The sequence below is a fragment of the Hemiscyllium ocellatum genome, chromosome 32 (genome assembly GCF_020745735.1).
Source record: "Hemiscyllium ocellatum isolate sHemOce1 chromosome 32, sHemOce1.pat.X.cur, whole genome shotgun sequence".
NCBI lineage: Eukaryota > Metazoa > Chordata > Chondrichthyes > Orectolobiformes > Hemiscylliidae > Hemiscyllium > Hemiscyllium ocellatum.
In genome coordinates this window covers 23,542,247-23,614,335 of record NC_083432.1, presented here as the reverse complement: position 1 = coordinate 23,614,335, position 72,089 = coordinate 23,542,247, and the positions used below count along the sequence as shown (strand labels likewise).

At 40.4% G+C, this 72,089-nt stretch overlaps 1 protein-coding gene across 1 annotated transcript; it reads left to right on the top strand.

Annotated features, from left to right (window-relative positions):
• Positions 1 to 24,135: 24,135 nt before the first annotated feature.
• slc35b1 (solute carrier family 35 member B1) lies at positions 24,136 to 57,143 on the top strand. The gene is made up of 9 exons (XM_060848840.1): positions 24,136 to 24,524; positions 31,770 to 31,867; positions 32,432 to 32,562; positions 39,483 to 39,513; positions 40,562 to 40,722; positions 44,909 to 45,035; positions 50,465 to 50,571; positions 52,698 to 52,851; positions 54,255 to 57,143. Exons 1-9 carry the CDS (start codon positions 24,367 to 24,369, stop codon positions 54,311 to 54,313), a joined length of 1,026 nt encoding a protein of 341 aa, XP_060704823.1. The 5' UTR covers positions 24,136 to 24,366; the 3' UTR covers positions 54,314 to 57,143.
• The last annotated feature ends 14,946 nt before the right edge of the window (positions 57,144 to 72,089 follow it).

Here is a 72,089-nt window from a genome sequence, read left to right as displayed (position 1 = left end):
TGTTAGCCAAGTCACATGAGTACCTGCCACGTACATGGTAGATGGTGTCCCCATGTGTAACAGTGCTATCGATGTTCACACTCTGACATGTCTTGCAGTGGTTGCCATGATGGGGTTGTATGGTGTTGTGGTCGATGTTGTCCTGCAGGCTGGGTTGTTTGCTGTAAACAATCATCTGTTTAAGGTTTAGTGGTTGTTTGAAGGCAAGAAGTTGCCTTCTGTCACAAGACTTACAGATTTCCTACAGAGCCTCAGCACCCATGGACCAATCAGATCAGGAACATTCCTCATCACAATGGATGTTTTGGCACTCTACACCAACATCCTCCACAATGATAGCATCGCTGCAATAGCCTCTGTAGTCAGTACCAACAACTGTCAATCTCCGAGCACCATTCGTCAACTCGTCTGCTTCATCCTTGATCAGAATGTCTCCACCTGTTCTTTATCCAGACACACGGGACAACCAAGGGGCCCAAATATGGCCTCAACTGGGACCTTGGTTCACGTCACACTACAGGTCACCCTACTACACTGTACACTGATAAACACACTCATACACATGGGCGCACACACACACACACACACACACACACACACACACTCTCTCTCTCTCTCTCTCACACACACACACACACACACATACACACACTGCCTCTCTGTCTCTCTCTCTCTCTCACACACACACGCACACTCTCACACTCTTACACAAACACACACTCACACAGACTGACTCTCGTATACACATACTCTCTCACCGGCATATACTCCCTCACACTTGCGCACACTCTCAAGCACACACACTCTTGCACACATGTACTCCCTTACTCTCACACACCCTCCCACTCAAGCGTGTACGCACACACACACACACACTCTCCCTCTCTCTTTGTCTCTCTGTCTCTCTCTCTCTCTATCGCTCTCAAGAGCATGGACACTCACACACATGCCACACTGTCTTCCTCTCTCTCCCTCCCTTCTTGAACAGGGAAGACACATTTTTATTTTCTACTGGAACCATACCAGAATTCTGATATGTTGAGTTCTGGATGATGTTAACCAATGCTCCACTGTCTCTGCAGACACTTCCTTCAATTTCCTTGGATGCAGGCTATCAGGTCCTGGTGACTTGTCTGTCTTAGTCCGATTAGTTTATCAAACATTTGGTCCTTTATGAAAGAGACTGTTACAAGATCTTTCCTCATATTAGTACCTTGCCTATAAATTATCTTTAGAATATTTATGATATTTTTCACAGTGAATATGGGTGTAAAATATTTGCTTACATTTTTTGCTATTTCCCACTTCCTGTTATTAATTCCACAGTTCATCTTTTAAGAGTCCCAAATTTAATTTAGCTATTCTCTCTTTACATACTTATAGAAGCGCTTGCTGCTTGCTTTTATATTTCTAGCTAACATACTTTCAAGATCAATTATCTCCTTTTTAAGTTTGCAGATGTCAGCAAAATTGATGGATTGAGGAGGAGGATTGTCAAAAGATACAGCAGGATATAGAAAGATTTCAGGTTTGGGCACAGAAATAGCAAATTTTAATCCAGAAATGTCTTTATTGGTTAGTCTTTGAAATATGGCTAGTGCATTTTTCAGACTAAATGGTATGATTTTAAATTGATACAGTCCATTTGATGTTACAAAAGCTGAAATTTGGTCTTTGGTCTTTCAGATAAAATTACTTGCCGGTATCCTCTGAATAAGTCCAACTTAGAAATATAAATTGCTTGCCCGACCTTTCCAATGCAGAGACAAAGTGAGGACTGCGGATGCCGGAGAGTCAGAGTCGGACAGTGTGGCGTTGGAAAAGCACAGTAGTTCAGGCAGCATCCGAGGAGCAGGAGAGTTGATGTTTCAGTCATAAACCTTTGTCAGGAATGTGGTGTGGGAAGGGGATTGAGAGATAAATAGGTGGGTGGGGCTGGGACTGCAGGGCGCAGCTGGATAGGCAATAGATGGATACAGGTGATGAGTGTTTGTGATAGGTCGGTGTGGAGGGTGAAGTGGATAGGTGGAAAGGAAGATGGACAGGTAGGACAGATCAAGAGGGCAGTGCCGAGTTAGAGGATTGAGCTGGGATGAGGTAGGAGGAGGGGAGTTTTGGAAACTAATGAAGTTGACTTTTCAATACAACCTTCCAAATATGGAATTGAATATGAATTAGACTTTGTAACTGCACTGATTTTACAATAGTTAACACATAACCATTGGGTACTATTTGGTTTTGGCACCATTACTATGGGTGAGCTCCATCACTGCAACACTTTGATTATGCCATTTTGGAGCATGCGTTCAATCTCCTTTTGAACCTGTGCCAACTTTAGAGTGTTAAGTCTATAAGAATATTGTTTAATTGGAACTGCATTTCCCATATCTTTTTCATGTTTAATTAAGTTAGTACTTCCTAGCTTATTTCCACACATCTCCCCCATGCGATAGTAATAACTCTTTCAGATCCATTTTGATTTTTCTCTGGAAGGCAACCCAACAGTTAATTGCAATTTTTGACAACTTCCTCATTGTCCAATTTAATTTGAGGAATGTCCAATTCAGAATCCTCTGAATTTGGTTCTTCACTCTGAGTTGTAATCAGTAACACATGTTCCTCTTGCTTTCCTTTCCCTATCAAAATACCTTTTGATTATATACACATGACACACATTGTGAGATTTATTTCTGTCTGGAGTTCTTATCAAATAGTTCACCTCATTCAATCTCCATTCATCTTGTTAAGGTCCATTAAACTATACTTTTAAAGGTTCACCTATCACTAGAAGTAATACTAATACTTTATCTCTGTTAGCAAAATTGCCAGTTTCTGATTTCTTGTCTGCTTCCTGTTTCATCGTATGCTGTGATATTTTTAAATGCTGACTGGCCAACTCCTCTGCTCTATTTAATCATTCCAAATATGTGGTCTCTGAATCCTGACTCACCAATTTCTACGTAATTAATTTTAGTGGCCCTCTCACTTCATACCCAAAACTAATTCAGATGGACCAAATTTAGTTGATTCATTTGGTGCATCTCCAATGACAAAAAGTACAAATGGAATTATTTTATCCCAATCATTTGGATAGACTTGACAATTAGGCCTTAACATTGTCTTTAATGTCTGATGCCACCTTTCTAGCGCTCTCTGCAATTCTGGATGATATACAATGGATTTCAACTGTTTTGGTCTTGAGCTGTCCATAACTTCCTTGAGTAATTTTGATGTAAAGTGTGACCCTTCATCTGATTGTATCCCTGTGGGTAGTCCATATCTAGTGAAAAATTTGCATAACTTCTCTATAATCCTTTTAGCTGTGATATTGTGTCATAGAATGGCCTCTGGAAATCTAGTAGCCATTTATTTTGTTAATAAATACTGATTCCCACTTTTTTTTTAGGTCGGGGCCCTATGCAATCAATTAAGACTCTTGTAAAAGGTTCCTCAAATGCATGAATGGGTATTAAAGGTACAGGTTTTATTACTGCCCATGGTTTTCCAATTACCTGACATGTATGACACATCTGGCAAAATTCAAGAACATCCTTGTGTAGTCCAAGCCAGAAAGAATGTTTTTATATTTTAGCTTGAGTTTTTCTTACTCTTAAATGACCTCTTAAATGCCACACACAATACCTTTTTCTATAAACCACTGGTATTATGACTTGATGAACTTCTCTTATCTGTCTGAGTATGTGATGGTCACCATTTCCTTATTAAAACATCATTTTTATGAAAGTAGCATTCAGGGATACACTCAGATTCCTCTTCTATGTCTGCTTTTTGATACAATTGCTTCAGTTTTTCATCTTTCTGTTGTAACTCAGTTAATGTCTCTGAGCTAAAGATATCCACATTAACCTTCACCTTTTCCTGTCTTATCTCAACCATTTGATCAAACATGGTCTCTGATAATTCAACTTAAGACCATTAGACATAGGAGTGGAAGTAAGGCCATTCGGCCCATTGAGTCCACTCCACCATTCAATCATGGCTGATGAGCATTTCAACTCCACTTACCCGCATTCTCCCCATAGCCCTTAATTCCTCAAGACATCAAGAATCTATCAATCTCTGCCTTGAAGACATTTAGCGTCCCGGCCTCCACTGCACTCTGTGGCAATGAATTCCACAGGCCCACCACTCTCTGGCTGAAGAAATGTCTCCGCATTTCTGTTCTGAATTGACCCCCTCTAATTTTAAGGCTGCGTCCACAGGTCCTACTCTCCTCGCCTAACAGAAAAAAATTTCCTAGCGTCCAACCTTTCCAAACCATGTATTATCTTGTAAGTTTCTATTAAGTCTCCCCTTAATCTTCTAAACTCCAATGAATACAATCCCAAGATCCTCAGCCGTTCCTCGTATGCTAGACTAACCATTCCAGGGATCATCCGTGTGAATCTCCACTGGACACGTTTCAGTGCCAGTATGTCTGTCCTGAAGTGTGGGGTCCAAAACTGGACACAGTACTCCAAATGGGGCCTAACCAGAGCTTTATAAAGTCTCAGTAGCATAATGGTGCTTTTATATTCCAACCCTCTTGAGATAAGTGACAACATTGCATTCGCTTTCTTAATCACGGACTCAACCTGCAAGTTTACCTTTAGAGAATCCTCGACTAGCACTCCCAGATCCCTTTCTACTTTGGCTTTATGAATTTTCTCACCGTTTAGAAAGTAGTCTATGCTTTTATTCTTTTTTCCAAAGTGCAAGACCTCACAAGAAACTTAACTTTCTTATCTGTACTCTTTGATCTCTCCTCCTGTTTCAATTGGTGACTTTGTGAACTTTACACAGTCAGGAAAAATCCCAGGTTATGCTTCCTATAATACCTCAGTTACCTGATTTTCCTCTAGTTTTTCAACCACTGTAGGCAGCACTATTACCTGTGAACCAGCTTATCATTAGCAAGATCAAATTGTATATCTGGAGCCGAGAGTGTTTCCAGTACTCTTTTCACTGCTTCTCCACTTTTCACTGGACACTCTAATCTCACTCTACATAAGTGAACATTTCTTGTCTCACCGTGAATTCCATATACTAGCACTTTTCTAGTAATATTCCTTCTGAGTTACACATCTCATCTCTCAATATCAAAGATTGACATGATCCCATATCTCTTAACACTGTAACTTCTTACCTGTTACAGGAAAATGGTTTAAGAAGATCTGGCACTTCCTCCTCAACCAACCTCCAACCAGATTGTCCATTCTGGTGCAGCTTTTTAACCTCCACTGTGCTTTCCATTACCACTTCAACAAAATTCACTGGCTTATCCAGTTTTCATACATCCATCTTCCCAGTGCTTTTCTTAACCCAACAACACTACTTTATTGCAGTGAAAATGCCGGAGCTTTCTAACCTCTCTTTCCCCCTTATGGGTTTCCTTTTTGGAGAAAGTGAGGACTGCAGATGCTGGAGATCAGAGCTGAAAATGTGTTGCTGGAAAAGCGCAGCAGGTCAGGCAGCATCCAAGGAGCAGGAGCATCGACGTTTCGGGCATGAGCCTTCCTGAAGAAGGGTTCATGCCCGAAACGTCGATTCTCCTGCTCCGTGTATGCTGCCTGACCTGCTGCACTTTTCCAGCAACACATTTTCAGCATGGGTTTCCTTTTTACCCTGTAGTAAGCTATCCTTATGAACCTCATTGAGATTTACCTTTCCCTTACCACATAAGGATTTCTCGATTCTCCAGTTTCTATTCTTCATGGATTGCAATTGATGTTGGAAGCCAAACTTTGATTTATGGACCAACTCATAATCATCAGCCATTTTAGCTGTGAATCTTACCATTTAATCCTGCTCTTCCGCATCGTTCTCACTACTTCAAAAGTGAATTTTTGAATTCCTCCAAACTACTCATCTAAGATGTCATATATTTGCTCTATTTTGAATGCCCTTATCCACCTATCAAAATTACTTTGTTTGATCCTTTCAAACCCAATGTATGTTTGACCAGGGTCTCTCCTTAGATTCCTGAAACATTGTCTGTAGGTTTCTGGCACAAGCTTAAATGCACTTATGTGGCTTTCTTTACCTCCTCAGATGCCCCAATACCTCCTCTGATAGTGATGCAAATATCTCACTACCTCTACCTACCAGCTTCGTTTGGATCAACAAAACCCACATGGTCACTGGCCACTTCATTTGTTTAGCAAGCTTCTTAAATGAGGTGAAAGGGCTTTTATATCTTTCTCGTCAAATTTAGGCAATGCTTGGATATATTTAAACAGATCCCCACCAGATCTTTGGCTCTTCCTCACTCTCTTCCACACTGTGCTTATCTTATGCCTTCACTATTCCCTCAGTCTCAACGTCAGAAACTTGGAACTCTCTTCTACACCAGATGGACTGCAGCTGTTCAAGAAGGCAGCTCACCACCATCTTCTCAAGGGCAATTTGGTATGGGCAACCAACATTACATGAACCAATAAAAAGAATTTAGCTGTAAAGTGCCAGAATTAAACACATTTCATGCTTTATTCCTGTTATTGCATTATGTAAATCCCACTATAGTCCATGATATGGAATTCTAGATGGTAGTGTAGTGTTGGCCTTAAAAATATCCTCCAACCAGACCACTGAGGGTCAACTACTCATGGCAATTGAAGGAAAATGGAAAAGTACATTAAAAACAGACATAATGCAAAAACAGCCTATTTTACTGGGAGGTAACCACATAAAACTGGATTGCCTGTGGGAACTGTCCTACTGTGTAGTTACATGGGGCCATCTGGATATGTTTTTAAGCCTGTTTATAAGTTGGAAAAGTACTATAGTTGTTATGAAGTGGAGGTTCAGCACATGATGTTAGATTCAGAATCATGTTAATGTCAAGGTCTTTGCCCCACTCATTGTACTTTTCACCACTGGGTTAGGGTTCATGTGACCAGTGTCATGGAATCTGAAATAGAGATCTAAGTGCCACCACTACAGAAGTCCCTGATGGATAGAAGAAAGTGTAAGGCTCATTTGTCTTGTATACATGTACATAATGTAGTTTAAGTGAATAGATTCACTCGTTAGTTTGCAAATGTCTTGAAAATATATTAATAGAATAGAAAATTTCTACCACTTTTACATGAAAGTCACTACACCATACTGCCTACATCAATTACATAAGTCATACTCTATGAGAATTAAAATTAAGATTAAGGCAAAATTCATCACTGTTCAGTTAATAGCTCCTGGGCTCAGGGAAAGTCAATTAAGACATGATAGTATACCCTGAAGACGCAGCCGGGACAAGGCCTCCACGATGGGCTGCTGGATACTAGGACAGAAGTCTCCACTGAAGACCACCATGCTGGGCCAAGATCACCACTCCTGGACAAGTCCGCCTGCCAGGCTGCTGGAATATGTGTATGCCAAAGACGGAGATCTGCACACCAGGATGAGACTTCCATGCTGGGACAAGACCACAAAACCAGAACAAGATCACCACACCAGTTGACCACCCCAATAGGAGACCGCCACTCCAGACCGAGACTGCCTTTTTCCTCCTTCGAGCATCCATGCCTTGCTGTAGACCTAGAGCCTTGGACTTCCCTGGGACAGGGAAATCAGTCCTTGCTCGCTGGGAGACCCTGGGCTGGAGTGGTGCCATGTCCGGTTCTTTCTGATATTACTGCTGCTGCCATCCGAGACTTCCTCCTTCACCTATCACTTTCCAGGCTTAACGAAAAGAAAATGAAGCAAAAAAAGAGCAAAAGTAAAAAGAGAAATAAAGTTCCCTCACTCCGTCACCATCTTGAAAAAAAGTATTAAGTAGGTTAAGCTAATAAATTTGCTTTATAACAAAGTGCACGCATATTCTTTCATTAATTTTGATCAGATTTTAAAAGTTCATTTGATAGTTTAAGCCTAAAAATACAGATAGCAAATATTTAACTAACATACTGAAGATGAGATGCTTTTCCTTACATTGAAGCCCAAGTAAATTTGAATCATTTGCAAAATGGAGAATTGCCACAATTAAGCCTTTATCTCAGTCGTTCTGGTCATGTTCAATTATATGTCATTACATTTGTGGTATGTATTTTGGTGAATGATTAGCCTTTTGCTGCAGTCTGTTAAGAATCTGTTGCAGTTTCTCACACTATCTTAGACATCTTAATCTACCTGTTCAGATGTATTATGGCACACCTGCAGAGCAGGTGGTACTTGAACCCAGGCCTCCTGGCTCAGAGATAAAATGCAGACACTATCACTGCACCACAAGGGACTCACCACACTGCCTTATCCTTTCTGAAAGACAATTGCTTATGATTAAGCTAAAAGAGTTTAGTTGGATTTTAGTGTTAAATCTTACAAAAATGACAAATGATGAAGTGAGCTACGAAATCAGTACAATGTATTTAATGCAAAAATAAATGCTCAAGAACATGCTAATATTGTTAATATATGTGACAAAATTATTAGATGAAACTTAAGTTTATCTTTAGGTAGATCCTTTACATTTACTATACCTCATTCATCTGAATGATTCACGTTTTTTATTAAGGTTAAAACTTTGGACTTATGATTCTTGCTATAATATATCCTTCAAGTTACATATTCCCAAATGTTTCATGTTACTGCCTCGTTCATTGAGTGGCAATAGTTGTTTCTTCTGTTATAGTGCTTATTGAATGATGGTCCACTAAATTCTTCTTGCTCTGTAACAAAAAAAAATATGTTTTCACAGTTTTTCATGAGCTTTAAAGCCAAAGAATTATTTTTAAAATGTAATTACTGTAATAGTTTCAGGCAATTTGTGCACAGCATGCATTTGTTTTTTTGTTGTTGATTGATGGAAAAACATTGGCTAGAACATCAAGAGATAATGATAATTTTTACTTGATTTCTTTTTGTGCTCAAATCCCAGAGTTCGAGCTGAATCCCTGATCTTCTGATTCAGAGCCAAGTATTACAAGCTGAGCTGTGGCTAACAATTAAACCAAAGCACGTTGTACTAAGAACATAGGTACGTTTAATAAATCAACAACTTGCATTTGCAAAGTACCTTTAATATAAAAAAAAGTTCCAGGACATTTCTATGGAGCACTTTGTACAAAATTGAACACTCAGATATTCCAAATATTAGGACAGACACGCCCCTTTGAGCATTCTTGAATGATTATGATCTATGTAGGCATCAAAACCTGTTGGATACTGAGATGGTAATTTTGGTTTTCAGAAGCCAATGTGTCAGCATGCTGATCGGCATGTGCGAAATCTCAGTTCAACTTCAGAATGGCTGTACAGCCATCAGCTTAAAGGGAACACTGGTCAGGCAGATGGTCCAATTTAAGTCTGCAGCTTGGCACCGTTTCAGTCCAGGAATGGGTCATGGTCAGTAATGAAAATCGAGCAAAATAGAGTTCAGATCTGAGTGGTCATTCAGTCGGTGGCATCTTACAAATTCAATCTGGGGGACGGGTCTTAGTCAATCCAGTATGTCATTACAAGGGAGTTCAAGGGTTATACCTTATATGCCGTTGTTGAGGCTCACCAGTAACTCGAATCTGGGGACTTGTCTGGTTGTATTGGCTAGCTAAGGGAATGTTTACAGTCATGGGATAGTCATCCTATATAGTAATGTGGGATCTGATTGGATAGAGTAGAAAAAGTCTTAAAGTGGGGAGGGCGTCAAGGAAACATGAGGTTGTCAAAGAAACACGGACAGTGAAACCATGGAGAGGAATAGAATAAGGGCATAGCATGGGTCAGACGAAGGAAGCTGTAACTCCATGCTGCAAACAAAATATTGAACCTCAGTACCTTAATCCTAAAATTAACTGTAACCAAAGCCCTTTTGATTTCCAGCAGGCCACACCCAAATTGGGAGGAGTAACTAATTTTTTTTTATGGAAGGGGTGAAGATGATGGCTGGAATGTATGACCAACTGAAAGGCCACTCCAATGATCAGGAGTCCAGTGATTAGTCAAGGCTAAGAAGGTGCCTTCAATCCCCACTAAAGAGGCATGTCTACAAAGCTCATATCATCCTGCCCTCTGAGTGCTGGCAGGGGAGATCCTGTATGGTTTCTCTACTACTTTTGGTTACAGTTAATTTTATGATTAAGGTACTGAGATTTGATATGGAGGATGTTGCATGTAGCAATATCAGATAGTAGAACGCTAAGGCATAGACTCCCAGACCACTTGAGTCATTTGCAGCCTTGAGGAGTCCATGCTCCATGTATGTACTTTGTGGGGACAGTAACGTAAAGTTGGTCGGGCTGATTACTGTGCATAGGGAGGGGTTCTGTGTAATCCAGCAGTACCAGATGCCTCCAAGCATCTGCAATGTCAGTGACAAGGAGCAGCCTTCTCAAGCCACAGTGCACTGAAGAATCACATGGAGCACATGCTGGTTGGTGACTTCGCCAGGCACAAGAATAACGTCTTTGATGGCATTACCTCGAGCTTCATGTACAAGTGCAGAGAACATACACTGCTTCACGATTCACCCTTATAAGGTTTTTAGTCTGTCCAGGTGCTGTCCCAGCATTTGCAGTTGGGATGGAAGCAGTCTGCTGATGAGTATACCCTGGTGACTTTGGAGATTTTAGCAGATATCTTCCGGAAGCTTTGTGCCCAAAGGGCCCCGGCCTGCTGAGAAACTCCACTGCTTTAGCTGCTGCAAGCAGGGTCACTGATATAAAGAATTGGAGGGCCATGACAAATCTGTAGTGCCCTGAGGTGAAGCTGCTGAGGAGCCTAACTGGCACCTCCCCATCTCCTTAAGATGCAGGGTAACCCAGAGTGAGGTCCAAGTACTATGACCTCTCCCGCCTTGCCATTGATGCGGAGTACTCATGGCAAAAGCAACGAAGTGCAGTTTACACTGCACATCCAACAGCCACAGAGGGCTCTGCTGAACTTGGGTCACCCTTTACCACAGAGACAGCCATGCACTCATGTTGGAGCTGCTATATTAGCCAGGAGGCGAATGGACTCCACTGTCTTACACTTCATTCTAGTAAGGAGCTCCGATATTCCCTACCTATCTGCAGATTGACCATATCACTTCAGGAGAAAGTAAGGACTGCTGATGCTGGAGATCAGAGTCGAGAGTAAGGTCAGGTACAGTGGCATGTCTTTTGCATGGGTCTCAGCAGATGCCTGCTTTCTGGCAGTCATAGAGTCATACAGCACAGACAAGGCCCTCCAGCCTATCAAATTTGCACCAACAATAATTACAACTTAAGGCCTTTCAATGTCTGAGGCCTTGGGTATTTCTGCCTCCGCTAATTATGGCCTTATGTTGGTGTTGATCACTTGAGATCACCAGGTTGTTTATGTAGGTCTGGCTAATATATGGTCCAGGGTAATTAGCTTTGTGCTGATGCAAAATGCCAGACTTCACTGGTGCAACCTCCGAAATACCACAACTTTCATTCTCAAAGGTATGGTGTTGATGAAGAAGACAATAGACAGTAGCTGCAGGAGTAGGTCATTCTGCCCTTTGAGCCAGCACCACCATTCATTATGATCATGGCTGATCATCCTCAATCAGTATCCTGTTCCTGCCTTATCCCCATAACCCTTGATTCCACTATCTAAGAGCTCCATCCAACTCTTTCTTGAAAGTATCCAGAGGCTTGGCCTCCATAACCCTCTAATGCAGAGCATTCCACACACCCATCACTCTCTGGGTGAAGAGGTTTCTCCTCAACTCTGATCTAAATGGCCTACCCCTTATTTTTAGACTGTGGCCTCTGGTTCGGGACTCATCCATCAGCGGAAACATGTTTCCTGCTTCCAGAGTGTCCAATCCTTTAATAATCTTATACGTCTCAATCAGATACCCTCTCAGCCTTCTAAACTCAGGGGTATACAAGCCCAGTCGCTCCAATCTTTCAGCGTAAGATAGTCCCACCATTCCAGGAATTGACCTCATGAACCTACGCTGCACTCCCTCAATAGCCAGAATGTCTTTCCTCAAATTTGGAGACCAAAACTGCACACAATATTCCAGGTGCAATCTCACCAGGGCCCTGTACAGCTGCAGAAGAACCTCTTTGCTTCTATACTCAATTCCTCTTGTTATGAAGGCCAGCATGCTATTAGCTTTCTTCACTGCCTGCTGTGCCTGTATGCTTGCTTTCATTGACTGATGTACAAGAACACCTAGATCTCGTTGTACTGCCCCTTTACCTAACTTGACTCCATTTGGGTAGTAATCTGCCTTCTTGTTCTTGCCACCAAAGTGGATAACCACACATTTATCCACATTAAACTGCATCTGCCATGCATCTGTCCACTCACCTAACCTGTCCAAGTCACCCCGTAATCTCCTAACATCATCCTCACATTTCACCCTGCCACCCAGCTTTGTGCCATCAGCAAATTTGCTAATATTACATTTAATACCATCATCTATATTATTAATGTATATTGTAAATAGCTGCAGTCCCAGCACTGATCCCTGCAGTACCCCACTGGTCACTGCCTGCCATTCCAAAAGGGAGCCGTTTATCACTACTCTTTGTTTCCTGTCAGCCAACCAATTTTCAATCCAAGTCAGTATTTTGCCCCCAATACCATGCACTCTAATTTTGCTCACTAACCTCCTATGTGGGACTTTATCAAAGGCTCTCTGAAAGTCCAGGTACACTACATGGGGCGGCACGGTGGCAAGCACTGCTGCTTCACAGCGCCAGGGACCTGGGTTCAATTCCTGCCTCAGGCGACTGACTGTGTGGAGTTTGCACATTCTCCCCGTGTCTGCGTGGGTTTCCTCCGGGTGCTCCGGTTTCCTCCCACAGTCACAAAGATGTGCAGGTCAGGTGAATTGGCCATGCTAAATTGCCCGTAGTGTTAGGTAAGGGGTATGGGTGGGTTGCGCTTCGGCAGGTCGGTGTGGACTTGTTGGGCCGAAGGGCCTGTTTCCACACTGTAAAGTAATCTAAACTACATCCACTGGATCTCCCTTGTCCATCTTCAGAGTTACATCCTCAAATAATTCCAGAAGATTAGTCAAGCATGATTTCCCCTTCATAAATTCATGCTGACTCTGACCTATTCTGTTACTGCTAGCCAGATGTGTCATAATTTCATCCTTTATAATTGACTCCAGCATCTTTCCCACCACCGAGGTCAGACTAACTGGTCTATAATTCCTTGCTTTCTCTCTCCCTCCTTTCTTAAAATGTGGACTTTAGCCACCCTCCAATCCGCAGGAAAATGATCACCAATGCATCCACGATTTCTAGAGCCACCTGCTTCAATACCCTGGGATGTAGACCATCAGGTCCCGGGGACTTATCAGCCTTCAGACCTAACGGTCTCTCCAACTCCATTTTCTGCCTAATATAAGTTTCCTTCAGTTCAGGTCCTTCAGCCACTATTACCTCTAGGAGATTGCTTGTGTCTTCCTCAGTGAACACAGATCTGAAGTACCAATTCAACTCTTCTGCCATTTCTTTGTTCCCCGTAACATATTCACCCATTTTTGTCTTCAAGGGCCCAATTTTAGTTTTAACCATTTTATTTCCTTTCACATACCTAAAAAAAGCTTTTACTATCCTCCTTTATATTTTTGGCCAGCTTACCTTCGTACCTCATTTTTTCTCTGCGTATTTCCTCTGTTGTCCTTTAAAAGCCTCCCAGTCCTCCGTTTTCCCATTCATCTTTGTTATGTTATACTTTTTCTCTTTTGACTTTATATGTTTCTTAACTTCTCTTGTCAGCCACGGCCACCTCTGCCTCCTCTTAGGATCTTTCTTCCTTTTTGGAATGAACTAATCCTGCATCCTCTGCATTATACCCAGAAATAACTGCCACTGTTGTTCCACTGCCATCCCTGCTAGGGCATTGCATCAATGAACTTTGGCCAGCTCCTCCCTCATAGCTCCATAGTTCCCTTTATTCAACTGAAATATTGTCACTTCCGATTGTACCCTCTCCCTTTCAAATTGCAGATTAAAGCTTATTGTATTATGGTCACTGCCTCCTAATGGCTCCTTCACTTCGAGGTCCCTGATCAAATCCGGTTCGTTGCACAACACCAGATCCAGAATTGCCTTCTCCCTGGTAGGCTCCAGCACCAGCTGTTCTAAGAATCCATCTTGGAGGCACTCCACAAACTCCCTTTCTTGGGGTCCAGTACGATCCTGATTCTCCCAGTCTACCTGCATGTTGAAATCCCCCATAACAACTGTAGTAATATCTTTGCGACAGGCCATTTTCAGCTCCTTATTCAACTTACACCCTACATCCAGACTACTATTTGGGGGCCTGCAGATAATTCCCATGAGAGTCTTTCTACCCTTAGGATTTCTCAGCTCTATCCATACTGACTCTACATCCCCTGATTCTAGGTCCTCCCGCTTGATTGTTCTGGCATTAGTGACTACAGAAGGAAGAGAAATAAGTAGCTGGTGAAAAAGCCAATGAATTGCAGATGCTAGAAATTAGAAACATAAACAGAAATTACTGGAAAAACTCAGCAGGTCTGGCAGCATCAGTGGAGAGAAAGCAGAGTTAATGTTTCAAGTTCAGTGACTCTTTGGAACTGAGTCACCAGACTCAACGTTAACTCTGATTCCTTCTGCTAGACCTGAATTTCTTCAGCAGTTTCTATACAATAAATTTCAAGATTGATTCTTAACATGTACCATGGATTGTTAAATAAAAATCTGGAATTTCTTAAAGGTAAAATTATTCCTATTAATTTTCTTGAATTGTTTGTGTGTGTGTAATGTCTTTGCTATCATTTTGCTTAATCGAGTTGTAGTATTTTCTCTCTACATTTTGTGTTTCGCATCCACTGACCCTTCTTCCAAACTGCTTGTAGGTAGGAAAAGCTTGGCATATATGCTGACATTGGGTTGGGGGAGGGGGCAGGAACCCAGAGAGAGAGAGACCAGCAGTTGAGCAGACAAAGGAATGGGTAAAAGTCAGCCTGGGAGAATCAGTAGCTACTAATGGGGATCACAAGTAGTTGACAATGGGTTGTTTGTGATAGTAGTTGATGTGGTGAAAAAAACAATTGTCTGTGGGTTGGGATAAGGACAAAGGAGAAGATATTTAGGCCATATAATTATTGAACTCAACACTGAGTCCAGAAGATTGCAGGGTCCAAAATGAGATGCTGTTCTTCCAGTTTGCGCTGACCTTCACTGGAGCAGACCTGAGACAAATGTTGGCCAGGGAACATGGTGGTGTGTTGAGGTGGCAGGCAACAGGAGGTTCAGAATTATTTCTACAGACACAACATAAGTGTTGTGCAAAGCAGTTGTCCAGTTTGCATTTCATCTTCCTAATGCAAAGCAGACCACAGGGTGAGCAGCAAATGCAGTAAACTAGATTGAATGAATAACAAGTAAAGCTCTGCTTCACCCGGAAGATGTGTTTGTGGCCTTGGATAGTGAGGAAGGAGGAAGTAAATGGGCAGGTATTACGCCTTCTGTGATTGCATGGGAAGGTGCTGCGGGGGTGTGGGGAGGTTTTGGAAGTCGAGGAAGAGTACAGCAAGGTGTTCCGAAGGAAACAATCCCTGAGGAAGGCTGACAAGGAGGGGAGGGGAATTTGTGTCTGGTAGTGGCATCCTGCTGGAGGTGGCAGAATTGGGAGCTAATGACGATAACTATCCTGTGCAATTACCTGTGACCAAGCTGGATGGGTACAAGGGGAGGGCCTTCTAGTGCCATTTGCTAGGCAGGGAGACCCCTTCTTTCTCAGACAGCATACCGCAGAATCTCTAACGAGGTGTCAGTAAACTGCTGGGAGAATTTCTGTGTATTTTGTGACATTTATTAGCTGGTTAGGAACAAAAATCACAGGCTCCTGTAATGTCCCTGACGACCTGCAGGTTGTCTTTCAATATGACGCTTGAACCTTGAACTTTGAAAAGTCCCCGGCAGAGTCGACATCTTCCTGCCCAATTATTCGATATGATTTGCCAATGAACTTGCACAAAATCTTGCTTGTATAATAAGGTGTAAAGCACACTATTGCACAATAACATACCCTGGAGCATGATGGACATGGTTAATTTTAACATGCGCAGCACCATTTTTTAATGTAAGAACAGAAAATCCTGCTTTATGTCTTAAAAGTAACAATTTACGCTCTGCCTCTTTCTTCACGTCCAGAAAGATGCTCAATAATACCTTAAGGGGCCAAGAAGAAAACAGAAAGACTGGACTGGGGCAGTGCAGTAATGGTTGAAAGAATGGAATTTGGGAAGGCTTACTTAATCTTAAATAATTTAGAAAGTGACTTCAGAAAGTAGGTAGATCATGACTGTAAGTGCAGCCTTTGATGAAAACATGGAGGCGGTACTAGAGGAGCAGGAGAGCAGTTGGTGATTGGGGTGGGGGTAAATCCTTGGGAGACATTTGAAGTTAAAAACAAACTTTGGAAAGCAGAAGAATAGAATCTGACAGAGTACAAGTTTGTTTTTGTTACTTATAAATATTTATAATTGGGATATTCTGTGAATGGTTATGCTATGAATATTCATAACCAGGATTTGTTGACTTATTTGCACAACAAGATCCTCAAACCCAGTTATGTTGCAAATTGAAGCACGCCCAGTGGCTGAGGTAATCGTTATCTTACAGCAACAGCTACATACTTGTGTTTTATCAGTTGGAACTGACTCCTCCCTAGAGCAAACTAATGGCTATGATCACGGCCAAGTGTAGCATGCTGCTTATTGGGTAAGCTCTGTCATACATCACCAGCTCACTGCTCATATGGTAGGCTGTCCTGTACACTTACTGGGCTCATGATATGTGTTCTATATAGCCCCAAGCTCATGCCAGCACTGTGTCTGCTACTCACTGCTAATGAGACATCCCCTGCTCTGCATTGTCAGTTTTATGACTGGAGGTATTTCCTCCTGTTCATTCCTAGCTTACTGCTCATGTCCTTCCATCTCTAATGGCTTACTGCTCCTAGGACCTGTGGCCAAGAGAAAACAGTGATGGTGGACAAACATGCTACAATGAGGAGGGTCTATCAGCTCACTACCTAGCATTAGTACCTGCTTTATGAAAGCCTGTAGTAAATAACATCTGGTATTACACAGTAATAAAATTAAAATAATTGCTGACAGCTTTAGTGAGCTACAGGAAAGAATCTTAATTCAAAAGGTACTGAAATTACCACTTCATTTTTAGCAAGGTTTATTTGCTGTTTTGTTCTTCCACTAGGTGGCAATAATACATCAACAGTAGAAAGACCAAAATGTTGAAACAGTGTCAACCTGATAGGACATTTCAAATTTAAAATGTCCAATTAAATTCTAATATTTTCTATTTTAGATTTCTTATGGAGAATTTCAAAACCAATGTACTTCAATGTATTTAAATTTCCTATCAATGCAAATCAGGAAAATCCATATTAATTGTTTTCAGCAAATATCAGTTATTGAAACTGACTTGCATGGCTTTGTGAGGAGCAGGTCATGCCTCACAAGCTTTATTGAATTCTTTGAGGATGTGACAAAACATATTGATGAAGGTAGAGCAGTGGATGTGGTGTAAATGGATTTTAGCAAGGCGTTTGACAAGGTTCCCCACAGTAGGCTCATTCTGAAAGTAAGGAGGCATGGGATACAGGAAAATTTGGCTGTCTGGATACAGAATTAGCTGGCCCATAGAAGACGGAGGGTGATAGTAGATGGAAAGTATCCAGCCTGGAGCGCGGTGATGCAGAGATCTGATCTGGGACCTCTGCTGTTTGTGATTTTTATAAATGACTTGGATGAGGAAGTGGAAGGGTAGGTTAGTAAGTTTGCCGATGACACAAAGGTTGGTGGAGTGGTGGATAGCGTGGAAGACTGTTGTAGGTTGCAATGGGACATTGACAGGATGCAGAACTGGGCTGATAAGTGGAAAATGGAGTTCAACCTGGAAAAGTGTGAAGTGATTCATTTTGGAAGGTTGAATTTGGATACAGAACACAGGGTTAAAGGCAGAATTCTTGGCAGTGAGGAGGAATAAAGGCATCTTGGGATCCATGTCCATAGATCCCTCAATGTTGCCATCTAAGTTGATAGGATTGTTAAGAAGGCATTTGATGTGTGTTGGCTTTTGTTAGCAGGAGGGTTGAGTTTAAGAGCTGTGAGGTTATGCTGCAGTTCTATAGAGCCCTGCTTAGACCATACTTGGAATATTGTGTTCAGTTTTGGTCGCTTCATTATAAGAAGATTGTGGAAGCTTTAGAGAGAGTGCAGAGGACATTTACCAGAATGCTGCCTGGACTGGAGGACATATCTTATGAAGGCTGAGGGAGCGAGGACTTTTCTCATTGGAGCGAAGAAGAATGAGAGGTGACTTGATACAGGTGTACAAGATGATGAGAGGGCAGAGATGGCTATCACAAGGGGGCAAAATTTTAAGATGATTGGAAGAAAGTTTTGGGGATATTTCAGAGGTAGGTTCTTTACACGGAAAGTGGTGGGTGTGTGGAATGCACTGCCAGTGGTGGTAGTAGAGTCAGATATGTTAGGGCCATTTAAGCAACTTTTGGATAGGCACATGGATGATAGTAAAATGAAGGGTGTGTAGGTCAGTGGGATCAAAGGTCGGCACGACATCAAAAGCTGAAAGGCCTATACTGTGCTGTATTGTTCTATATTCTATGTGAAATTGGTGAACTTAGAGTCTGTGTGACTATTTCATCAGAAATTTATGTTGAGGTCACCGAGGTGGTAAATAATCTGGTTCGGCCTCATGTAATCACTTAAGAGTAACATGTAGATGATACACAAGGTGTAAAGAAAGGATTATTGGTGGAGAACACAAATAACAATACAGGAGGAGTAAGAAAGGTCACTTCAGGTGGCAGGACAGTAGGATATGATATTCTGACAATGAAGCTGAGAATGAAGTTTGGTAAATGGGTTAGTGCAGTCATCCATTTCCACAGGTCTAGGAATAAGATGGAAGCAAATTCTCACGAAGATCTATTGTGGCACATATAGCTAGCGGTGTTAGTGACAGCACTGCTGTAAGGTGCGGGGAAAAGAGAAAATGGTAGCATGTTCATAATATCATTGGACTAATAATCCAGACAGCCACATTAATGGCCGGGGCATTGGTGTTAATCTTACCATTGTAGGTAGTGGAATTTGAGTTCAATTCTTAAATCTGGAATATAAAGCAAGTCTCAGTAATGGTGACCATGAAATATCAATTGTAATAAAAACCCCATCTGGTTCACTACAGTCCTTCAGGGAAGTACATCAGTTGTCTTTACCTAGTCTGATTTACACAACTGATCCACAGCTAGGTGCCTGATTCTTAACTGCCCTCTGAAATGCCAGTTAGTTCAAAAGCAGTTAGGAATGGGCAGCAAATATGTTGGTCTTTCCAGTCTCATCAACATTTCATGGAAAGATAAAACATCTGGATTTTCTTCCTCAAGAATTCTAAGAACAAATACAGCCATGCTGCCAGTAAAATACTGACCACTTCACTGTAGTCATGTTTTGTTGAATAAGTTCAACATTTGAAAACCAAGGTCCCAAGGCCTCATGAGCACTTTAAAAATACATAAGGTCAAAGACAGAAACATAGAAATTAGGAGCAGGTCATTCAGTCCTTCAATATGGTCATGGCCAACTATCCAACTTAGTACCCCATGCCTGCTTTGTCCTCATACCTTTTGATCTGGTTAGTTGTAGGAACTATATCTAACTCTTTCTTGAAAACATTCAATGTTTTGGCCTCAACTACTTTCTGTGACAAGAATTCCACAGGCTCACCTCTCTCTTGGTGAAGACATTGCTCTTCATATCAGTTCTAAATGGCCTATCCAGTATCCTAAGACTGTGATCTTTTGTTCTGAACTCAGATCATTGAGAACATCCTTCCTGCGTCTACCCTGTTTAGTTCTGTTAGAATTTTATATGTTTCAATGAGATCCCCTTTAATTTTTTTTAAACTCCAACCAACGTAATCCTAACTAATCCAGTCTCTCTTCATGCCATCTGTAAAAGTCTGGTAAAGCTTTGTTGCACTTCCTCCTTGTCAAGATCATCTTTATTCAGATAGAGACCAAAACTGAATACAATACTCCAAGTGTAGTCTCATCAATGCCCTGTACAATTACAGCAAGACAACCCTGCTCCTGTACTCAAATCTTCTTGCTGTGAAGATAAACATACCATTTGGCTTCTTCACCACCTGCTACCCAAAGGAGCTGCTCACCGACTTCAGGAAGCAGAGTTGAGGACACATCCCTTTCTGTATCAATGGTGCTGAGGTGGAGGTGGTCAAGACCTTCAAGTTCTTTGGAGTAAACTTTACCAATAATCTGTCCTGGTCCATTCATGTCAATGCTAGTCAAGAAAGCACATCAATGCCTCTAATTCCTCAGAAGGCTCAGGAAATATGCATGCCCACAATGACTCTTACCAATTTTTATAGATGCATCATGGAAAGCATCCCATCCAAATGCAACACAGCATTCCATTGCTCTGCCCGAGATCAGCATTCCTTCCATTGACTCTATCTACACTTCCCAGTGCCTCGAGAAAGTAGCCAACATAATCAAAGATTCCTCCCACCCCATTTATACGCTCTTCCACCAGACAAAACTTACAAAAGTTTAAAGACACATACCAAGAGATTCAAGAACAACTTCTTGCCTGCTCGTTATTAGACTTAGGAACACACCTCTCATATATTAAAAGTTAATCTTTCTCTGTACCTTTTCTGTGAGGAAACACTATATTCTGCATTCTGTTCTAGTACCTTGATATACTTATGTAAATTACAAAGTTCACATGCGAAGCAATACTTTTCACTGTATCTTGGCACATGTGACAATAATGAATCAAATCAAATCTCCATGGTTACTCTCAGTAACTGGTGCACAAAGACACCAAGGTCTTGTTGCACCTTCCCCTTTCCAGTCAGATAATAATCTGCTTTCATGTTTTTGATACCAAAGTGGATAGCTTCAGATTATATTTAATCCACAATGCATTTGCCCATCCACTCAACTTGTCCAAATCACACTGAAGCATCTCTACATTATCTTCAAAGTTCACCCCCTCTACCTTACAACACATTTGTTGTTTTTAAACTTGCTAATATTATAATTAGTACACTCATCTAAATGATTAATATATATTGTGAATAGTTGGGGTCCAAGCACTGATCCATGTGGTACTCCACTAGTCACTGCCTGCCATTCAGAAAATGGCCCATTTACATCTACTCTGTTTCCTGTCCACAAACCAGTTCGCTATTATGTTAGTACACAACACCTTAATCCCATGTGCTTCAATTTTAAACACTGATCGCTTCTTTAGGACCTTATTAAGAGTCTTCTGAAAGTCCAAGTAAATGACATCCATTGGCTCACCCTTATCAACACCACTACTTACAAACTTGAAATATTCTTGCAGGTTTGTATGATATCTCTTTCGTAAATCAATGCTGACACTATCCAATCATGCTACTGTTTTCCAAGTGCTCTGGTATTAAACTTTTTGTAATGGATTCCAGCATTTTCAGTACTACTGATATTAGTTGAACTGGTCTTTAATTTCCTTTAATTTCTTTTCCTCCTTTTTTTCAAATAGTGGGGTTACATTAGCCTTCTTCTAATCCATAGGGACTGTTTTCCTTTAGCTAGACCGTGTGTTCCCCAACATTTTTGGGGAATTATTTTTGTCCTTTGTGAAGACAGAACCAAAATATGCATTTGATTGGTCTGCCACCATCTGATTCCCATTATAACTTCCCATTCTTCTGATGATAAGGGTCCTATAAATGTTCTTTTTTTCTCTTCACAACTGTAGAATATTTTACAATCAGCTTAGTTTTGATTCTCCCCTTTCTTAATCAATTCTTTTGTACTCCTTTGCAGAAATCTAAACTGCTCCCAATCCTCACACGTGTTGCTTTTGTTTATGCCATTTTTTATGCCCCTTCTGTGGATCTAATGCTATCTCTAATCTCCCTTGTTATCCATGATCAGGTCACCTTTCCCCTTTTAGTTTTGAGCCAGACAGGAATGAATAAGTATTATGGTTCCTCTTTCCACACTTTGAATACTTGCCATTGCCTATCCACCTATCCACCATCAACCCTTTAAGTAACATTCCCTAATTCATCACAACCAACTCGCACCTCATACCATCACAGTTTTCTTTATTTAAGTGTCATCTTACTGAAGAATTCCATTATATTGCAGTCACTTTTCCCCAAGGATCTTACACAGGTAGTTTGCTGATTATTCCTCTCTCCTTACACAATACAGACTCTAGGATGGCCTATTCAATAAGATACACGCAGAATCATAGAAGCCATTCAGCCATCAAATCAGCACTGACCCTCTGAAGACATCCCACCCATCCCTGTAACTCCACATTTACAATGGTTAACGTACCTGCCCTGCGCTATGGGGCAATTTAGAATGGCCAATCCACCTAACCTACATATCTTTGGACTCTCAGAAGAAACCAGAACACCTAAGAGGAAACCCATGCTCATACTGGGAGAACGTGCAAATGCCATAGAGATGATTACTCAAGGCTGGATGTGAACCCAGGTTCCTGGCACTGCGAGGCAGCAGTGCTAATCACTGAGCCACTGTACCGAATATCTGCAATACTTTTGGTGAAGAGCAAAACAAAGACTTAAGCCGAGAAAATGTCTGTGAACTCAACTGTATTTCAGGAAATGTCTGATGGGAGCAAAAATAGGCATTTAAGCTTGATCTCTAACCCTGCTTTCATTAGACCTTGCTTTTCTTGATATATAGTGGAAGGTTCCTGTCTAGAGAATTAGAGGACAAAACTGATCAAAACTTTAGGCTGCATTTTTTGTCCAATATGATTGGAATAGCTGGATCTTTATATTAGAAAAGAAATAGTTTATACAGTATGCCAAATTTTAGATTTTTACAGTTTTTAAAATTTTTGGACAGTGGGATTGGTATTAAATGATTATATCGATTACAAAAAATTAAATATTAATGTTATTTATTTTTCTTACTGAGGCTGTGGGTAAAGCTTTATTCATTGATGACATTTAGCTGCTTTTATGAACTGCAACTGCCTCTGTAGTATTGGTATCATAGATTTTTTTTGTAGGGAATACTTGAAATCTTTGCCATGAAAAACCATTACTGCATTTCAAAGTAGAGTTGTGAAGTGTTGAGTGATTTCTGAGGCTGGAAGAAGCAGCATCTGTAAATATATATTTACATATCCTTTACAAGTAAATCTAGCCAGTGGAAAAAAAAGCATTGTCCTCTTGGACTGTAGTCTGCAGGAACTTCTTAAAAAAATCAGAATTACAGCTTACAATAATGAAGTTTGCAAATTGTGCATGACTTTAAGTGACCCAAAGAGTTCTTATGATTATTCATATCAGTGAAACACACTAGTATTTTATTTATTAAAAATTTAAAAGGGAATGGGAAAAGGGGACAATTAAGCTAAAACAAATCTAGAGAACAATGGAGAAACTCAGGTCTAGCAGAGTTAATGTTTCGAGCCTATTCAACATTCTTCAGGAACTTGAGAAGATATTGTTTCCCCTTGTGGGAGAGTCTTGGACCAGAGTAAGGGGTCAAAGATTTGAGACATAATCATAGAACGCTTACAGTGCAGAAAGAGGCCATTCGTCCCATCAAATCTGCACCAACTCTTTGAAGAGCAGGCCCACCCACATCCCTTCCTAACCTGTACATCCCTGGACTGTCAGGGGCAACGTTTGGCGTATCTAATCCTGCACACCTTGGGACTTTTAGAAGAAACTGCAGCACCCAGAGGCGACCCACGAAGAGAATGTGCAAACTTCACAAGGCGAGAATCAAACCCGGGTCCCTGGCGCTGCAGGGCTAACCACCGAGCATCCCCAAAATGACATGAGGACGAATTTCCTACAAGGCACGTGAACCTGTGGAATTATTCACTGCAAAAGGCTAGGACATTTAGTATACTGAGGTGGGCAGATTTTTAATGAATAAAGCGACCGAGGGAAAGGAGTTGAGGATTACTAGATCAGCCATGTGAGTGGTGCAGCAGTAACGATGGATCGAGCGGCCTACTTCGGTTCCTGTGTCTCACGACAAACGCTGTACCGTCCACCGTTCATCTCCCGCGCAGGCGCCCTATCAACAACCCACACGACAGCCTAACCGTCTCTTACAGGACCTCTTTGGCCGAGGGACTCGGCTGTGCCGGTTATTTTTCCTCCATTCTGGGAAAAGCCTGCTGGATGATATCAGTATTTTAAAATGTAACAGTGAACGATCAGGGGGTTGTTCGAATTGTCAGGCTGGGGGCTGACGTTGTGGTCACCCATTCCGTCTTCAGGCAATCGTACTGGGCTGCCTTCCTCTCCCTCCTTTGGGGGAGGGGGTTGGGAGGAGAGATGGTGGTCCGCGCGGAGGCTGATGGGACCGGTTGAAGTTGTTGCCCTGGAGCCGGAGGCGCCGAGCGAGGCGACCGAACCGTCCATGGAGAAAATACCCAGCGAGAAGCTGCGGCTGCTCCTCTGTTTCCTGGGAGTCTTCGTCTGTTACTTTTACTACGGGATTCTGCAGGAGACGATGTGAGTGTGCGGATGAGAGGGACAGAGTGAGGCTTCCTGATTGAAATGGCGGTGCAGCTCCGGATTGCTCGGCATTGAGGGGGGAGGACAGGGGCAATAATGATGAGGTGGAGATGCAGCAAACAGGGAGACTCATCAATCCTTTCTTAGAGCCTAGGCCTGTTTCCTACCAAACCCCCAGAGAATAAACAGGCTTCCTGTTTCCTTCGAAATTATAAACTCAAGTGAAATTATTCACAAAAAGAGAAATTGTTTCAGAAACTCAGCATCTGTGGAAAATGAAAGAGTTAACATTGATCAGTCCTGAAGAATTTTCTCCAGCTATTTCTATTTTTGTTTGTTTCGCAGTTCTTAGTTTTATTGCAGTGATGCACATGATGATGCAATGCACCTTGCAGACATGTGGCAGTTTGTGTTCCTACAGTTGAAGAGCTACTGAGATCCAGGCTCTTCATAGCCACACACTGGAAACCAGTTTCAGAACACTGAGTTGTTTGATTTGGAAAAAACTGGTTCTGTTACCTAAAGTGTTTTTTTCACATTTATTGCTTCTCTGAAAATGTATCAATATTTTCAAAAGCAAAACATGTGACTGTTACACCTCTTTTAAAAAGTGTGTCTAATGTGACAATATACATTCTAAGACACTTTGCTGTCATGTTTTAGATTGCTCTAATTGTCTCCTGTCAAGCTCCTTTAGAAGCTCTATTTTAATGAGATAACTTTTCTAACTCTTCTATCTTCTAAATTTGAGATTGTCTGTCTGATTTGCTCAATCTCTTATCTTTGGATGGTCCTCTTCCCAGGAACTAATTTAGTGAACTCTTGTTTACTGCCTATATCCTTCCTTTAAATACAGAACAAAACTGCATGTCGTACTTCAGATGTGGTCTGACCAAAACCCTGTCCAATTTTAGCAAGATTTTCTTTTTTAATGTCAATCCTGTTAGAATAAAATGCAATCTGCAGTTTGCTTTTCTAATTGTTTTCTGTAATGTATTGCTAACCTTATTCCTTTTGTGAATAACTAGTGTTTCAATATTAACATTTAAATGTGATAGAATTTCTTTTTTTAAAAATCGCACTTTTGTTATTACCAAACAATTAACCTTTCAATTTCCCACATTAAATGCTGCCTGTGCCCTTGTTGCCGATTCACTGAATCTGTCTAGATTCTTTGTTTCCTAATCTCAGTTGATGTTACCACCTAACTTTGTACTGTCAGTAAATCAGAGATACATTGCAGTAAATCTCTAAGTCATTAATAAAGACTTTAAATAATGGAGTAATGAACATTGATTATTGACATTTTACTAGTTACACTGCCAATTTGGAAATGCTGAAATTATTCCTAGTATGTTTCCTGTGTATTAACTAGTGTTCTCCATGCTTATATTACCTTCAACTTTTGTGTCCTTCTCTTGTGTTTTACCCATATGTGATACCTTATTTCTTTTGGAAATACAAACTTGCTACATTTGCAGGTGCCCTTTCTTACTCTACTAGTTACATTCTTAAAAGAACTCACTATCAAAGGACATTGGTTTAACCACTTTTCAAATAGTGTTCAGTTGTGATCTCCCTGCCCTCAGAAGGATGTTGTGAAACCTGAAAGGAGTCAGAAAAGATTTACAAGGATATTGCCAGGATTGGAGGGTTTCAGCTATATGTCATCTTGTTTCCTCCCCCCTCAGTTGAAGCAAAACGCTTAGAGACACAAAGTAGTTTTACCTCCTTCATCTTTATTCTGGGCCTTGGAGGGGGTGGAGGGAGAGAAAGAGAATGATCACCCATGTGCGCAGGGACATGTTCTCAATCTTCTCTCTCAAACAGCAATTTCTTAATGAATTATTGTCATTTTTACAGGGAGGAGCATCCGGATCAGGCAACCTAAATATTGATTGGGTGACGGTTACATTCTGCGAGTGTCAATAGTAAAGATTAAGCCATCTGCTATTAAACGATGAATGTTCTTAACCTTAATTGGCTTCACATAATGAATACTTTTCATCTTGTTAAACTGATTTTACATATTGAATGCTTTAATATTGTTAAATGGCTCCATATAATGAATGCTTTCCACCTTGTTAACCCATTACCCTTGCCTCTGAGAAAGCCTATCATCTTAAAATTTATCTTTCAACGTTTAGACTAAAATGTAATGCTGAATTATAGAACGCATTTACTGCACTAGAAAGTAGACTGGCAGGAAGGCTCAGAAAAAGTGGAGAACTCAAGGAATGCAGAAGACAGGGACATCTGGGCTCACCAAATGATAACAGGATGCTGTAGGGCAATTAAAAACATTTGCCTTAGCATCTGTGAATTTGTGTGAACAGGATACCAAGTGATAACATTCACAGCCATTCCCTTGTGAAATTAATGACCGTGTTTGATTCTGACCCTGAAATGAAACTCTGTACTATCAAAAGCTTTGTAATTAACGGTCAGATGCTGCCAATTATAATGGATTCATATTACCCCTTGCAAGCAGGGCAGACAGTGTCTCTGCCATTGTCTTATTCCATATTACAACTTCTCCCATCTCTAGCTCTAACAGATCAACATGTTTTTTTGTTTTCATAAACGTATTACAAGCTGTGTGTGATTTTACATATCCTGGCTGGCTACTTTTTTTTTAATGAACTTATCAGTTTTCAATCCCATACTAATGAATATAAGGTGTTATTTCTTCTTGTACTGTCTGGTCTCTCTAAACATTGACAGCAATGGTCATGAAAAGAGCCCATTCCCTTTGAGCTGTTGGACTATTGCCAATCTCCATTTCCTCATCACATCTTTGAGCATTTTGTGGCCAGCCAACACACACCCACCCCCACAAAATTCTGTCTCCTGAGCTAGAAATTGAGTAGAAGTAGGTCATTCTTACATGGACTTTAGCAAGGCCTTTGACAAGGTTTTGCATGGTAGACTGATTAATAAGATTAGACCATATAGGATCTGGGGGAACTAGCCAATTGGATATAAAAGGTAGGAGATAGAGGGTGGTGTAGAGTGTTATTTTTCAGACTGAAGGCCTCTGGCTAGCAATGTGCTGCAAAAATTGATGTTGGGCCCACCGCTATTTGTAATTTATATAAATGATTTGGATGAGAATATAGGAGGCATGGTTAGGCAGTGTGCAGATGGCATCAAAGTTGGTAGTGTAGTGGATAGTGATGAAGTTTATCTATGATTACAAAGGCATCTTGATCAATTGGGTCAATGGGCCGAGGACCGGCAGATGGAGCTTAATTTAAATAAATGCAAGGTATTTGCATTTGTTAAGGTGAACCAGGGCAGATTTTGCACAGTTAATGGTAGGACCTTGGGGAGTGCTGATGAACAGAGACCTAAGGGTGCAGGTACATCGTTCCTTGAAAGTGGCATCACATGAAGACAGGATGGTGAAGGTGGTGTTTGATACACTTGCATTCATCAGGCAAAGCATTGAGTACAGAAATTGGGACACCATGTTCTTGTACAAGATATTGGAAAGACCACATCTGGAGTACTGCATAAATTTCTTGTAGCTCGTCTTTAGAAAGGATATAATTAAACAATAAAGGGTGTGAAAAAGATTTACAAGGATGTTATCAAAACTTGAGTTATAAGAAGAAGCTGGATAGACTGGCACTGTTTTCCCAGGAGTATAGAGGCTGAATCATGACCTTATCAATGTTAATAAATTCATGAGGCACATGGTTAATGTGAATAGCTCAGGTCTTTTCCCCAGAGTAAGATAGTCCAAATGTAGAGGGCATAAGTTTAAAGTGAGAGGGGAATGATTTAAAAGTGGCACCTTTTTCCACACAGGGTGGTGCAAATGTGGAATGAGCTGCCAGGGGAAGTGGTGGGGCAAAGTAGAAGTACAACATTTAAAAGACATTTGGACAAGTACAAGGATAGGAAAGGTTTAGGGGCATATGGGCCAAATGGGACTATTTAAAGGACAGAATCCCAGTGTGGAAATTGGCCATTGTGCCCATCGAGTCCACATCAACCTTCCAAAGAGCATCCTACTGAGACTCACCCCATTCCTGTCACGCTACACTTCTGGTTCTGCTAACTTGCATGCCCTGGACACTGGGCAATTTAACATTCCCAGTCCATCTAACCTGCCCATCTTTGGTCTGTGGTCAGAAATTGGAGCATCTGGAGGAAATCCACATAGACACGGACAAAATGTGCAAACTCTACACAGACAATCACGCGACAGTGGAATCGAAACCTGGTCCCTGGCTCTGTGAGGCGGCGGTGCTAACCACTGAGCAACCATGCCACCCTATTTCAGTTTAGGAAACCTGGTGAAGTCGGATTGAAGTGTCTGTTCCCGTGCTGTATGACTCAGTTCAGCCCCTCAAGCCTGCTCTTCCATTCAATAAGATAATGTTATCTCTTCATGTTGCAAGTTCGACATTTCCATATACTGTTGATCACCTTTGTTTCTCCTCCCGAGCAAAAATCTTCCTTTTCCTTCCTTAACAAGAGTCAATAATCCCACATCTATTGCCTTCTGAGATAAACCGGTGCAAAATAGTATATCTGTTTAGGAGGGAATGATCATCGGGGACTTCTGAACTGTCTGTCATGATAACTAGTCTTCCTTGTAATCACCTAGCTCTTTTTGGTCTGGTTGACCCTTATAGTGGTGTGACAAACTTGCTAAACATGCTTTCCACAATGTTCTCAGCCTCATGGATTCTCCATAATAAGTCCATCTGCTGCTGTAAGCTGAGTGCTGTGCCAAGTCAGAGGTTAGAAAGGAAGGAAAGACCAAATCGTAAGGTTTATGATAGACTGGGAGCTGGTATGGGTGAAACATTTTTCTTCCATAGATTGGTAGATGAGCAAGTGTTCTCCTTCCTAATGCATCCTTGAGAAGATGTTGATGTGCTGCCTTCTTGGACTGTAGCAGTCTATATTTTTGTAGGTGCGTCCACAGTGCTGTTTGGAAGAGAGTTGTGTGACCTTGACCAAGTGATAGTGAAAGATGAGTAGTTCCAAGTCAGGTGTGGGTGGTGTTCCGGTGCATCAGTTGCACTTGTGATGGTGGGATAACGCAAGTTTGTTTTTGTGTTATTTGAGCTGCATTCATTGAGGCTAATGGAGAATTCTGGATGACACTCTGGACTTGTACCCTGAAGCTGATGGACAGACTTTGGAGAATCAAATGAATTATTTGCTATAGAATTCCAACCTGCTGATTTACTCTTGTAACCCCAGTATTTCTGTGGCGAGTCTAGTTCACTTTTGGGTCAGTGGTAATCCCAAGTGATCATGGTGCATTCAGCCAAGGTGATGTTGTTGAATGTCTATGGGAGATGATTAAATTCTTCTATCTTAAAATGAAAATCACGCAACACCAGGTTATAATCCAACAGGTTTATTTGGAAGTGCTAGCTTTTGGAGCCCTGCTCCTTCATAAGGTAGCTGTTAATTCTATTTTGTTTGAGATGGTCATTGACTGGTACTTTTGTCATGCATATAGCGAAGCATGATGATACCAGGCATAACAAAAATCCATGACACAATAGAAATAGAAGATTGGTCCACAAGGGTTGTAATTGGGAACAGCAGAATCATACCAACAGGTTCCATCTAAAAACATGGGAAAAGGTCTGGAAGGATATGAAGGCAGTGAATTGGGAATCTTTACAGTGGTAGTGTAACCTTTACCTTGCAGTACTTTTGCCTGAACCTAGGGTGGCCACAGATGATGTTGATATTGTTAGCTCTCAAGTTATAGCCTCTAACTCCCGCTGATCAGCGCTGTCTTTGTCAGATCAGTAATTGAATATAATATTGATATGGAAATAGGGGTCTCATGCTTTTCAGTTCTGATACCGAAATGTCTGATTTTGAGGTAGATAGCTGCTTTCTCTGGTTAACGAGTGATATCGTAACATGGACAGAACGCCCCTGGTGCTCACCTTCCACCCTACAAACCTTCACATAAACCAAAACATTTCCGCCACCTCCAAAAAGACCCCACCATCAGGAATATATTTCCCTCCCCATCCCTTTCCGCCTTCCGCAAAGACTGTTCCCTCCGTGACTACCTGGTCCGGTTCACACCCCCCTATGACCCACCCTCCCATCCTGGCACTTTCCCCTGCCACCACAGGGACACTACCTGTGCTCACACCTCCTCCCTCACCTCTATCCAAGGCCCTAAAGGAGCCTTCCACATCCATCAAAGTTTTATCTGCACATCCACTAATATCATTTATTGTATTCGTTGCTCCCAATGCGGTCTCCTCTACATTGGGGAGACTGGGTGCCTCCTAGCAGAGCGCTTTAGGGAACATCTCCGAGACACCCGCACCAATCAACCACACCGCCCCGTGGCCCAACATTTCAACTCCCCTTCCCACTCTGCCGAGGACATGGAGGTCCTGGGCCTCCTTCACCGTCGCTCCCTCACCCCCAGACGCCTGGAGGAAGAACGCCTCATCTTCCGCCTCGGAACACTTCAACCCCAGGGCATCAATGTGGACTTCAACAGTTTCCTCATTTCCCCTTCCCCCACCTCACCCTAGTTTCAAACTTCCAGCTCAGCATTGTCCCCATGACTTGTCCGACCTGCCTAACCCCTTTTCCACCTATCCACTCCACCCTCTCCTCCCTGACCTATCACCTTCATCTCCTCCCCCACTCACCTATTGTACTCTATGCTACTCTCTCCCCACCCCCACGCTCCCCTAGCTTATCTCTCCACGCTTCAGGCTCATTGCCTTTATTCCTGATGAAGGGCTTTTGCCCGAAACGTCGATTTCACTGCTCGTTGGATGCTGCCTGAACTGCTGTGCTCTTCCAGCACCACTGATCCAGAACCATATTTTAGCTTTGCCAGTTTCATTTTAGTCCATCTTAAAATGGTAGCTATAGCGTAGCTAACGATCTGAGCTGAGATCTATGACTGCGCTATGCGAGGACAGTATCTGAGTGTTACCCTTTTTGTGTTCAGTCAGGCCAAATCAATGCTTCATCCAGGATGTTGTAGGAACAATCCTGATTTTTAAATTCAGTTTACATGTGTGCAACGAATGTGAACTAAATTTCATTTACACGTTAATGATTTCGGAGATGTAGATTTGAAGTCTGTGTTTACGGTCTGGTCTCTGTTCATGCAAGTAATTTTCTTTACATATTTGATATCTAACTGGTAACTAAAATGATTGTGATTTTTTTTTTGCTACCAGAAATTGTCTAACTTGGGCACTTGCATCTTTTGTATTACAGAACCAGAGGCAAATATGGAGAGCAGCAAGAATCATTTACTTATGCAAAATCACTTGTGTTTGTACAATGTATTGTTAATGCCATCTTTTCTAAATTAAGTAAGTAACATTAAAGATGTTGGAGAATATTTTATAAATATTTTTAGTATTTACATGTGTACAAACTATATTTTGAACTTCCCTAACTTTTCTAGATTTTGGACTTATTGTAGTGGAAAGTTTATGACAATTACTGGCTTGGATCTTGTGGTCACAGCAAAGTGAAGGCATACACCACTGACTGCATTTTAAACTATGATCATGTATTTTTCATAAGCTGCAATCCCTACTGCTTTCCCACTGCGGGTATAAATCTATTGGCAAAGTAAACGGTGATGACTAATGTTAAGGCGCATTCTAAACAAAGCTTCTGACACCCCAACCCCCTTAAAAAACTGGAAGCATGCACTTTGAGGTTTGACTTCAGTTCAATGATAGTTTATATTTATGTGGTCTGAATGGTATTTTTTTTGTTGGTGAAGTGTCATTAAGTATGGGTATTTACATATCTAAAGAATTGCAAAGTACTTCAGAAGTGGAGCATGGTATTCAAAGTTATGAAATTTTGTCCATATATTTAAGTTGTATTTATTAATTATATCTGACTGACATATCTTGTTCTAGTTATACAGTTGTTGGAAAAACCTTCACTTGAACGAACGCCACGCTGGCTGTATGCAGTTTGTTCAATGTCCTACTTAGGAGCAATGGTTTCTAGTAATTCTGCACTCCAGTATGTCAACTATCCTACACAGGTTGGTACTGGATATTGCATAGTCTTTTCAGAATTTTTTTTTCCCCAATGTTCAAGTCTGTGTCTACTTAAGAATAATGTTTCCTTTTAAAAACAAGATATTTCACAGTACTGGATATGTATTTGTATTGTGTCATTTGCATTGTAAGACAGTTAGAGGTAAATAATGTAAACCTAACCTTAGCTAACCCTTATAATTGTTGTTCTGATTCATTTCTTTAAAGAAAGTGATAAATTTTTAAAAAGTCACTTTTCTGTCCACAATCCATAAATATAAATACTTGGATCTCTTTGAATAACACTTTACAGATCGCCTCCTTTAAGAGTAACACTTATATTTGCAAATGTTGAAGAAATCTACCACTAAATTGTGTACTAAACAGATGAGCACCCAGATCGTGTTTGAGGGAGTAAATGTGTTTCAAGCAATTGAAATACTCTAAATTCACATAATATTTTGGAGTAGATCTAGAAAAAATGGATTTAAAAAAGTACACAGCCCAGTTAATGTGCAACGCAAGTTGGGATGCTGACCTTGATAAAATCACCGCTCAACAGCCTCTGCTCAAATGAAAAAAGTCCTAGCCTCTCCTTACAATTTAAACCCTCCAGTCTCAGTAACATCCTTGTAAATCTTTTCTGCACCCTCTCCACTTAAACAGTATCCTTCCTATAACGGCAACTAGAATTCCACACAGTACTCCAAATGTGACCTCACCAATGTCCTGTATAACCACAACATGATGTCCTAACTCTTTTACTCAATGGTCTGAGCAATGAAGGCAAGCTTGTCACATGCCTTCTTTACCACCCTGTCTACCTGTGACGCAACTTTCAAGGAACTATGTACCTGAACCCCTAGGTGTCTCTGTTTGATAACACTCCTCAGGGCCCTACCATTAGCTGTGTAAGCCCTGCTCTGGTTTGCCTCACCAAAATGTGGTGCCTCATATTATCTAAATTAAACTTCTGTCACTCCTCAGTCCAGTTCATCAAGATCCCTTAGTAATCTTAGAAAACCCTTTTCACTGTCTGTTATACCACTGAGTTTGGCATCATCTGGAGACTTCCTAACCATGCTTCCTATATTCTCATCCAAATCATTTATACAAATGACAAACAGCAAGAGACCAAGCACCAATCCTTGTGGAATACTACTGGTCAAAGGCCTCCTGTCTGAAAATAAAGCCCTCCCCCACCACCCATTCTCCTACAATCGATATAGAGCCAATTTTGTATCCATTTGACAAGCTCTCTCTGAATCCCGTATGATCTAACTTGACTAACCAATCTACCATGCGGAACCTTGTCGAAGGCCTTGCTACAGTCCATGTAGGCAACTTTACTACAGTTCACTTTGACCACTTTGGCCTCATCTATCTTCTCGGTCATGTCCTTTAAAAAAAACTGTGTGTTTGTGACACATGATTTCCTACCCACAAAACCATGCTATCTCTGATCAGTTCTTGCCTCTCCAAATGCGTGTAAATCCTGTCTCTCAGAATCCCCTCCAACAACTTACCCAAAGCTGACATCAGGCTCACTGGTCAAAAGTTCCCAGACTTCTCCTTGCAGCCTTTCTTAAATAACGGCACAATGTTAGCCACCCTCAGTCTTCCAGCACCTTGTCTGTGGCTGTAGATGATACGAATGTCTCTGCTCGGGGCCCTGCAATTTCTTCCTTAGCTTCTCTCAATATTCTGGGACACACTTAATCAGGTCCTGGAAATTTATCTACCTTTACACTTGTTAAAACCCCCAGTGCCACCTCTTCTGTAGTGTGGACTGTTTTCCATATGTTTTTATTTCCCCAAATTCCATACATTCCCTTCCTTTCTCCACAGTAAATGGGCGGCATGGTGGCTCAGTGGTTAGCACCAGGGTCCCAGGTTCAATTCCAGCCTCAGCTGACTGTGTCTGTGTGGAGTTTGCATATTCTTTCCGTGTCTGCATGGGTTTCCTCCAAGTGCTCGGGTTTCCTCCCACACTCCAGGTTAGGTGAATTGGCCATGCTAAATTGCCCATAGTGCTAGGTGCATTAGTCAGTGGGAAGTGGGTCAGGATGGGTTAGATTAAATTAGATTCCCTTCGGCCCAACCAGTCCACACCAACCTTGCGAAGAGCAACTCACCCAGACCCATTTCCCCCTGATCAATGCACCTAACGCTCTTGGCAATTTAGCGTGGCCAATTCACCTGACATGCACATCTTTGTATTGTGGGAACTCTTTGGAGGGTCAGTGTGGACTGGTTGGGCCAAAGGGCCTGTTTTCGCACTGTAGGGAATCCAATCTAAATACTGATGTGAAATTTTTGTTTAGTAACTCTCCCATCTCCTGTGGTTTCACACATAGACATCCTTGTTGATTTTTAAGGGGCCCTATTCTCTCTCCATGGTTGCTCTTTTGCCCTTAATGTACTTGTAGAATCTCTTTGGATTGTCCTTAACTTTACCTGCCAAGGCTATCTCAGAGGTAAAAACAATGACTGCAGATGCTGGAAACCAGATTCTGGATCAGTAGTGCTGGAAGAGCACAGCAGTTCAGGCAACATCCAACGAGCAGAGAAATCGACGTTTCGGGCAAAACAGATCCCAGTTTTGCCCTCCTTATTCCCTGCCCATACTCCCCTTTTACTCATCCAAGAGATTCACTTGATCCCATTTGACTATACCTGAAAAATGCCATGTGCTGGATTCTTGACCAGAGCCTAAACACCTCTATTCATTGATTGTTCCCTACTCCTACCAGCCTTACCCTTCACTCTACCTCTGAGCTCTCATTATCTCACTTCTGCAAATTTCCCACTTGCCAGTCATCCCTTTACCTGTGAACAGTACAATCCCATCAAAGTGATCATTCCTTTCTTATTTCTGAGTTCCAGCCATATAGTTTTACTGGATGAGCTCCCAGAAATATCCTCTTAAGTATAGCAAATGAACAAAGAAAGTTACAGCACAGGAACAGGCCCTTTGGCCCTCTAAGCCTGCACTGATCCAAATCCTCTCTCTAAACTTGCTGTCTATTTTCTAAAGATCTGTATCCCTTTGCTCCCTGCTGATTCATGGATCCGTCCAGATACATCTTAAGTGACGCTATCGTTCCCGCCTCTACCATCTCCACTGGCAATGTGTTCCAAGTCCCCATCACCCTCTGCATAAAGAACTTACCACACATATCTCGCCTAAACCTTTCCCCACTCACTTTGAACTCGTACCCTGAGTAATTGAGTTCTGCACTCTGGGGAAGAAGCTTCTTGCTATCCACCCTGTCTATACCCCTCATGATTTTGTCGACTTCAATCAGGTCCACCTTCAACCTCTGTCTTTCTAATGAAAATAATCCTAATCTATTCAACCTCTCTTCACAGCTATCATCCTCCAAATCAGGCAACATCCTGGTGAATCTCCTCTACACCCCCTCCAAAGCATTCACATCCTTTTGGTAATGTGGCGACCAGAACTGTACGCAATATTCCAAATGCGGCCGAACCAAAGTCCTATGCAACTGTCTCATGACCTGTCAACTCTTGTACTCCATACCTCATCATATGAAGGAAAGCATGCTGTATGCTTTCTTGACCACTTTACTGATCTGCGTTGCCACCTTCAGGGAACAATGGACCTAAACACCCAGATCTCTCTGTACGTCAATTATCCCCAGGACCTTTCCATTTACTGAATAGTTCATTCTTGAATTGAATCTTCCAAAATGCATCACCTCGCACGTGCATGGATTGAACTCCATCTGCCATTTCTCTGCCCATCTTTCCAATCTATCTATATTCTGCTGTATTCTTTGACAGACCCCTTCACTATCTGCTACTTCACCAATCATGGTGTCATCTGCAAACTTGCTAATCAGGCAACCGATACCTTCCTCCAAATCATTTATATATAAATCACAAACAACAGTGTCACAGCACAGATCCCTGTGAAACACCACTGGTTATGGGTCTCCATTTTGAGAAACTCCCTTCCACTAGTGCCTCTGTCTCCTGTTGCCCAGCCAGTTTTCTATCCACCTAACTAGAACACCCTGAACCCCATGTGACCTCACCTTCTCAATCAGTCTACTATAGAGAGCCTTATCAAATGCCTTACTAAAGTCTATGTATATGACATCTACAGCCCTTCCCCAACTTTGGTACCTCAAAGGAGGTTTGTAAGACCTGGCCTTCCCCACACAAAACCATGCTGCCCATTACTGATATTCCTATTTTCTTCCAAATGGGAATAGATCCTATCCCTCAGTATCTTCTCCAGCAGCTTTCCCACCACCGCTGTCAGGGCTCACTGGTCTATAATGACCTGGAGTATCCCTGTTACCCTCCTTAAACAAGGGGACAACATTAGCAATTCTCCAGTCCTCTGGGACCTTGCCTGTTATCAAAGATGCTGCAAAGATATCTGTTAAAGCCCCAGCTATTTCCTCTCTCATTTCTCTCAGTAACCTGGGGTAGATTCCATCTGGACATGGGGGCTTGTCCACCTTAATGCCTTTTAGAATACACAACACTTCCTCCTTCCTTATGCCAACTTGACCTAGAGTAATCAAACATCTATCCCTAGCCTTAACATTCACCATGTCCCTCTCCTCGATGAATACTGATGCAAAGTAATTGTTAAGAATCTCACCCATTTTCTCTGACTCCAGGCATAACTTTCCTCCTTTATCATTGAGTGGGTCAACCCTTTTCTTAGTTCCCCTTTTGCTCCTGATATATTAAAAAAAAGACTTTGGGATTTTCCTTAACCCTGTTTAACAAAGATATCTGATGACTCTTTTTAGCCCTGCTAATTCCTCATTTCAGATTGATTCTACATTCCTGATATTTTTCCCAAGCTTTGTCTGTCTTCAGTCACCTGGACCTTGTGTACGCAACCTTTTTCCTCGTAGCTAGTCTCACAATTTCATCTGTCATCCATGGTTCTATAACCATGCCTTTTCGAACTCTCATTTTCACAGGAACACACCTCTCCTGAACGCTCATCAATCTCTCTTTAAAAACCTCCCACATATCAAATGTGGATTTACCTTCAAACAGCTGTTCCCAATCCACATTTCCTAGCTCCTGCTGATTTTTTTTGTATAGTTGGCCTTCCCCCAGTTTAGCACTCTTCCTTCAGGACCACTCTTCTCTTTGTCCATGAGTATTCTAAAACTTATGGAATTGTGGTCACTATTCCCAAAGTAATCCCCCCACTGAAACTTCAACCACCTGGCTGGCCTCATTTCCCAACACCAGGTCCAGCATTGCCCCTTCCCGAGTTGGATTATTTACATACTTCTCTAGAAAACCCTCCTGGATGCTCCTTACAAGATCTGCTCCATCTAGACCTTTAACACGAAGTAAATCCCAGTCAATGTTGGGAAAATTAAAACCTCCTGTCACCACCACCCTTTTGCTCCGACATCTTTCCATGTTTACATATTTGCACCTCTATCTCACATTTGCTGTTGGGAGGCCTGTAGTGCAGCCCTAACATTGTTACCGCACCTTTCCTATTTCTGTGCTCTGCCCATATTGCCTTACTGCTCTATTCTTCCATAGTTTCCTCCTTCAGCAATAATATTTTGTCTAATCAAAAATGCTCCCTCTCCTCTTGCCTCCCTTTCTATGTTTCCTATTGGATCTAGACCCCAGAACATTGAGCTGTTGGCCCTGTCCATCCCTAATTCATGTCTCTGTAATAGCTGTCCCAATCCCATTCATCCACCTTAGTGTCAGACCTTTTGAATTGAATTAAATGCATTTTAATCATTCAGAATTACCTCAATCTCTGAAGTGCTCTCACTGACCTTGTCTAACTGACATGCTCTGCTTAACTTCAAAGCCCATCCTCAGCTTTCTGTCTGTCCTCACTACTGCTTAGGATAATTCTCCCCCTCCCCGTGCTAGTTTAAAGGCTCCCAAGTCGCACAAGTAAATTTCCCAGCCAGGATATTCGTCCTTTACTAATTCAGGTGAAACCCAGCCCTTTTGAACCAGAACCCAGTGATCCAGAAATCAGAATCTTTGCCTGCACTATCTCCTCAGCCATTCATTTATCCACCTATTCCTACTCTCACTAGCATATGGCATCGGAAGTAATCTAGAGGTTATTGCCTTTGAGGTCCTGCTTTGTAACCTCCTACCTAACTTTCCTGAATTCTCTCTGAAAACCTCATCCCTTTCTCTACCTATATCATTTGTAACCAGTGTGTGTAATGACTTCCGGCTGTTCAGTCTCCCCTTTGACAATTTTCTGCAACTACTCTGGCATCAGAGAGACAACACAACATCTTGAATTTTGCTCACAGCTGCAGAATTGCCTGTTTGTGCTTCTGACTGAAGACTCTTCTATAACAATTGCAATTTTGAACCATGACAAACTTGACTTAAAAGATCCAATCATGATGCCTAAACCCTGACTGCCACTGATATTTTCTTCTGAGAGGCTGCTACCCCACTTTCACCATCTCATCTCACCCCACCCCCAGCTCCAAAAATATCCAGAATGGTACAATTGTTTGATAGGGGAAAGCCATATGAGACTTCTGCATTACCCTCCTACTTCTCCTGTTTTTAATCATTTACTGTGGTGTGACCGCCTCTGTAAAGCCACTAACCTTCACGTCTGAGCTTCCTGAATACTCCACAGTGACTCTAACTCCCCCTCCAGCCTGTCCAAACAACACAACACAAAAGTACTTTACTTACGGTTTACTTACGGTCTTCATTTAATACTTTTTCCTTAGTTAGGCATTTTACACTGTCTAAGATCAGTTTTAGGGAGCATTTGTACACTGATCGTATCAAAAAATGCAATAGAAAACAAATAATGATAGTGCATTATGTAGTATATTTCCTTTTCAATTAAATACTATTCCTCATGACAGTTATTGTCTTCAACATCTAATGATTATTCTTTTCGTTTCAGGTTCTAGGTAAATCATGTAAACCTATTCCAGGTAAGTTAACATGAATCACTTGAACTGGTATCAGATCCTGTTGTACTTCAGCAATAATAACATGTCACTTGCAAAAGCAAAAAGGAATGAATGCTGAACTTAAAAGTTCAAGATCACTAAAGATAAGATTGCTGATAATGGAGCAAAAGGTGAAGAAAATACACAGGCGAGAGGCAGGCAGGGCTCAGGTGTTATAGGGACAGTGGTGGCTGATTTCAGAGATAGGAAGGGACAAAGTCATGAGGGCATCAAACAGAAGGATAAGTTAAATTCTTTCCCTGAGGCATTACTGAGGGAGGAGAAGGGACTTAGTGAAATAGATGAGTTCCTGTTCTCTGCTAAAATATTGTAATGGAGGTGAATAGGCAGATGTTTTGATAAAGAAATCTGAAGCTGAATTCATTCTTGTTTGGCTGAGTTTATCAGTGGCCTTGTCAAGGATGTTGGCTAGAATGCAGAATTTATTACATTGGCTGAAGACGAAGACTTCATCTTTCCATGATGCCCCAAAACACTTCACATCTCTCAAGTCATTTGTTGAACTGCACTTACTGTCACTATGTGAGTAAATGCAGTAGCCAATTTCTTTGATCTCTTGAAAGAGCAAGTAATTTATTTTTGATGAAATTTGGAGGAATGTTGGCCTACCTTATAAGATAATTCCTTATTCTTGAAATAATGTTACAGAATTGATTACATCAACATGAGAAGGTTATAGGACCAATTGTTAATTTGGCAAAATCTGAAAACAATGCAGTACTAAATAATGGAAGTTGATAAAGTAGACAGTGTTCCGTCTTGCCATATGTTAAATGGGCATCTCTAATACCTAAAAGGAATCTGTGACTGTTCTCATACTAGATTATTATTGGCATACTTAGTGAGTACTGATGCCAATTTTTGGATAAATCAACAAGAATGTGTTGATTTTTGATCCATGTTTACAATATCACATTCTTTTTAGTTTCTCCAGTCTAGATGATGATCTTTAGAAGGTTGTGATTTGTACTCAAGTTTTTACAATTGGTTATTTTGTTTTGTCTTTCAGTGATGGTTTTAGGAGTCCTTCTTGGGAGGAAAAGATACCCATTCACCAAGTATATGTGTGTGCTGCTCATAGTTTTGGGAGTAGCATTATTTATGTACAAACCTAAAAAAGGGATTGGCAGTGCAGATGACCACATCTTTGGATTTGGGGAAGCACTATTAGTAAGTAAAGATTGTATAGTGTTTTAATTATTTATTGAATATGTTTTTCTTATTGTACCTTAACATTTGGACTCATCAGATCTATAGAAATAACAATCCTCTAACCTAAAGCAAAAATACAAATTGCTGGAGAAACTCAGCAGGTCTGGCAGTGTCTGTGGGGAGAAAACAGAGTCAACATTTTGGGTTCAGCGACCCTTCTTCAGAACTGATTGTTGCCAAGAAAATGGAAAATGTGATATATATGCTGAAGATGGAGTGGGTGGTGATAAGGAGTAAACAATAAGTGGAGATAGGGCCCAGAGAGAACAGCAGTCATGGGATGTGTTTTATGTTTCCAATGTAGAGGGCACTACATTGTGAGCAGGAAATACAGTAGATTAGACGGAGTGAAGGGCAGGTAAATTACTGCGTCACCTGGACAAGGACTGAGGGACCACTTTGCATAATACCTGTGTTCTGTCTGCAAAAATGTCCCTGAGTTTTAGGTTGCCTGTCCCTTCAGCACATCACTGCACTCCTTAGCCAACATTATTGACTCGAGCCTGCTGCAGTGCTCCATCAAGGCTCAGTGTAGACTGTAAGAGCAACATCTTATTTCTTTCTTGGAGATACTGCAGTCTTCAGGAATCAATATTGAATTCACTAATCTTAGAACCTGAACACCTAGTTCCATGTCCTTTACACCCTTGGCTCCAACATCACATGAGCTGCTTTCATCATAGCCCAGCCATTTCACCATGTAATGGTTCAGTTTGTCAAGTTTCTTTCTCCTCGACCCGCCATCAGCCAAGCCTTTGGCTGTAAAGCAACTAGATACTGTTTTGTGGCTATGGGCTCCATCTGCACCTATCATTTACTCCTTCCAACACCCCCCCCCCCCCCCCAACCCCATGATCAGCATAAATATTACCTTTTCCTGGCCACAAGCAGTTCTGAAGAAGGATTACTAGATCCAATATGTTGACTCTGCTTTCTTTGCACAGATGCTGCCAGACTTGCTGAGTTTCTCCAGCATTTTTAATTTTGTTTCAGATTTCTACCCCCTGCAGGTTTTTTTTTAATCTTTTAAGCTGGCCAGTCTTATAAAATGCAAAGCGAAAATTTACGATGATGGATAAATGGTCTGTAAAGATAATTCTCAATCGCTGAGGAATGAGAGTCATAGCGATACAGTACAGAAACAGACCCTTTGGTCCAAATTGTCCAAGCCGACTAGATATCCTGAATAAATCTAGTCCCATTTGCCAGCATACTGCCCTTTAGATATAGCTAGCAATACATATGTGGAACCCAGTCCTGTAAATGTGCAACTGAAGACATCAGACCAGTTGAGCCATCAGCATGGAGCTAATAGTTGGGATGCTAAAAAGGTGATTCAGCTGCCTGGACAGATCGTGGACCATCGTTCAATATGCACCAGTGGGTATTTAAAGCAATAATGGTTTGCTTATGGCTTGCTCAACAAGAATGGAGCTGTCGGAAGTGGAAGCTAAGTGTTCTGTCTCCCTGGAGGAGGATGAATGGCAGGAGGAGGAAGTGTGAGATGTGGTTAGGATACCATTAACTGAATGTACAACTGATTGGGAGGTGCAAGACAGCCTGATACAGCATTCTTCATCTCGACAAAGGTGATACAGCTATCTGGCTCATATACATTCAGATACCATTGGGTCCCAACTCCCAATAATCCCAACATCCAACTATGGGAAGGTATCTTGAATATTTTACTTATTCCCATATTTCCCTCCACATGGATTTGAAGACCTAATACATCATGGCACACATCCCTTCAATTTTTTTTAAATTTCTTCTGCCTTACATAGCAAGAACATTGACCTTCTTATGGCATTGCTTCCAGTTCCACCAGACCAGGAACCTGGAAGTCAGATGCTTTTTATTTGATTAAAACATTAAATTGATTTGCCTTTTTTCCCCTGTTTTCTTCCATTCTCTTGGCTGAAAGTGTCAAAAACTGTTATCCCAAGCAGTCTTTATTTCTATTTACTTTCTTAAAGCACTCATCAAAACATTTTGGATCTCTTTGATCTCCATTGACCACTTTAGAAGTCAGCAAAACTTTCAAAAATCACTTCTTCAAAAACTTAATAGATTTTAAAAAAAACAAATGAAAGGCCAGGTTGTAAAATGAGGCAGTTGTCAGCTTAAATATCCAAAACACTGTCCTGAATGTGTATACGTAAGTGATGGGTAATGGATGATAAGCACCCAATTAAAATAAATAAGTTGGGATTAGTTAGACATTCAAAGTTAAGGCCTTGAATATCTAGTGTCCTTCTGATCTCCTGGACAACCAGTCCTCGATTTGTATGCAATTTGGAACCCAGCGCAGGACGATGTAAAATAACCATTTGTAAGTATAGGAAATGTTCACATATCAGGTCTTTAAAAATACACCATCAAGGGATTCGGCTTGTCAGGACAAGCATTCGTTAGTCAGACATTCGTACATCAGTAAACCCCTCCACCATGCTCTCTGGAGTAGAGAATTCCAAAGATATATCACCTTCTGAGGTAAATGACATGGATCTCAATCCTGAGATCATGTTCCCTGGATCTAAAATCACCAGTCAAGAGAATCAGCTTAACTACATTCACCCTGTCACACCTTGAGGGAATTTTGTTAATTCCAATAAGGTCACCACTTGTTCTTTGAAACGTTTTGGAGTACAAACCAATCTCCTATATCTTTCCTCATACAACAATCTCAACCCAGGGATTAATCTGGTGACTTCAACATTGTCAACATCTTGGGCACCACCATCTACCAGAAAGTAGACCAGCCACTATGATTGCAAGGACAGAACAGAGGCTAAGTATTGAGTGATTGACTCATCTCCTGACTCCCCAAAGCCTTTCCCTTACCTAATGCCAGGAGTGTTTTTAGAATACTCTCCACTTGCTTGATCACATCAAGGGAAGAGCAACCATCCAATGGTTTAACTAGTTAATCCCTCCACCACTGGATCAGGTTGGCTGATCTGCACCCCACCTCCAAATTGCAGAAAGCCTTAACATGTTTTTTTTATCTGCAAAGGATAAGAAAGCAGGTGATGAGAGCATCACCAGGTTTCCTTTCAAGTCACATTACCTCCTATCTCAGAAATAAATTGCTGTTCCATTTTTGGCGGATCAAAATTAGAATTTTGTCCCCATGGAGTACCATCACAATAAGCTTCAGCAGTTCACCTTTTTAAGGTTAATTAGGGGTGAACTGTAGTTCTGGCCTTGCAAACAATACAAACATCTCATGAATGAATAATGTTTTTTAAAAATATGCAAGGTACTGTTATAATGGTTCCTAATTATAGGATTCATACCTATAACTTTTATTTTAAAGGAAGATAAGTTCTCCAACATGCTGTTGAGGAAACAACCTGAGTGTTTGGTTAAGACAGGGTATTTCTGTGTTATTTTTATACACATCTGTCAGCTGAATTTAAGTATCATTTATAGCGGAACAGCTCAGCACATATATATATGCCCAGATATGGACTGAGGCAGTTCTAAAGAGCAGTTTACCAGCACCTTCTTGGGAATGGTTAAGAATGGGCAATAAATGCTGACTAAGCCAGCAAAACTCAAATAAGATCATCAGACTCAGGAGCAGAAGTAGGTCATTCAGTCAATCGGATCCAGTCTGCTCTTCATTGAGATCATGGGTGATCTAATAATCCTTAATTCCACTTTCCTACTTTATTCCTTATAACCCTTGAACCCATGAATGAACTGAGAAAAATGTCAACGCTGTCTGAGATATTGTTAGATCAGTAACTTTGTCCAGTGCCTTTAACTTTTTTTCCTTGAGACACTAACTATCGTTTGAAAATAGCTAAGTTAATGTGTCCCTTTTTTTGATTTACAGACCCAATCTTCTCTCAGGTTTGAGTGCTATCTTTTCTCAATTTGTGCTTTTTCAATTTTATTTGGCAACTTCATTTAAGTTCTCAGTCTCTTCATCCAACTTTAAGGCTAAACAAGATGGACTGAAGTGTTTTTGTAATGCCAATAACTGTAATTTATTTCCATTTTAACAAAGTAATATATGTGTATGTATGTAGTTTACCGTTAGAGCTGACCAATACTATTGGGATTATGCTACTGATTGCTTACTGACCATCCCATACTTATGTGTATGACAAACATGATTCCCTTGCTTTTACAGTTAGCCTCCTTGACCTTGGATGGATTAACTGGAGTTGCACAAGATCACATGAGGGCTAATTTCCAGACTGGGTCAAACCAGATGATGCTGAATATAAATGTTTGGTCCAGTCTATTCCTGGGAATAGGTAAAATATGTTGTAAATATGCTTTAGAAGTTTTTAAAATGTTTTATGAAATGGCAAATATCTTTCAGTAACTTGAAGCTGCACAAAGAATAGCAATTATAATAGGTGGCGTGTAGGGCAGTTGCTATACTAGGCCTCCAGTCCTAAAGAAGGGCTTATGCCCGAAACGTCGAATCTCCTGTTCCTTGGATGCTGCCTGACCTGCTGTGCTTTTCCAACAACACATTTTCAGCTCCAGTTTAATACTCTGGAATATATTCCTTAAACTGTTGTTGGTTGCAGTGTATTGAGCAAGTTACTGAAGTGTACTGTCTGTGCTCTATCAGTATTCAAAGGATCTTGGTCTTGACCCTTTCCCTGCCACTCACTCGCAATTGCCTTGGCTGAATGCATATCAGTAAAGTGAAAATTAAAATGAAAATTAAGTTGTTATTTATGAATTTCCTCTGTGTTCAACTGGATTTAAAGAAGTCACTTGTTTAAAAAAGCCTGTCTTTTAGTATTAATCTCTTTATCCTATCAACTGGTAGGGGTTAGCAGCCCAAATACAAGCTCCATACAATTTTCTTCTCTTCGCACTAATGGCAGATGAATGTTTTGTGCCATTTTGTGTTTCTTAACATCTGGTATCTCAGCTAAAGAGATGCCATTGACAGTCTTTTTGTTCATGGCTTATCCTCCTCTACATCCTTGCAGGGTACGAATGGGCTGTTGACTTTTCAAGGACTTCTTGTGAGGAATGTGATATTTTTTTCACCAGAGTTGTGCATTGTCTTGCCTTAACATGCTATACCTTTTTTTTTCCTTTTTTTTATAAAGGAAAAAGCAGGATGGTATAAAAAAGGTTATCTGGGTTTTCACAGGGCTTCTGTTAAGGTCTTTGCTCGCAGTTGCTAACAGAGAATGTGAAATTAGAAGAAGTGACAGAATGGATTGTTAGCTGTGAGGTTGTCCATTTTGGAAGAACAAATAAGAATGCGGAATACAGGGTTAACGGTAGGGTTCTTAGTCAGGTGGAGGAACAGTGGGATCTTGGGGTCTATGTACATAGATCTTTGAAAGTTGCCACTCAGGTGGATAGAGCTTGTAAGAAGGCCTATGGTGTATTAGCGTTCATTAGCAGAGGGATTGAATTCAAGAGTCATGAAGTGATGTTGCAGCTGTACAGGACTTTGGTTAGGCCACGTTTGGAGTACTGTGTGCAGTTCTGGTCGCCTCACTTTAGGAAAGATGTGGAAGCTTTGGAGAGGGTGCAGAGAAGATTTACCAGGATGTTGCCTGGAATGGAGAATAGGTCGTACAAGGATAGGTTGAGAGTTCTCGGCCTTTTCTCGTTGGAACGGCGAAGGATGAGGGGTGACTTGATAGAGGTTTATAAGATGATCAGAGGAATATATAGAGTAGACAGTCAGAAACTTTTTCCCCGGGTACAACAGAGTGTTACAAGGGGACATAAATTTAAGGTGAAGGGTGGAAGGTATAGGGGAGATGTCAGGGGTGGGTTCTTTACCCAGAGAGTGGTGGGGGCATGGAATGCGCTGCCCGTGGGAGTGGTAGAGTCAGAATCATTGGCGACCTTTAAGCGGCAATTGGATAGGTACATGGATGGGTGCTTAATCTAGGATAGATGTTCGGCACAACATCGTGGGCCGAAGGGCCTGTTCTGTGCTGTATTGTTCTATGTTCTGACAGCCAGATAGAAAACAGACTAAAGGATATATTCACTTGCAGACTGGTATACTGATGTTCCAAAAGGACCAGTGCTGTGGCCACTGTTAGTCACAATTTATATCAATAATTTGGACTTTGGAATCCAAAATAAAGTTTCTAAATTTGAGGATACCAGGTGGTGAGGTAAGATGAAGCATGTCACTTGCAAAATGCAAGTCAATGTGAACTAGAGGATGAAAGATCTCTTGAAGCACAAATATAACAATGAGTAAAATTTAAGTCACAATTACCAAGACCATTAACAAAACTAACATCACAGATTGTTTCTATGGCAATAGAATTGAAAATTAGGGAAAGAACTTCAGTTCGACCATTCTTTTACTTCAGTAAGGAGAACTGCATGCGGTATTCTAACATGGTATATATGCAGTGGAGAGGCTCCAGAGATGATTCACAAAGATTCTGCTGGAATGTATGGGTATACTTATGAAGAAAGTAATACCAGACTGGATCAATCTTGAGGGGGAAGGGATAGAAAAGAGGGTGGCCTAATAGAGATTATGAAAATTATGAATGGTTTTGACAGAGTGCACACAGAGAGAATATTTCCTTTTGTGGGGCTGAGTGCAACTAATGGCTATCAAGATGCTAAAAGCCACCAGAAAATCCAATAGGAAATTTTAGAATAAATGTCTTTATGGAAAGACTAGTAAGAATGTGGAACTTACCACTGTGGAGAGTGGTTAAATTGAATATCATAAATAGTGACTTATTAACCTGGTGACAAAAAGCTGTTAGACCCACTGTGATATAGGTTACCTGAAGTACTGCAGTCTCATGTAAGGCATGTAGTTTGTGTGACCTTGTATGAATTTGCATGTTTCTGTTTCCTTGAGGGATAACTTCTGGCATTGAGGGAATAAAATGGAACAGCATAAAAAATGTAAAGTACTATTTTTCATTTCTAAATGAATTTTGTATTAGGTTGTGTTTATAATCGCGCGATCAGCATTTTGTTATGAAGGGATGAAGTCTTCAGGTGGTCTTGTACCTTTGTTTGGTGCAATGTGAAATCAAACAAATTATTTTATGTCAATTTATTTTGGAAAACTCTTCATAGAAGTTCCAATGTGCTGGCATCTATAATTCAATTCAAGATTCAAATCTTTGCTTACTGATAAGCTTTTGGAAATGTTCATTTTGGGTCTGAAGATGTAAATTGGTGCCCATTTCTCCTTTTAATCAATCATAACACACTGTATAATGATTCAAAGCTCTAATTGTCAGAATTTTAAGTTACTGAAACTTGTATAATTTTGTTTGTTTATGAATTGTATTATAGTCTTAGCAAAATGTTTTATATCCTGACAAGTTAATGGTATTTGGTAGTAAAGTTTGCATAAGTTACATCTCGAGTTCAGCATTATGATAGTTTTATTACAGTTTTGTTAACACAGGCTCCTCTAATCCACAAGATGGTGCTCAAGTAAAGACAATTACATTTTTGTAGCTTTATAACAGAACTTGAAATTTGAATGCAAATAGAATTCTTGCAAAGACACGTAATACGCTTGACATTGACTTGGACAGTAGAAATATTTCATGAAGTTAGCATTCTCAATCCTAAGGCATAATGTTATAACTTTACATCCTGATGTAGGGACTTGTCCATGAAATCTGTGATGTACTATTGGAGGTGCTGTCTTCTGGGTGTCACACTAAACTAAGGCTATGATATCCTCTCAGATAAAAGATCTCATGGCACCATTCAAGGAAAAATGTGTGTTCCCAGTATTTTAACCAATATTTATCCCTCAATCAACATCTTTTTAAAAAATAAAATCTGGTCATTTATCTTGTAGCAGTTTTTGAACTCTTCTTGGACACAACCTAGTCGCCATGTTTCCTACATTACAATGGTGACTGTGCCTCAGAATAATTAATTGGCTGCAATGCTCTTTGCAATGTTATCAGGTTGTAAAAGTTGCTATATTAATTCAATTTTGGAGTTTTGAGCACACCAATTATTAGTAGTTAATGTAAACATTTGTAATATTTGTGACATTTGAAACATGAAAGGGAAAACATCGGTAATGCACTGACAGAGATACTGCATGCTTTGGCATTTGTCTGTAACACAGTCCCATTTTTCTGTAGATTTTTGTTATGGTTTGGAAGCAATTATGGAATGCTTAATATTTATTTAAACATTCATCATTTGTTATCGATTCATCTAGAGCAGCAATCCTACATCATTTGACATGCTCAAGATTTTACTGAATTAAAGGTTCATGCTTGAGAGGGGTGAATAATGGTTTGGAAGGAGGATGTGGTTGTGGGTAGGGGGTGCTATTGATGTCTGGACCTGGCCCATTTCATTTTGGAATCAAAACTCTGACAAGCTCAAATCACACAGCAGTGTATGTTACTGTTTTGATTTTCATTTTAAAAATATATAAAATTTGTTCTTTTGGAGGAGTTGGGGAAGATATTTTTAAAGTCACTAGCATGTGAAATGTAGAATGTGTTCTTGTGGCTGTGTTTCTTTGTTATGGATTAATTTGATATATGTGTGATAAACAGATTTAATTAAACTGAGGCTACATCACGTTTGTAAGCCAGTGAATGCGTTTCTTATATTGGATAGGAAGTGGTCCCTACCAGTAAATGCTTTGAAGATAAAATATCTTTTATTTAAACGTGACATCTTTTTATCTGAGTGAATTTAAAATAACTGAGTAGCTGCAGTATAGTTCACAGAAAATGTTCTATTTCCCATATGAAATCCAGTGGCATCTGTCAGCACGTTCCCCCAAGAGCTTGTCATTTTCTCAGAATCGATGCCAGTATATTTGGCATTTTCCCAATCCCATAGAATAGTTTTCCTTCATAATGCCTGTCTTTTTTTTTGTTGTTCAACGTGGGATGATTACCTTTAACTTTGATAGCTAATTACTCTACATATAAAGGTTAGTGCTAGATTTTCCGGGTATTTTACTTCATGAAAGGTAGTTTAGCATGATATTTCTGGAACACAGCTTTTTTTGTTTTGTACAAAATGAATGGAAAAATACTTTCCTCCCATCCTTCCATCATCAGTTCTAAATCTGTTTCTTTAGGATGGCGTTAATGTTATTTTCTGCTCAAACTATTCTGAGCTCTGGTTTTGCCACCTTGCTCTTGAACATATAATAAAATTCAGATCACTTTGCTATTTGAAACATGCTTGAGGTAATGAAAGTTGCTTAGCATATCAAGAAAACAGGAAAGAATCTTCAAATGTACATTATTTGAACATGCTCATTGCCAAGGGATCTAGATATTCAGACTGCAAAATATAAAGAATGGCTAGGCAAAGAAAACACACTTGCAATTTCTTTTTTTCATTTTTGGAACAAAATGCCTATTGCTTTGATGTTAACTGTTCTGAAGAATTGGTTCAGATTAGTTTTAAAATTTGAGGCAAATTCAAAGATTTTTCAAAAAATGTTTGAATGCCTATTTTGCCACTATAGATTCATATCCAGAGTTAATTTTTGGAAAGAAATTAAACGTGAAAGACAGTGAAATTTTCTGTTCCCTTCCATTTGTCCAGCGAGTGCAATTAATTCTAATTTCCCTTACTTGCTGTCAAAAATATATTTAGATGCATTGTGTAAATTGGATACCTAAGTGTCATTTCTTTACCTATCACTTTTCATATACTATTTTAAATGTCAAATGAGTTCTTATTCTATTAACAGCTCTTTTCCTTTTAGGAGTCCTATGTACTGGAGAATTATGGGAATTTCTGTACTTTGCTGAACGCCACCCCAGTATTCTCCACAAGATACTTCTGTTTAGTTTAACTAGTGCCCTAGGCCAGGTCAGTATCGTTTGTATTCCCATGGAGCATTTAAGGCTCACACAACATCAACTGGATACTCAATAACATACACAAGATTTTTTTATATCATGTCCTCTTGATAAAATAGTTGTGATAAAAATTTGGCATTTATTTAAATGTGCATAGATATGGTAATGCAAAGGTTTAGGAAGTAGTAGCCAGTCTTCTGATGTAGTTTATATTTTGGATCCATTTTGGGAAATATAAACTATAATTTGTTTTAACATTCAGATGCTATGTAATAATTTGACTTGTGTTTACTTGTTTAAACTGATAGTTTTCCCCGGGTTTGCGATTTGTAGCAATCCCCTCATCTTGCTCTGTGTATGTATTTCATACCCAAAGCTTTGAACCCTTGTGGATTCAGAACTGTGGCATCAATTGGGAAGTCAGTATTAAAGCTTCAAATCTGGAAAGATGATGGAAATCATGTTAAAATAAATAAAAATGTTAAAATGGTTATCCCAATGAATTAGTGAACGAATGTGACTATCTAGTAGGACAAAGTTTGAAGTTGATTTTGGCCTATATTGACTTAACTGTGCTTAGAATTTAGAAGGGAAAGAAAGTGAGGACTGCAGATGCTGGAGTATCAGCTGAAAATGTGTTGCTGGAAAAGCGCAGCAGATCAGGCAGCATCCAAAGAGCAGGAGAATCGACGTTTCGGGCATGAGCCCTTCTTCAGGAATGAGGAAAGTGTGAGCGGCAGGCTTCCTGCTGGACACACTTAACTCATTCTTGAAGAAGGGCTCATGCCCGAAACGTCGATTCTCCTGCTCTTTGGATGCTGCCTGACCTGCTGCGCTTTTCCAGCAACACATTTTCAGCTTAGAATTTAGAAGTTGGGTGGAAAGACAAGCAAGGGAAGATAGAGCAATTGTGCAACAGCTTTTTGTAGGCACTTATATAATCCCAGCTAAGGCTGCTGCTGCATTGATGAGATCCCAGAGTGAAACTGAGATCCAAAATTAGATCTGATTTTTTTTTTGAAAACTCTGGAGGTCAGATATTGAACACATTCACGAGTCTGCCAGTGTACTTCCAACATAATTTTTTAAAAGTGTTTATTAAACAAGAAAAAACATAAATGTAAAGTATGCAATATGAGGAATGAGAAAGGTTGGAATGCATCAGAAAAAGATTCAGCTTCATGCTACCACTTTTATTCAAATAATATCCTTATGAACAGTCAAACCTCAGTGAAGAGTCATCATCGGCTTCAAAGCTTCCTGCTCAGACTTCTGTTGAAATAGCTATAATCAATTCCCTTTTTTAGCAGATTTCTCCCTCTCTCTCCCCAAGACACCAGAGGCAAACTGCAAACCAGACTCTCTTTCACATAGGGTGGCATGGGTAGCTCAGTGATTAATAATGCTGCCTCACAGTATCAGGGACCTGGGTATGATTCTGTCCTCCGGTGACTGTCTATGTGGAGATTGCATGTTCTCCCCATGTCTGTGTGGGTTTCTTTCACAATCCAAAGATGTGCAAGCTAGGCGGATTTAGCATAGTATATTATTCAGAGTATCCGGTGATGTCCAGGTTAGGTGGATTAGCCATGGGCAATGCAGGGATAGGGTTGGGGGTAGGTCTAGGTATGCTGTTTGGAGGGTTGGTGTGGACTGAATGTCCTGCTTCCATACTGTAGAGATTCTATGATTCTATAAAACTCAGCTGTCTAGCTACCTTGCCTCCACTGTAGGGAACCCCTATCCATAGACTAGGTAAAAATGTGCTTTTATTTTAATTGCATTGAGCTGTTAACTGTCCCAACTCTTCACGATTGTGAAACCTCATTAAAAATGCATGTGATCAAAACAGACCTCCAGATCATTTGGCACCACAGCCCCAAACTGTCATATTAAATTAAAAATGGCAGACCGCGATGTCCCTTTCTTAACACACAGATGCAAAATATAAATTCAACTTAATGTAATAGTGTAATGTATAAAGTTGACAATGAGCTGTGGGTTGAAAGACTTGACTTCAAAATCTTAAAAGAGAATTATCTGTTTAATCTAATATTGGCATCAATGAAAGACCATTGTGGAATATACGTGTACTATGGGATTAAGTAAAATTAAAGATTTTAATTTCTTTTCCAGAGTTTCATCTTTATGACAGTTGTTTACTTTGGACCTTTGACATGTTCAATCATCACTACAACCAGAAAATTCTTTACTATCCTTGGTTCGGTACTTATTTTTGGTAATCCGATTAGCTCTTTGCAGTGGCTAGGCACTGTCTTTGTATTTCTAGGTAAGAGATATAAGCTTTTCATGTGTCAAATGGGACTGATTTAGTTTAGGAAACTTGACATGAATGAATTGGCGTGAAGGGTCTGTTGTAACTCGATAAGCCTAAATAAGAAAGTTAATATCAAATTAATTAAGACCGTTCTCTGTGTAGTAATTCAGACATTTGACTCAACAACCAACCCAATATGAATTTATTATTTTGTTGAGCCTCTTTATAAAAATTGGTAAGTACTGAACGAAAGCTTGCCCCAACTCCCCTCCTCCATTTCCCAGCTTCAGAGGGAGATCATCTTTGTAGTTCGTGTGAATGTTTTGAAGATATTTTAGATGTTAGTGCCATTTTAATGCCATTTCTATTTTATGAAAGTTCGCTGTTGATTGAGGCAGTCAGTTGTTCTGTGTCCTAAAGTTGTTAGAGCATCTGTTTGCCTTTGCTGTATTCTGTTGTGATTCTGTTTCTCTGAGCTGGGAATTTGTGTTGCAGACGTTTTGTCCCCTGTCTAGGTGACATCCTCAGTGCTTGGCAGCCTCCTGTGAAGCGCTTCTGTGATATTTCCTCCGGCATTTATAATGATATATAAATGCCGGAGGAAATATCACAGAAGCGCTTCACAGGAGGGTCCCAAACACTGAGGATGTCACCTAGACAGGGGACGAAACGTCTGCAACACAAATTCCCAGCTCGGCGAACAGAACCACAACAACGAGCACCCGAGCTACAAATCTCCTCACAAACTTTGCTGTATTCTTTTCTTGGATTGTGGGTGTCACTGACACAGCCAGCATTTGTCGCTTATCCCTAATTTGCCCTTAAAGCAATTGGTGTGTTAGGCCATTTTTGAAGGCAGGTAAGATTCAGCCACGTTACTGAGAGTCTGGAGTCCAGGCCTAGTACGTTTGGCAGAGTTCCTACCGAAAGAGCATTGTTGAACCTGATGGGTTTTATGACAATCAAAGGTTATATCATGGTCGCAATTAGATTTTAGACTTTAAGGCTAGCATTCATTTTCAGATTTTTAAATTGAATTTAAATTCCACCAAATGCCATCGTGGTAACTGAGCTCCTCGCTCTTCAAGCTGGGCCAATGGATTATTTTTCCAGCCACAATTATAGTTTATTTATGTAAAACAAATGATGCTTAATCACACTGCTAAACCTTTAATCACTTATCTTTATATGATTGACCTTTTAACTTGTCTGTTTGAAAATTCCTAAAATCTCTTATTCATTCAATCCTCAGAATCCATGAGTAAAAATGGATTCTTCTCATTGACTGCCAAATTGACTTGAGATTCAGAGAATCTAGCTTCACTGCATTTTAGTAAACATCCAGGAAGCGAAGATGTTGGATTTTCATAGATCTCATTAATAATATTTTCATTTTCTATTTTTTCTCTCATTAGGACTTGGTTTAGATGCCAAATATGGGAAAGCAACTAAGCAAACCATCACTAAAAACTGAGCCTGTTATTCAACCAGAAGATTTTGATAATTGGTGATGTTGCCTGAGCTTTATTCATTTATTTTTAAATTCTTTCTTTCGGCAGTTATCTTAATTAACTGTTGGAGTAGTTCACTTTTTTAGAAAAATTCCCAGATTTATGTGTCCATGTGAGTACTTTAAGATTTTACACCAACACTTTGTGCAATACTTAACTTATTATTGTGGGCATGTTAAAGCAATGTCTCGTATCAGACTTGACTAGTAAGTGCTATCAGTAAAATTCTAGATTTAAACTAAGAACTGCAGATGCTGGAGATCTGAAACAAAAACCGAAATTGCTGGCGAAACTCAACAGGTCTGACCGCATCTATGGGAAGAAAGTACAGTTAGCATTTCAAGTTCAGTGACTCTTCAGAATTGAGTCACTGGACTTAACATTAACTCTGCTTTCTTCTGCCAGATGCTGCTAGACCTGAATTTCTCCAGCAGTTTCTGTTGCAATAAAATTCTAGAACTGATTTTGGTTCTTGACATGTAGCATAGATTGTTAAATAAAAATCCTGAATTTCTTAAATGTAAAATTATCCCGAATAATTTTCTTGTATTGTTTGCGTGTGTAATGCCTTTGCTTAATTACGTTGTAGCATTTTCTCTGTACGTTTTGAATTGTCTTTAAAACTCCCGAAAGCAGCTTCCTCATGTTTTTGTCTGTAGTGTATCAATGGTTCTGTATGATTTGGATACAGATATTATATAATCATAACTTAAGTTGCATTATCTAATTGCTCATCTGCATGACCTTGTTTGAAACCTCTCAAAGGTGTTTACTTCAATTCTTCACAAGCCTCACAAAAGCAAGAAAATGCAGATGCTTGAAATCTGAAATAAAAGCTAAGATTACTTGGCCAGTCTGGCAGCATGTGGAGAGAGAAGCGAATAACTCTTGGAAGTCATCAACTTGACCTGAGTGTTCTACTTTTAAAACTCAAGTTCTTGAATTGTTTAAAAAACACACCCAAAATGTATTGAGGTAACAATTAAGAGCTAATATATTTTTTTAAATCATTAACTGTAGAGATTATTCTCAGCTCCAGCTTCTGCAATTTGAAGTGAGGATTGTTATCTATTCCTGTTTGCTACTGCCCAAAGTTACTGTAGTCTGTGTGGAATTTAGCGCAATTTGGTGCCATTTGAATCAGCCATGATCTTACTGAATGGTGGAGCTTTGAGGCTATAAGGGCTGAATAGTCGTCTACTCCTTCTAATTCAACTGTTTGTATTTACATATAAATGTACTGTGATTTTAAAAGCTACTTTAGAGGGATCGAGGAAAAGCACATGTTAAGAAATGAGCCCACTACAATCTGATTTTGTTGCATTACATTAAGACACCCCATGTCAGAGAACCATCTGTTCTTTGCCCATTGTCCCACATGGATCATGGAACGACTTTTGCAAGTTGCAAGGATTTTCGAAATAACAGCTTTAAACCATATCTTTAGTATACGATACTTTGTACCTTTATATAGTCCTTTGAGGTGAAGATAAATAACTAATCAAATAGTTCTGGTTGGAGCAGAGGACTAAAAGTATTGATTTGATTGAGCTGTTTACAATTATGTATGATTGGGACATTGTCAGTTGAAACACAATTTTCATTGGTTGTGGATTCAAAGAAAATGAGAATATAGATCAAAGATTAAATGTGAGAGTTTGGATGTGGAGGAAGAAATATTTTTGAGACTGGATTGTACCACTGGCATGGTCTTTCTTTCAACTACTAATTCCAATGTTTAAGATTAAGTGGTTATTGAAAGAAAGGGGAAAATTGCAATATGCAATAGGCACTAGATAGAAGGACTGTTAGGACATCTGCTTCTATGGAGAATTAACAGCACTTTGGACTAGTTTGATCAATGAGTTGTTTCAATATCAGCATCAAGAGTAAATAAAGTACAGTGCAGCTACTGAGTTAAAGTACAGTAATGATGAGGTTTTATCATGAAATATCATGTAGGTTAATCATATCAATAATGTAAACTAAGTTTTGGTTTTGTTTGGTTTGCCTTATTTGTATGGTTGAGGGCAAAAAAGCCTTATCTACATCTGTAGATCATTGGGTTGATTTCTCCAATTGAAAGTGGTTGTAAAATGAGATGGCAGACGTGACATTTGCAGTTTATGGGAAATTGTCAAATGCCATCTGAAAAAAAAATGATTTTATAACATTTTGGAGCTAGATGCAAGAACTTTATGATATAATCAGTGAGTGGTCATACCTAATTATAGGTATACTTGTACTAAACTCTAGATAGGAAACAGAACTCAAATTGCCTAAGTTGAAGATGCATTTCTATCCCTCACTCTTCAGTTCCACTTGCTGGAGCCACAAATAAATAAAGTGTGCACTGTTTATGAAACGCTTCATAAAAACAGCTTATCTTGGTCTGGGTTAACAGGCATTTCATAATCTCAGGAATACCGTAGATTTTGGCAGAAGAAACAAATGAGGTCAAGGTGCAATTTCTGACCCTAGCAACATTATTTGCCTTACAGCAGTTCTTGTCAAGACTTGCATCAGCAACTTAGGTTTCTACATCCATACAGGAGTTGAAAAACAATGATGAATGTTAACTGTTTTGAATCCTGAAAATAACATGAAATCACTTTTGTTTTGTGTTAAGAAGGTGTGTGGAGCTCTGGATAAGACTGCATTGATCATTTTTGTTCTCATGTATTGAATCCAGTTATTGATTTTTAACATTTTTCGGGAATAAATAATGTACAACGTTATTTCATATTTTTGGGTCTCAAAGTTCAACAAATAAAAACAGTTTTTGATAATTGGCTTCTTGTACAGAATGTCTTTTAGTGCGCTGTACAAGGTGTCACTCAGCATTTGATCATAAAAGGTCTATGGTCCCAGTACCATTGTACGCATCAGGAGCTCATGATGTTATGTTGAATTATACAACCTTGTCGCACTACAATTTAGTGTGATGATCATTACTGTCTAATATCATTGCAGTGTGCTGGTTCTGACTAGTTCTCTGCCGTCAACTTGTACTCGTGCAGCATCTGGCTCTTTTTATCCTTTGTATTCCAGGCGGCTTTAGATCCTTCAGATTCAGAGCACTTAGGTTTACAACGAAAAACTACTTTACTACATCTGATCTTCTGAACTAAGAACTTTATAATAACAAAACAAGTTACAACATGCTACAAAATTAGGATGTAAATAATTGAAACTTCACAACCTTGATAAAAGTTAATTTTAACTTCTGGTTTCAGCTAAAAACTGAAGCTGGAAATGAGACCAGAAGCATTTGGCAAATGTATCTTTCAAGACTTTTACTTTGAGATTTTCTCAAGCACTTAACCAGTCCCTAAGTACATTGTGCATATTCTAATGTGTAGGTAGAAATAGTGACTGGAAATGTGAAAATACTACAGTTTTAATTTAAGCCATTATATTTCATTTATGTGTAAATATCTACTTATTAACTTGCTACTATCGTACCTTTTAATGTGATGTCACCTATTTCATGGCAGGCATTATGTAAAAAGGGGACTTTATGCGGCAACCTTGTCCTCCTAATATGCCAAATCAGTATGACATTTAAAACTACTGTTTTAAAGTTGATTATCTGTTTAAAGTTAAGAAAGCATATATATAGACATTCAGCTTTATAAATAGAGGCATCGAGCACAAAAGTAAGGAAGTTATGGTAAACCTTCATAAGTGTTAGTTGGGCCTCAGTTGGAATTTTGTCAAGCTTGGGCTCTGATTTAGGAAGGATGTAATAAAATCACAGCCATACATTACAGCAACAGGCCCTTCAGCTCAACTTGTCCAACTTGTTTCCTAAACTAAACTAATCTTATTTGCCTGTGTTTGTCCATATCCCTCTAAACCTCGCCTATCAATGTACCTGTTGAAATGTCTTGTAAATCTTGTAATTGTACCCATCTGTACCACTCCCTCTGGCAGCTTGTTCTCTTTATGCACCACCGTCTGTGTGAAAAGGTTGCCCCCATTTATCCCTTTTAAATCTTGCCCCTCCTGCCTTAACTGATGCCCTCTAGTTTTGGATTTCCTCACCTGGGGAAAAAGACCTTGCCAATTCAATTTATCACTGAGGTACATAAAGAGGTATTAGGGTAACCAAAAAACTTGTTCAAAGAGATTGATTTTAAGGGCCATCTTAAAGGACGAAAGGATATTGAAAAATTCGAGGGAATTCCAGGAGATGCGGTCTTGGCAGCTCACAACACAATGGTGTAACAATTGAAATTGAGGTGTAAACGAAGGCAATTACAGGAGTGCATGCATACACCTCCAGATGGTTGTGGGTCTGGAGAAGATTACATAGAGAGTGCAAGGCCATTGAACGGATTTGAACATAAGGTGAAGAATTTAAAATTGGTTCCAGGTTTAAGCAGTTGTTTAGTAGAGATGAACAAACATTGGGATGATAATTGATACAAGTAAGGTCACATGATGAATTATTGATTGTTGTGTGGAAAGACTAGAGAAGCTTGTTCTTGTGGCAGAGAAAGTTAAAGAGAAGTCTAAAAGTGCTGTTCAAAATTATGAAGGCTCTTGATATGAATAGATGGTGAGATACTTCCTACTTTCATGCAGATCTATAACCAGAAGAAACGGGTTTAGAGAGAATAATTGGTGAAAGAGGAAAAAGTGAGTTAAGATTTTTTTTCATGCTTTGTTACTTAGAATACACTGCCTGAAAAGGTGTGGAATTGGTTATGAAAAGGCAATATTTTCAATGGTATGGGAAGAAAATATGAGTGGGGATAATCAGGTATTTCTGTTGAAACGTTGGTACAGGCATGACTGTTCAATTGCCTCCATCTGTACCATGTGATTTTACTGATTGGCTTTTTAATAAGCAATTCCAGATATAAGTCCATACTTAAGTTTACTTAGTGCTTCAGTATTGGCTCAGACATTGAATTCTTGAGAATTTATAGATGCCAGTGGACAGTGGAGTAACAGTGTTACAACACAGGGTAAACCCTCCTGCTTAATTTAAACCAGCAACACAGAAAAGGTTTATCCCGTGCAGTAATCTGTGAAAATTCCGGAGGCGAGGAACTAGTTAAAGTAAAAATTAACAATTTTATTTCTTAAAGTATAACAGAGAATAATTAAATATCAACTATGTACAACTCCTTCCTCTAACCTATCTTTTACTTTCCCCTGTACAATACTGGAGAGATTAAAAATCCCAGTTAGATTTACAAAACAAAACTTATCTCAAACCAAGCAGCTTTCGGTTTTTCTCTGATTTCCTGTCGGTCTTTTTGTCGACTTGGGGACTCTGCTTCATAGGTTACTGATCAATAAAGATAGCTTTTGAGAGGGCTATTTGTCGAGCAGTCTCTACATTGCTGGTAGCCTCGCAGTTCTCCTCTCATCTGTTTGATTTTCCCTGGTCTTATGCCCCCCCCCCCAAAGCATTGGGTTGTTCCATTAGCTTTTAAGATTGTCAGTATACTCATTTCAAACTTGTTTGGAGGTTGGTATTTTGGGCATAATTTAAAATTGGTTGAATTTGAATTTGTTTTTGTCTCCAGGCACCAACTAATTGAGTTGTTCGCCCAAATGTTACAATATTTTTTTTCAGAATACTTGGTTCTGTCAGGTATTTCTGTTACTTTTAATTCTCTTAGTGGTACAGTACATCCACATCTTCATAACAACAGACATTGACCTCTTAGCAAGCTGATCAGTGATCATCAGAAGTCATTTCACGTCAAAACTTTTGAATGGTGAAAGTATGTGGGCGGAACATTAAAGCACAAAGAAACCCTACATGTTATGATATCAATGGGCACATATTTCTTTCAAAAATATAATTTCCTTAGTGACTAATTGGAATAAGCTGAGGCAAGATTTCAGGTTTAAAGATTTTTATTGTATCAAACTTAAAATCAGCATAGACCAAACATTACTTAATAGACAACTTGGATAAAACTAAATGAAAGTACTTTCATCTTAACTAATGCAAGCAGGATATGTCTTACATCTTTCTTTTGCTGTATAGATACATGACATCACAATGTCCAGACTCAACGTGCACCCAATTTTCTACCAGTCTCACCTCTTCCTTCTAAATAAATCACCTCCACTCTACTCAAATAAAGGTATCTCCACTAGTAAGTTCCACCTTGTCAACTCCTTTTCCCTTAATCTCAAAGTCCCATTTCTTTTGTTTTGTCTTTTTAAACTGAGAACGAGCTTTCTACTTAGTGCAGGCACAGACACTCTTCACAATAGCATCTTTCTTTGTTTTGGTATCTCTATGTCCAAAAAAAACTGTCCTTTTCTGTGTCAAGTCATGAACACTTGTTGATTTTCAGTAAGTTTCAGTTGTGTTTCTTTTCATGGCAACTAGATTGCGTATGCCTTTTTGCAGGCAACGGTTCCATTCTGCCTCCTTCCCCAGGAGCAGAAAATTATTTCCCCTTCAGCTAAAGGAAGCATCTTAAAACAAAACTTGTAAGGTTCTATATTTGTAACAATGTTTCCTTGACTGAGAGCACAAATCTGGTGTGATATGTGTAGGAGCAGAAGTGAGTCATTCATGACAGAGTCTACTCTGCCATTTAATGAGACTGTGGCTGTCTGATAATCCTCAATTCCAATTTTCCTGCCTTTTCCCTATAAACACTGATTCTCATTCTTAATAAAAGTTGGTCTATCTCAGCCTTGAATACACTGAACAACCAGTCTCAACCCCTCTGGTAAAGAATTCCACAAATTCACTGCCTTCTTGAGAAAAGAAATCCCTCCTCTGTTTTAAATTTGATACCCTTTATTTTGAAATTATATCTAATGTAGCCTCCTCCAGAAAGGGGTCAAGACCCTTCAGAATCTTGTATGATTGTATAAAGTTGACTCTCATTCTTCGAAGTTCCATTGAATACAAGCCCAACTTGCTTAACCTCACTCAAGACAGTTCCCACAATACCTAGGATGAACTTAGTGAACCGTGTGTGCCCAATGCCAGTATATCATCCCTAAGGTAAAGGGCACAAAATTGTTGACAATATACCAACTTGGCCTCACTTTATAGTTTTAGCAAAACCACCTTACATTTATACTCCACTCCCTTTGAAATAAAGACCAATATTCCATTTGCCTTGCCTATTACCCACTGAGTTTGGATGCTAGCTTTTGGTGATTCATGGGCGAAGGCTCCCAAGTGTAGCTTTCTGCAGTTTTCTCCATTTAAATAATATTCAGCTGCTTTTATTTTTCCAAATTATATTCTGTCTGTCAAGTTTTTGCCCACTCACGTAACTTGTCTATGTCCTTCTGCAGACTCTTTGTCATCCTCACCCTTTGCCTTACTACCTATTTTTGTGTCATACAAACTTGGCTATAATATGTTTACTCACCTAAATCATGGATATTCATAATTGTGGCCCAGCATTGACCCCTGTGGCATTCCAATAGTTGCAGGTTACCGTCCTGAAAATGCCGACCTGATCCCAACTCTCTTTTATTAGTGAACCAATACTCTATCCATGCTAATACACTAGCTCCAAATCCATGGACATTTAAGTAGCTTAATATGTGGGTACCTTATCAAATGCCTACTGAAAATCCAAATATATTACATTCACTGTTTCCCTTTATCTGCCCTATTTGATACCTCAAAAGAATTGTGGTAAATTTGTTCTTCATGAAGGCATGCTGGAACTCAGAGTGTCTACGGATCATCTGCAACAGCTGAACTGCACTTCGACACAATCTGAAATCTTAAGGCCTGGCATATCCCCCACTCGACCTTAAAAGAAAAGATTGCAGTATTTGCAATAATCTTCAGTCAAAAGGGCCAAGTGGATGATCCATCGTCACTTTTTCCAGAGGATGCCACTAGCACAGGTGCCAATCTTATGCCAATCTGATTTATTCCACGTGATATCAAGAAATAGCTTATAGCACTGAATGCTACAAAGGATATGGGCTTTGACAACATTTTGGCAATAGTACTGAAAACTTGTGCTTCAGAGCATGCCATGCCCCAAGTCAAGCTGTCCCAGTGCAACTATAACACCGACATGACAATGACAAAAATTGTCATATCCTGTACAGAAAAAGCAAGACAAATCCAACCTGGCTAATTATCACCCGTCTACCCTTGATCATCAGTAAAGTGATGGAAAGTATTTACTTACTACTTATTAGCTTCTTTCCCAAGTTCCAGTGTTTGCAGTTCTGATTCAGTATGAGGTTTGCAATGGGATTTCTTATCTCAGATATGCTGCTTTAAATATGGCTTAAGAGTTGACAAGACACTCTGCTTATTCCTTCTTTCCAGTGTTCAGTCATCTTTTGTGTCAACCGTGCAGCTTGATTCATTAGTCCCTGCAGATATTATTCCTTGTTTTAGATAGTCCAGGCACAACTTGTTTTCTTCTCTCATTTGACCATATGTATACAAATTTCTTGTAAAAAGGGTATTATAGCATTATACCTCTTTAATCCTGTGCTGCCTTTTGGTTTCTTCTTCACTTACTTATTAACATTAGGATTTTTCACTGTGGTTTGTATATTCCCGGAGATTTGAGCATACGACATTTGATCATATGGCAATTAATGAAGTGATACCACTCTTGAGGCTCAATTAAGTGACATTTTGATGAAGTGATATTTGCCCGCTGTTTGCAAATGTTATTGAATCTATTCCTGTCGAATATCTCACCATCACCAAGCTCCAAATGAAATATTTGACTTATTTTGGTTGGGGCAGTTCTGGAAGATTGGAAAACAGCAAATGTGCTTACATTGTTTAAAAAAGGAGGCCGACAAAAGATGGGGAATTATAGACTGGTTAGCTTAACTTCTGTCGGAAGAAATAGCAAGACATCTAGATATAAATTGTCCCTTTGGGCCGATGCAGCATCGGGTCATAAAGGGCAGGTCAATCTTTTTGAATTCTATGAAGACATTACAAGCACAGTAGACAACAGGGACCCCAGTAGATGCGGTGTGCCTAGATTTCTAAAAGGCCTTTGACAAGGTGCTGCACAGGATAAAGATGCATGGCATTACAGGTTAAGTATTAGCATGGAAGAAGGATTGGTTGACTAACAGGAAGCAAAGATTGGGACTCATACAATCCCTACAGTGTGGAAACAGACCCTTCAGCCCAGCAAGTCCATACCGACCCTCTGAAAAGCAACCCACTCAGACCCACTCCACATTTACCCCTGACTAATGCACCTAACCTAGGCATCCCTGAACATATAGGCATGGTCAACTCACCTAACCTGTACATCTTTGGACTGTGGGAGGAATCCCATGCAGAAATGGGAAGAATGTGCAAACTCCACACAGATAATTGCCTGAGGCTGGAATCAAACCCAGCTCTCTGGTGGTGTGAGGCAGCAGTGCTAACCATTGAGCCACTGTGCTGCCAGGATAAATGAGTGCTATTCTGTTTGGCAATCAGTAACTAGTGATGTGCCTCAGGGATCAGTATTGGGACTGCAATTATTTGCATTTTCACAGATAATTTGGAGGTGGGGACCACGTGTAGTGTGTCAAAGTTTGCAGATGTCGCGAAGATAAGTGGCATGGCAGAGCCCTGTGAAACTTTGCGGAAGAACATAGATACTTTGAGTGGGCAACGGTCTAGCAGATGGAATACGATGTTAATAAATGTGAAGTCATCCATTTTGGTAGGAGTAACAGTTAAAAAGGACTGTTACTTGAATGTTAAAATGTATTGTGCTGCGATGCAGAGGGACCTGGGTGTCCTTGTGCATGATTCACAGAGGGTTGGTCTGCAGGTACAACAGGTAATTAGAAAGGCAAATGGAATTTTGTTCTTCATTGCTAAAGGGATTGAGATTAAAAGCAGAGGGGTTTTCTGGCAGCTGTTTAGCGTGCTGGTGAGGCCACACCTGGAATAGTGCATGCAGTTTGGTCTCCTTACTTGAGAAAGGATGTACTGGCACTAGCAGGGGTGCAAAGGAGGTTCACTAGGTTGATTCCAGAGTTGAGGGAGTTGGTTTATGAGGAGATAGTAAGTAGACTGGGATTATACTCATTGGAATTTAGAAGAATAAGGGGGAATCTTACAGAAACATATCAAATTATGAAGGGAATAGATAAGATACATGTAGAGAGGATGTTTCCATTGACGGGTGAAGCTTTGACAAGAGGACAGAGCCTCAAAATTAGGGGAAGCAGATTTAGGACTGAATTGAGAAGGAACTTCTTCACCCAGAGGGTTGTAAATCTATGGAATTACCTGCCCTGTGAAGTAATTGACGTTATTTCAGTAAACATTTTTAAAGCTGAGATTTATTTTTGAACAATGAAGCAGTTAAGGATTATGATGAGAAGGCGGGTAAGTGGAGCTGAGTCACAAAAAGATCAGCCATGATCTTATTGGATGGCGGAGCAGGCTCGAAGGGCCAGATGGCCTACTCCTGCTCCTGGTTCTTATGTTCTTGCATTTGTCATGAGATGAGTATTATAATTTGTAAATCAAAGAAAGACCACAAGAACAGAACGATATAGGGATAAATGATATTGAAATCAAAGCTACTTTGATAATTTTGCTACAATAGGAACACCAAGTAAATACCACTGATTTAACAGAACATTATCAGTATAATAGACTTCGGTCCAATTCGTCCATTCCAACCAGATATCACAATCGAATCTAGTCCCTTTGCCAGTGCTTGAGAAAAGGAAAACACAGAAGAGTACACATGTGATGTATAGGCCAAAGATGTAATAGAGTCATAGAGCTGCACAAAATGGAAACAGACCCTTTGGTCCTATGTTGACTAGTTCGCCTAAACTAATCAGGTTCCATTTGCTAGCATTTGGCCCATATTCCTCTAAACCCTTCCTGTTCATAAACCCATCCAGATGCCTTTTAAATGTTGCAATTGTACCAGCCTCCACCACTTTCTCTGGCAGCTCATTCCATACAACTCTAAGTAGCTTCTGTTGGAAGTTTTCATACAATTTTTTGTGATATTTTATAATTGCAAAAATAAGAAAACCAGATTTAATTCAAGTAACTGAGTCCCAGCTTCAGCAAAGTGAGTTGTAGTCCAAAATGAGAAGCACTAAATCTCCCTAACATAAGAAGTAGGAATAGGGAAAGGTCTTACAGAAAGTCCATCCATGTCCTGACTCAGCGGGAGGTGTTTTGGCATCAATGAGGGGTCCGGGCATGTCTTGCAGAGAGCTGATTGATCATGGAGATCTGGTGGTCACTCGGTTAGATCTGTCGATAGAAACTAATGAGGAGCTGAGTTGGGGATACAGATAGCTAAGGTGGCCATTGCTTTGGAACTGGGCCTTGGCAGTTTGGTGTTCAGGACTGAGGACTGCAGGCTCTGGAGAGGGGAACAATACAATTGTGCAGGGCAGAGGCAGCAAGATTTTCAGGGAGGGTAAAGTGGAGACGCACTAAAGCATAGCTTGGAAGGATATGATGTGGGAGGAGGCTGCCATCCATAATCAGGTAAAACTTGGCTTCAAAGCTAGTCATGGTAGTTGACAGTAAATGACCACATGAGGCATGCTCACCTCTTGCCAGAGCCTCGGTGAGAAAGATAGGTAGATGTAACAAAATGAAATGGACTGTATAGGAATCTGAGGTAATGTGGAGCCTGTGGGTGATTAAAAAGAGAATGTGAATGTTTGGGGCTCATTCAAGCTGACACTGGAAGCCACTAGCAGGGAAGTGTTCATTGTCACCTTCCATTGTGTTGGGAACGAAAAATCCCCAGTGGGGAAAAAAATGGTTGCAAGCCGACTTAGTATGGGCAAGTCAAGTGGTTCAACCCGTGAGGGAGAAGCCTGCAGCAACCGCCAGGCAAAGGAAATTTAGAGGGAAAGAACATTGGTTAAAGCTCATGCAATGTTCAGAATACAGGCACACAAGATAAAATGCCTGCTCCCTGGCCATCAGACAGCATTGACTCTCTCTCTCTGTATGCTGCATCTCTCTAGCACAGTCACTGCTAGTCAACTCTTTGACAGCAACACTTTTGCGCACAGAAGAAACTACACATTCAGGATACTGAACAAGGAGCGCTAAAGTGTCAGTGTGACTCAATGCCATGAGTATGCACTTTTGCCCAGCTTCCAGATGGTACAGTAGACTTAGCACTGACCTTCATTCGTTGAGCCTTGACTGGTCATGAAGTGCTGCCAGCTGCTGTGAAAGTGTGAGTAACACCTGCACAGAGAGATTCACAACCACAAGAGCATTAAAATCTGGAACATAAATGCCATGGAGGCAGACAGATGGTTGCAGGATTTGCTGCATTGCTGCAGCTTCTGGTATTGAGGGCCATTCTATCTGACATAGCTGTCTTTCGCTGCTGTTTCTCCCTGTGTTTGTGGACGAAAACCCGGATTGCTGACATCACAGGATCCTCTCCAGCCTCTGGCTGAGCTGGTGCCTGATCTCTAGTAGTCCTCTGAGTACCGGTAGCCTGAGGTGTTTCTTCCTCGCCCAGAAGATGATGTGGTGTGGTGGGATGCTTGCCAGATTGTGGTCTCACAATCTCAATGTCTAAGGATCTCGTCAGGGTTTAGTATCTGAGCTAGCAGGGTTGGGGAATGCAGGAAGCAGCGTTGCCAGTGTTTCCACTGAAGCCTCTGTACTCTCCTCCGTGGAGGATGCTTCTGAGGGAATTAGGCATTTCTCCACAGAGTTCATGGGGAGGTTAGTGGAATTTGCAAGACAAAAGAGAGAAGGTGTTGCAGTCGCTGAGAAGTGGTGTGCAATTATTGGGACGGTCAGTGGGGTCAACAAGAGTATTAAATGGAATAGAGAGTGGTGCTTACTTGGTTTTTGGGACACAAATGTTTCATCATATCCTCAGGAGCGATCCCCATCTCTTGCTGCAAAGATCAGGATTATATCCTCATAGGGGTTGAGGACGTGCATGTCAGACACCACTTGTATGGGCTCTCTCTGCTGTGTCATGGGTTATCTTGAGATAAAGGGGAGGAATGAGTGAAATGACAATGGATGGCATGGCTGTTAGTAGTGGTACATGCTAGGGAGAGGTAGTAAAGCATTCCAAAGGACTAAGGTGGCAGCACAGAGGACATGCAGGGTTAATGGTGTAGAAAACTGGAGGGTGGGAGAGTGACTGTGGAAAGATGTGAGAGTGGCAGAGCATGAGCCTTAGAAGGAGATGGGTGCAGCCGTTGGGATAGAGTAAGTGCGAAGTGGCAGAGAGAAGAGAGTGGCACTTACTCTGGCATAGTGGAGAAGGTCATTGCCTTTCTTCCTGCATTGCTGGCTGTTCCTCAGCACTGTTGAGGTTGTACTCACCCAATTGGTGACTTTTAACCAAACGTGCCCCTCTGATCCCTTCTCCAACGTGTCCAGTCTAATTCTTGACTGAGCAAGGCACTATTGGAATGCCAGCATGTCTCCGGTTACACAAGGGGGCTTTTAAAAATGTTGCAGTGTAAGGATAGCTGATGTTTCGGTGAATATTGCTGAATAGCGAGTTGGTGTTGGAATGGTGCATGGTAAGATGGGCTGGCAATTGGATGTGCGAGACTTTGCAGAGGCAAGTTTGGTGATTGAATGATGCTGCAAGTTTGGTCAGTGATGACGGCAGGAAAACTCGCATAAAACCCAACAAAACCTGGACTTAGCCAAATCAATTAAGATTCAGCCCATAGTTCTGGTTCCTGGACCTTGCCACAGCTTCTTGAAATATTCATGTTTATGTTTTGATTAGCGCAAAGTCAGATTTCAATGTATTCATTGTTGCAGTTGTTGGCTGTAATCAGTGGCCCCTTCTGTGCACAAGTTGGCCATTGGCTGAGGTGGCTGAAGCACGCTAGTGTTTTCAAAGCAGAACTACAGGAAAAGTCAGTGCCATGTGAATGGGCTGCTGAAGTGGTGAAAAAATCATTGAGCATAGAGGTGACCGGGAGAGTGCAGTAGGGAAGCACAGGAGGGAGTAAGGCATTCCAAAAATGGCAAATGGATCAGGAGAGCAGGCATCAAACACAGTGGAGGTCAGACTAAGGGCAGTAAGGGTTTGTTGGCCATCAGTGGCAGTGGGCTATAATTAGTACTGCTGCCTCACAGTACCAGTGACCCAGGTTTGATTTCAGACTTGGGTGATTGTCTGTTTGGAGTTTACATATTCTCCTTGTGTCTACGTGGGTTTCCGCCGGGTCGTCCAGTTTCCTCCAGCAGTCCAAAGATGTGCAGATTAGCTGGATTGACCGTGCTAAATTGCCTGTAATGTCCAGGGATGTACAGGCTAAGTTGGTTAGCCGTGATAAATGTAGTGTTATGGGGATAAGATGGGGTTTAGGTCTGGGTGGGGTGCTCTTCAAAGGGCCGGTGCAGACTCAATGGGCTGAATGGTCTCTTTCCAAACTGAAGGGATTCTATAATTCTGTGAACTCCAGCAAAAGTCAATGGCATCAGAAAAGGACCGTGTAAAACTAAATAGAAAATCAAACCGATGTTAATTTTATTTTGCCTGGAGTTACTCTAGATGGAAAGGTATTTCATTTGTGTGAGATCATGAATGCTTCCATCCAGCTAGGTCTGCCTTTTCAGCTACTTAGTATTCTTCTGCATGAAGTGACCTTATCATTTCTCACCAAGCCGATTTTTTAAGACTTCAGCTTTGATATATTTCATTCAAAGTTCTTTGAATGTCAATTAATCCGGCTAATGTGCTGCTCTGTACTTGTTTGGCAGTGCTAAAAGCTGACAGGAAGGGGAATAGGGAACATTTGTGCAATTTTATATCAATTTTTTCTGTTCAAGTTAGATTATTAGGGCAATGACTTCTCAAATGAAATCTGTAATGTAAAATTAAGTGTCACTATTGAAATATTCATTCTTGGCTGAATATACTTTTGATTTGAATGCTTGTTGCCTGAATCACGAAACATAAGAGTACATTTTTGCTGCACATTATTTACAGATGTATTTCCTGAATATGGAGCAGATCAATATGTGGATTGTGCACTTGACTTTAAATCTTTTAACTAGACTGCCCTGGTTCCGCTTATCAAGAGAGATAATACACACATCACAGAAACAGTCCATTCACTCCAACTGATGTGTTTTAGCTGCACAGAAGGCTTCTTCTAATCACCCCACTTCTAAACTAGAAATTGTGTTACAGGTTTGGGTGGGCGTTCAGTTTCCTTTTTAACCACCAATCAACCAATGACCCAGGGTTGGGTGGGAAGTTGTGAAGAAGATATGCAGAATCTGCAAAGCAGTAAAGATGGGTTACGTGAATTGGCATGAGTTTGGCAGATGGAGTATAACATGGAAAATTGTGCATTCATTCACTTGGACAGGAAGAATAGAAAAGCAGTTTGTTGTTTAAATGGAGGGAGATTGTCAAACTCTGAAGTACAGAGGATGGGGGTGTCCAAACAGACTAATCATAAAAGGTTAGTATACAAGTGCAGCAAGTAATTACGAAGGCAAATGGAATGTTATCATTTCTTGAAAGAAGGGTGGAATTAGCTGAGACCTACAGCCAGTCTAATCCTACTTGCAACCACTAATTTCAAATTCATCACTTCTAGCTTATTCCCATTAGACACCTCTTTTCCAAACAATGCCACTTTCAGATACCTCCTAATAAATTCTGCTACATTAATAAACTCAACTACACTTCCTCACACCCTGCACCCTGTAAAGATTCCATTCAATTCTCCAAGTCTGTCCCATCTGTCTGGTACTACAGTTTTCCTGCAGACCAACCCTCTGATATGCCCTCCTTTGTCCTCAACCAAGGAACCAACCCCCCCAAAAAAAAATGGTTGACAGGACTCATTCCACCCATTTCCTGCAATCATGCTCGCATCTTTTCCCCTGTATTCCAAAACAATGAGAGGGTTCCTCTTGACTTCACCTTTTATCCCATCAAACTTGCTGTTTTCAGTGGATTCTCTGCTGTCATTTTTGTCATTTCCACCTAGATACCATCACCAAACACACCTTTGTTCCCGTCCTCTCTTTTTCCTGTATTTGAAGGGATGGTTCTCACCATAACACTCTGATCTGTTCTTCCACAAAGTCAGAACCATCATCCTGTTTAGCTGCACTTCCCATACAAGTGGAAGAAATTGAACATCTGCCTTTTACCTCCTTCTCCCTTACCACCAAGGCCATATACACACTCTCAGATGAAGTAGTGATTCACACGTATTTGTTTCAAGTTAATGTAGTTCACTGTTCACATCCAGTTTCCTGTACATTGGGAATGCCAAATGCTGGATGGATGATCGCTATGCTCAGTTGCAAACATGACCCCAAGCTTCCAATGGCTACTCATTTTAATTAAGTCTTTTACTAGCTGTCACACTGACATCTCTGTCCTCGGCCTGCTGCAGTGTTCTACTGAAGCTCTACACAAATATGAAGAACAGCATCTTGCCATTTATTGAGGCACTTTACAATCTTTCCACTCAACATTGAGTTCAACAATTTCAAACTACAATCTTCTTCCCTTCATTATTTGTCTCCTTTTTTTCTCGTGTCAATCTGAACATTGGTTTTGCTTTCAGCAGTAGCTGTTCTTTCTTCTGCCATTGACATCTCATCTGGGCTATCTTTTGTTTTATTACTCATCCCATAATCACTCCCTTTATCTATTTTGTCATTTAATGTTTTCTGTTTTCCAGCCTATCACAATCCTTACTCCTTTTGTTTTACCTCTTGCTCATTTTAACTCTGTAAAAGCAAGTGCTTTTCTAACATTTCCCAGTTCTGGTGAAAGATCATTAACCTGATATGCGAACTCGTTCCTTTCTCTACACCAGATAATACTAGAGCTGTTGAGCAGTTACAGCATTTTCCATTTTATTTCTGATTTTCAGCATTTGCCATATTCGGTATTTGACTGTAATTTTGGCAAGGCCACCTTCTAATACATATCTTTAATTGCCCTTGAAAAGAAGTTACCTTCTTGAGCCACTGCTTTGGGAACACCATAACAGTGATGTTCAGGATTTCTAGGTTTTTCAACCAGCAATGATGAAGGAATGGCAATATATTTGGGAGTTAGACTTGTGCTTGGCAGGGAATTATGTCACTGTTCCTTCATTGTCCCTGGGTCAAAATTCTGACACTTCCTTCCAATGAGCTCTTACACCACAAGGAATTTAATGGTTAGACCAGAAGATGTAAGAGCATAAGGAGGCCATTCATCCCATTGAGTCTGCTGCATCATTCAAAGACATCATGGCTAATATGATAATCCTCAACCCCACTTTCCCCATAAACCTTGATGCCCTTACTGATTTGAAATCTGTCTCAATCTTTAATATACATGCTTTAGCCTCGAAAGCCCTCTGCTGTAAAAATTCCACAGATTCGCTACTCTCATTTCTGTCTCAAATGGGTGACCCCTAACTCTCCCATAGGGGAAACAGCCTCTTTGCATCAACCCTGTCAATTCTCCTAAGAATGCTATGTGTTTTAGTAAGATCTCTCATTCTTCTAAATTCCACTGAGTACAAGCCCAACCTCCTTAATGTCTCCTCATAACACAATTTTTCAATACTTGGGATCCACCTTGTGAACTTTTTCTGGACTGCCTCCAATGAAAGCATACCTTTCCTTCGATATAGGGACCAGAACATTTTACAGTAATTCAGATGTGGCTCTATTCATACCTTGCATAGTTTTAGCAAAACCTCCCTATTTTTATATTCCATTCCCTTTAAAATAAAGGCCAAAGGTCCATTTGCCATCTCTGTTATCTGATGGATTTG

Bases quoted from the DNA above. Each gene is read 5' to 3' on its own strand.
- slc35b1 (XM_060848840.1), top strand. From the start codon at position 24,367: ATGGGACCGGTTGAAGTTGTTGCCCTGGAGCCGGAGGCGCCGAGCGAG. The intron at 24,525-31,769 runs GTGAGTGTGCGG...TTTGTATTACAG, and splicing joins GGGATTCTGCAGGAGACGAT to AACCAGAGGCAAATATGGAG. The intron at 50,572-52,697 runs GTCAGTATCGTT...TTTCTTTTCCAG, and splicing joins TAACTAGTGCCCTAGGCCAG to AGTTTCATCTTTATGACAGT.